The sequence below is a fragment of the Oryctolagus cuniculus genome, chromosome 13 (genome assembly GCF_051225735.1).
Source record: "Oryctolagus cuniculus isolate XC-2025 breed Fujian yellow rabbit chromosome 13, ASM5122573v1, whole genome shotgun sequence".
Classification (NCBI taxonomy): Eukaryota; Metazoa; Chordata; class Mammalia; order Lagomorpha; family Leporidae; genus Oryctolagus; species Oryctolagus cuniculus.
The window spans coordinates 96032501-96104589 of NC_142879.1; the positions used below are offsets into that span (position 1 = coordinate 96032501).

Sequence of the window (72089 nt, forward strand, 5' to 3'; positions counted from 1 at the left end):
CAATGAAATATTGATATAAATCTAACATAATACGTAGAAGGTTAATATTCAGAAAATTGCAAAATACTACTGAAGGAAATTAATGAAGATCTCAATAACTAGAAAGACGTACTGCATTCATACATTTGAAAGCTGAACAAAGCAGAGATGTCCCCCAAATTAAGGAATTCTCCTGCATTTCTAATAAATTCTGCACAAAACTTTTGTATATTTAGACAAGCTTATTCTAAAGTTTATATAGAAAAGCAAAGGGACTAGGGAACAGCTAAAACAATTTTACAGAATAGAAATAAAGTGAAAATATTCACACTACCCGATTTTAAGACTTAACTATATGACTAGACATGAGCAGAGGTGCGGCAGCATAGATTTTAAAACATAAAAGAAGCCCATACAAAGGCCAGTACAGTTTCACTAACATATTTTAAACTAACTAACGTTTTGCAAGTGTGATACAGACTTCACTTTAAATTTAGTCTTACTTAGTTTTATTTATTTGGAAGGCAGAGCGACAGAGGCAGGCAGTCAGAGAAGCACACACAGAGCTCTCATCTCTTGGTTCATTCCTTAAATGCTTGCAGCAGCCAGCTGTGGGCCTGCTACCCCAGGACCTGGGAACCAATCCAGGTCTCCTTCCAGGGTCAGGACCCAGTCTCTTGAGTCACCACCTGCTGCTCCACAGAGTGCACGTTAGCAGGAACCTGGAATCCTAAGCTGAGCTGAGGCTTGAACCTAGGCACTGCGATATGGGCTATGGAGTCCCAATTAGTGTGTTAATCACTGTGCCTTGTCTTAAAACTTAAAACAAACCTTTTGAAAGGAAATATTTAGGATTAAGTGAAAATTTCTTATCTTTAACACTAAAGCACCATCTATACAGAAAAAATTAATTGATTAAATTTCACTAAAATTAAAAATGTTTGATATGTGGTGACTTTGTTAAGGAGTTAAAAGAATAAGAACAGAATCTAGATATAGTAATTAATGTTCTTAATATCCAATTAATCTGATAATTTTGACAGTAAATAGTGAACCTTTTCTGTAATTATTTTGTATTTTAGCAGCAGCTTAGTATTTAGCACATTTATGAAAAGTAAAGTTGCCTTTCATAACCATGTATTCTATTTTGATTTAAATTCAACATTGTTATGAAGCTTCATGTGCTTAAAGATATAATACCAATGCAATATAAAAGAAAATATGACAAAATCTGTTGACCTTACAAATTAGAAATTCAATTTTCTGCATATAATTATACTTATATTGCAACCCTGTCAGTGTTTATTATTTCATTTTATTTATTTTCCCCTTTGCATGGCCCAATGTTTCCACAACCAAGTTAAAATGAATGTTATAGAAATACTTGTATCTATTTCCCTCACTTCATTTAAAAGTGCATCTATCTCAGCATTTATCAAATAGTATTTCTCAAATCTATATTCCCCAGAGGTATCACTAAAGAAAATATTTAGTGACAAATAACTTTGGATGTTTTTGTATCATCCTGTTTATTCTGTCTTTCATGTTTACTTCTCTGTAGTGAGATCTTTCTTTCCCCTAGGGATTTGATTTCATCTCTCAAATCCTGATTCCTTTATCACTTGTCTGAATGACTTTCCTGACACCTTTGTCTTCCAATTTCTTCATATTTGTTTGTCTTGATATTTTCTTTCCTCTGTTCGGATACCATGCTAGAAAATTAGTCATCAATGCATATGGCAGTTCAATGGCAGAACAGACTAAGAACATTAAGTGTCTGTGTCAAAGAAGAACTCAGTAGGGAATCTGTGTCTCTTTCTCTACTTTAGTAAACCCTGTGTGAGGGAAACCCCTGGAGTCTGTGCTTCAGTTCTGTGGCTGTGATTTACCTTCACTTTCAAAAGTTTCTTGCTGATGCAGCTCTTCAAACATCCTGGGTAGTTGGCACTCATCCGTTTTCTGAACATTATCGCTATCTGGGAACCACGTCATTCTTGGTGCTACCACTGATGTCCAACAGTGAAGCACAATTAATCATGATCACAAAGACTTTTTGGGTAAGGCCCCGAAAGCACAGGCAACAAAAACATAGTAGACAAATGAGATTATAGTAAGCTAAAGTTTCTACACAGCACAGGAAATGGTTAACAAAGTGAACAGCCAACTTTCAGATTGAAAAAAATTGCAAATATGCATATAACAGAGGATTAGTATCCAGAATATATGAAAAGCTCAAGTGACTCAACAACAAAACAATCTGGTAAAGAAGTGAGCAAACGATGTCTTTGAAAGGAAGATACACCAGATGACGTTTTATAAAAAGTTTTTAAAAATAAGAATGTTTTTCAAAAACATCACAGGTTAATAACAATATTTTCTCTCCTTGTATATAAAGTTATAATTGGAGATTCAAATAATGTTCTCAACTATACCAATGGCCAACCTTTATGGTAAAGCATATCTATTCTTGAACTAGATAAGGAACATAAAGAATCTGAAATAATCACATTACATTGTGAACAGTGTTCTAAAATAATTTGTTATGAAATACAGTTGGCCAATATTTTTTACCGGTCGTTTCAAAATAGGTACAGTTCATTTCAAGTTACCAAGATTCTAGGGCTGAATCCTAAAGAGAGAGAGAAAAAAAAAAGCAAATAAATGATTCAGATAATGTTCCTTAAATCCTGCCTTGATTTTAGCTTGTTATTTATTTGATGAAATTCTTTAAAATGTATCTTCAATGTTTATCAATTTATTTTTATTTATTTGAAGACCAAGTAGTAGGAGTAAGTAAGAGGAGGAAGTGGAAGAGGAAGAGGATGGGGGGGGTGGAGAGAAATATATCCTTCCATTGACTGGTTCACTCCCCCAAATGCCTGCAATAGCTGGGGATGGGCCAAACCAAGGTCAGGAGCCTGGAATTCATTTCAGGTACCCTTTGTGGGTGGCAAGAATCCAAGTCCTTGAGCCTACATCTGATACATCCCAAGGTATGCAATAGCAGGAAACTGGAATTGTAAACAGAGCTAGGACCCAAAATTAGGCACTCTAAAATAAGCTGAGGGGTCTCAAGCAATATCTTACCTGCTGCTTCAAATGACTGTCTACCTGATGGAATTTGTAAATGATACAGAAATTCTTTCTGAGAGCTTTTAATGCATGTCACTCAGAGAACAGTTGGGACCTCACATCCATTTGTTACTTCTCCATTTTTCTAAGCATTTTTGGACCTTGAGTTAGTTTAATCATTGTGACTGTTTTAGGTTAAACACAATAATATTCATAAATCACCTACGCTCCACAAGGAAAAATAACTGTGTTGGAGATAATTACTGGCTTCCAATTAACCATTAATTATACTTCAGTCTCATATGAAACTTGCATCCTTCTTCATCTCTCCATCCTAGTACTTTTTTGGTGTTTCTTTCCACTATAATTTGAGGCTGTTTTCTAATTTACACAGTCTTAAATTCTGACATTTTAGCCATCAACATAAAGTTATTTATGATATTCTTATTGATTAGAATTACTTACTTTGATATGTAAAGATGAAAGAGACAGAAACATAGAGTTTGTGGGGGAGAGAGAGAGAGAGAGAGATTGTTCCTATTCATGGGTTCACTCCCCAGATCCCATAACAACATGGGTTCAACAACTGGGAATGCATTCCATGTCTCTTGCATGGGTGGCAGCCACCCAGGCATTTGAGCCTCACTGTTCCGAGGGTCTACATAAGCAGAAAGTGGGATTAAGGAGCTCATGTCTGGAATTGAAACCAGGTACTTGGATAGGGATTGCAGGCATCTTAAGTGTTGTATTAAGCACTAGGCTAAATGAGTGCCCCAGTTTGTTTGTTTAAAATGTGCAGATATATTAATTATACTATTATCTTCTAAACACACTTATTGGTCAGGAAATGAAAATTTCGCATGATAGCAACTTTTCAGATGATTTTATATTATGTTAATGAGAATTCCAAAATCTGACAAAAGATTTGAAATAAAAGAAATAATTTAAAATCTCTATAATTTACATTTAATACTGCAATTTCACTTACAGCAAATTATATTGTTCTCCACATAGTGCCTTGAACTAGGTGGAGATAATACCAAATGTCTACAGATGAGAAAACAGAAGATCAGATTGCTTAGTAAGCTTATGATGTCTTAGCTCCAACGCTGGGAAATGAAGGTGTAAACGTTCTCCAAACAAAACTATTTTCTCCTTGAGCCAGCAAAGAAAACTAACAACCAAATAAAAATGAAGGTAAAAGTCGCTCAGTTATCCTTTTCTAGTCTAAATTATCAGCCTCATTTCTGATCTGTAGTTGGTACTTCCTATAGCAATCTCTGCCAGTGGTTTATGTGTGTTGTCCCTAAGCAGTGGATGTTACCTCATTTTAAGATAAGGGGAGAGTGAAGATTAACTAATGCATTCATCAGCTTTTCATTACAGAATAACAAGTACCTTAAAGGAGGTTCTTAGGTAGACAGGAATTCGTTTCAGTTTACGCCTTTGGAGGTTCACAGTCCAGGATTATGCTTCCCCATTGTTCTGGTATCTTACGAAGCTGGAGGTTGGCAGTGGCAGAGTGTTATTGGAGCAATGATCACATGGCAAGCCCACAAGCAGTTAGGAAGTCTAGGGCAAAGTTGGCTTATAAATTCAACCCTCTTGTGAGAACCACGTTCTGGGGACAACCTCCCAATTACCCAAAGACCTTTCGGTAGGGTCATCTTCCAAACATCATAATTCTATCAACTGTCCTTGTTAAATCACTAACCATTAGCATTGATACACTGAGCATTGACATCACTGATGGTGGACCAATGACCCAATACATGGGCCTTTATGGGACACTCAAACTCCTACCCCAACAATAACAGGGGAAGAAAAGATGTCTAAGAACATACACCTAGCAGGAAATAAAAGAGCTAGTATCTCAACTCAGTTGTTTATTATTTTATTGGTCTTAATCTCTATACCTATGGTTAAATCACATCATCATAAAGTATTAGGAATTTCAAAAAAATAACAGCACAATAATGTCATAACCATGTCTGTTCCTACTATCCAATCAACAAACTATCAGTTTAGAGGTACAGACATTGAAGAAAGGGCAATGGCTGGGTGCATCCTGATTACAAAAAATAAATAAACACTTAAATCATCATCTGTGTAAGAGATTTGAATACTTAAGAAGTCACAGATTCTTCCATTTTAGTGCCTGCAAGATTTATAATTATGAGTACATACTTGTGCATATGCGTTCTTGGTTTTAAAATTGTGCAATTATCACGTTTTAAACTATTTTACAAACATTTATTGACATTTTAACAATAATTTTGATAGTACATAAAATGAAGCTAACTATTAATACTTATATTTAAAATGTACAACATGTCTTGATACATGTATGCATATAGTCAAGCAAATTAACATGTCCATCATCTCACAGAGTTGCCTTTTATGTGTTTAGTAGAAACACTTAAAATCTGTTTCCTGTGTATAACACGATATTATTATATGTAGACCTCATTCTGCACATTAGCTCTCTAGAAATTATTCATCTTACATAATTTCACGCTTCTACCCTTTGTCTTACATCTCCCTATTCCCATCACCCTGTCCCCCTGATAACCACTATTCTGCTGTGTTCTCACATGTGCTGAAGTTTTTTCTTTTGCTTTTTTTTGTTTTTCTTTAGAGATTTTACATTTGTGTGGAGACTGCAATAGTATTCTTTGTGTATCTTGCTTATTTCCCATAGCATAATCCCTTCTAGTTTTAACAAGAAATTACCACTCTTAAAAGTATTGTGGTAGGAAACTTCCCAAAGTCAGAAAAAGGAGAAAAAAAAAAAAAACATTTCCCTAGTAATGGAATGTGGTCTTTATTGGCTTTGCCTATGAATGCTTTAACCTACTTATTACCTGCTTTTATGTAACCATTTTGGCTTCTGCTTGATAGTACAGAACAAACGTATTAGTCTTGCCAGACAGGGTAGAGCTCAGTATGTATGTGAAAGAATCATTATCAGCAATGGCATGGGCAGTATTGTGTCAATTGCTATATCCACCATGTCACATTAGCATATACAATCACATATATGGGTGTAGCCATATAAGGGAGACAAGATAAAAATATATATAAGAAAATACTCCCTCTTTGGGGCTCAGTGTTTTTGGGTATGCATCCACCTGGGACTTATGCCAACATAATAGGGACTGCATCCTGGACTTGGTGTTTCTTCTCTGTTCAGGAATCCGGCTACAGTATCTGTACTGTTGTGTTTCTTATATTATTTACAAGAGCCAGCACATGGAAAACAGATAGTGTTCATGAACAGAGGAATGAATTTCAAAATTGTGGTTTCTATGTATACAATAGAATCCTATTTAGCCTTAAAACTATTGCTCTTAATAGTTTAGTGACTGGATCGACATTTAACCATAAAATGTGATAATGCTAAAAAGAGACTAAATGAGTTACCACAAATCTCATTATACACTGCAGAGTAGATATTTCACTCCTAAAATCAAACTATCAGATAACAGGATGTCAGTGAACCAATATAATTGAGTACAAGTGTTCCTGAAATCACGGTAAATTTGAAACACACGTCTTTTGTTTCCTGTTGTTCTGAAGTGGAAGGCTATGATCTAGCATATAACTCAGATGACTCAGAAATAAAATGTAGGACAGTAAAAAAGGGGGCTAAGAAAAAACTCCACCATGAATTTATTGCTTATAGTGATTTAAATTCTGAACAGAGTCCAGACAATTCTAAACATGGAAGATTGTTTTCGTCTAAATCATTCTGTGTCCGTAAAAGTGTTGTTTTCTGATCCTGTATTTTTACAGGAAAAAATTAGAAATAAAACCCCTACATATTTCTTCATTAAATTTAATTACATGAGCACATGATTTGAATCTAAATGATCAGATTTTTCTCTGATTTCAGTGAATTTCCCAAATCTCCAATGAGAACAGCCTCTGTACTACAGCAAAAGTTTAGCTCCAAAACCAAGATGGAAGAGAATTGTTTGGTTTTCTTACGTGGTGTGACTTTTATATTTAATGAAACCTCAAGTAAAATCATGACATTGAGTCGTCCACCATTTGTCTATGATGATTAAAATATTGAAGACAGACAAGTCACATGTAAAAATCATAAATGCTTAAATATAAATTGTAGTACATGGCCTTATAATTTAAATGCTGTGGTTTTGACACCAATCAAGAGGTCTGGGGGAATCTTTGCAGCTAAGTACTGGACAGAAGGCTCCTGAAGAATCCAGGGAGTGCTGTCAGAAAGCAATTAAGCTGAAGAAATTACATTAGAGGAGAGCAGATGCCATATTCAGCTCAGTCCCCTATTTCTCATGCGGTTGAGGCTCACTGGTCTTTTATTTCCTAATGAACAAAAGATTGGCAAACACCTGTCCCTTCCATGGTGAGGCAAAGTTGTTTATTTGAGGAATAAGGGCAACACCATGAACTAGTTAGCTGTGCTCTTCATAGTCTAAGTTCCTTTCTGAGTAAAGTCAAAAGAAAATCAAGAGACTTAGAATATTTATCTCCTTTTATATCTTGCCTCACTGACATCTTCACACCAATTGTACGTTTGTTTTTCTTTTAACTCTAAAACCATCCCATAGTGGCATACGCTTCGGCAATGAACATTGCTTCACCGTAACAACCAATTTTTCTTGCCTCTCCACGCTTCTGTCAATCAAGCAGGAAGTTTCTTCTTTAAAGATGTTATATCATTACCAAAACACTAAGCAAATTAGACAAAACTACATTATAAATTATCTTAGAATTCTTATTTTTTATCAAGCACATTTAAAAATATATATGTATGCACATGTGTATGTATTGGGGAGAAGACAGACAAAAAGAGAGAGAGGTGAGAGAGAGGAAAATATATATATAAAGAGAGATAGATTGATAGATATAGATGTAGACATAGACACAGCTATAGTTATAGATGTAGATAGATATAGAGATGGAGATATAGATATAGATATAGATATAGATATAGATATAGATAGATATAGATGATATAGATAGAAAGAGAATTCCATCCTCAGGTTTACTACCCATATGCCTGCAACAACCAGGGATGAGCCTGGCCTAAGCTTGCACCTGAGAACTACATCCAGATCTCCAACATGGGTGGCAGCAACACAACAGGAACGCAAGCACTTGGGCCATCACTTCCTACCTCCCAGGATGTGCATTAACAAGAAGTTGGCGTCAGGAGACAGAGTCAAGATTCACACCTCGGTATGCTGATACGGGATGAGGATGCTCTTATCCAGCATTTTAACTGCAAGGCTAAATCCTCATAATTTTTCAATGTCAACTTTTATCATCAGCCACGTCCTGAATTGTGTGTGCCTCCCTGTGTATGTGTTGTGTGTGTGCGTGTGTGTTTACTTACCATCCCATGAAGCGATTTTACTTTTTGTTTTTCATTTCACTCTTGCATATTCTCTATGGAAATTTATAGATGACTTTATCTCCACTTGAGCACTTTAAAAATTCCTTTCTGTTTTTTTTTTTTTTTTTCTATTTAAGGATTCATCTCACCATATGGTCTGTTTAGCCTGATAAATCCTCCTGCAGGTTATAAAATAATTGTAGCTGTGGAAAACCATTCATATCTCTGTAGTTAAGGTTATGCCCATGTTTTTATGTGCTCTGACCCTTTCTCCAGTTTCAGGAATTTATCATTGAACAGTCAGTTTGTTTTAATTCTCCAACCTGGTGTGTAGGAGCCATTTCTGTGAAGGATGTTGCACAGTGGATTTTGTTCCTAAATGTGGTCGTTGTATTCAAATGGTGCTTGGGGAACTTGAAAGAAAGCAAACATCTCTGTTCCTTAAGGATGAAATCATAAGTAAAACCAATGATGTTCTCCCCAGTTAAAACAGAATTAGGCATCAGGTATTCTTCAACAGACTTCCAGCTGCAGAAACCTTCAAGGCAACAATGCAGAGGCCAGATTCTAATAATGATAGTAATAACACCATTGCATGCAAAGATAAGCATATGCTATTATTCTGTATTTAATTCCTGGTGGAATTATTACACCTATTACAGTTCTAAATTTACAACTCCTGTTGGGTTTTGATATTACTCATGTTCATGTGATTCAGGCCATAAACATGCTCCATCTAAAAATGCAATAAAATTCAGTACCTAATAAAAAATAGTAAAATTCTTTTGAAAATCATTTATCCTGTCAAGAGCCTCATTCATAAGTTCCACATTCAGGAGAGTGTACAATTTTCTTTCTCACACAAACATGCCCCCCCCCCATTGTCTCTGCCCAACAAAATATTTTTGGAGTAGCTCCGCCATCCTGTGTGCCAATTGTATCTGCTCTGTGGGGCCCAATCTTATCATGAAGATGGATGGACACATCCATGAGCAACATTGCACACAATTATGTGTTTACATATGACATCTAATACATGCCAGGGTTTCTCAATTACATTTCTGGTGTTATAAAGAGGAAACATAACTTAATAACTCAATAATATCTTTTTTAAAGTTTTCAACACTTAGTTATTTTTTAAACTTTTATTTAATAAATATAAATTTCAAAAATACAACTTTTGGATTATAGCGGCTTTTCCCCCATAACCTCCCTCCCACCCACAACCCACAACATAGAATATCTCCCACTTCCTCTCCCATCCCATTCTTCATCAAGATTCATTTTCAATTATCTTTATATACAGAAGATCAACCTGGTATATACTAAGTAAAGATTTCAACAGTAATATCTTATCAAAATATTTCCATATTTACTTCATTGATCACAGTGTCAAAACATAAATTACTATTTTCCAGTTGAAATAACAGTGAGAGAGAGAGACATAGAGAAAGCTCTTCCTTCCGTTGGTTCACTCCCCAAATGGCTGCAACAGCCAGAGCCGCGCTGAACCAAAGCCAGATGATAGGTGCTTTTTCCCGGTCTCCCATGCAGGTGCAGGGGCCCAAGCACTTGGGCCATCTTCTACTGCTTTCCTAGGCCACAGCAGAGAGCTGCATTGGAAGAGGAGCAACCAGGACTAGAACTAGTGGCCATATGGGATGCTGGCGGGGCAGGTGGAGGATTAACCTAGTACGCCATGGTGCCGGCCCCAACAACTGTCTTAAGTATAATAATAATAATAGCGTGTGAGTCATTGCAGGATTCCTTCAGATATTAATAACTGGGGATGCCAATGTCCCTTATATAAAATGACATTGTATTTGTACATATTCTAAGCACATCTTCCTCCAGACTTATATCATCCCTTGATGATTTTAGCACCTAATACAATGTAAATTATATACTAATAGTTGATATACTATATAGTTTGTGGAATAATAGAATAAAAAGTCTATATACATGTTCTGGACAGATACTTTTTTTCAAATATTTTTGATCCACATTTGGTTAAATCCACAGATGTGGAATCTGCAGCTTGAAGGCAGTGACTATAACAATGTCAACAGTAATCATAGTGAGTACAATAATAACAGGACATTACATACGGCATTATGTGGGAGTCACTATCCTAAGTGCTTCATAGAAATGATTTAATTAAGTTGTTCATGATGATTGAGATAGTTGTAATTCCGGCTCTGGATATCCAGGAGAGCTTAAATTTACTACGGGTTGCTTCCATTTGCCTGCTACTACAAAGAGTATGAGTGGCCACAGCTAGTAGGAGTCTCCACTGTTTCAGATTTTGGCCATGGGAATTCTGCAAATACACAGCTACCAGATCTTATGACAACACTATAATAAAGAAACGAGAAACTAATGATGCACTGCATTATTGAATAATTATATTATAAATGTGTATTGATCAATTTATAAAGAGTGCAAACAATTAAGTTTCTGTGATTTTTTTGCTCGGCTTTTTCCTGTAAATGGGATCATAGCTGTCTGCTCTTTGTGAGCTTTATTTCACTCAGCACAATGTCCTTGATCCACATAGTAGTATGTGACAGGGTTGTATAATGCTAAATGAACTTCTATTACATGTATTTATCACGTTTTCCAGAACCTTTCAAATGTTGATGGACATTTGGGTTGCTTTAGTTTATTGATTATTGTGAGTCATGCTATTATGAACATAGGTGTGCAAAATATCTCTTTGAGTCCTTGCTTTGAATTCTTTTGAATATCTAACCAGTAGTGGAAATTCTAGATTTTATGGTAATTCTATATTAATTATTTGAGAGTGTTCTTTACTGTTTTTCCTTTTAAAGATTTTTTTTAAAATTTATTTCAAAGGCAGATTTACACAGATAGAGGGAGAGACAAGACAGATTCTCCATTGTCTGATTCAGGCCCCATAAGGCTGCAGCAGCCAGGGCTGAGCCCGAGTGAAGTCAGGAGCCTGAAACTCTATCAAGGTCTCCCACATGGGTAGCAGATGCCCAAGCACTCGGGCCTTTCCCAGGTGCATAAGCAAGGAATGGAGAAGTAGAGCAGCATGGACTTAAATCAGAGCTCATAGGGAGGCCAGCATTGCAGGTGGTGGCTTAACCCACTGTGCCACAACATTGGGCCCCTGTTACTGTTTCTGCTTGTGGACATGCCAGTTTACATCCCCATTAAAACTATACAGGGTTTCAGTTTGTCTGCATCCTTGCCAACACTCTTTATTTTTTATTCTTTTGATCATGACCACCCTAAGGGGCATTTGTAGTATCTTATTGTGGTTTTGACTTACATCTCCCTAATGTTTAGTCTCATTGATTCTTTTGTTAAAAAGAATTTCAGTTTTTTTTTTTTTAAGATTCAATGTGGTTTGTAGATGCAATTCTAAGAACAAAATGATAGTCCCTTCCTCCCTCCCTCACCCTTTCTCCTTCCACCCTTCTTCCTTCTCCCTTTCATTCTTTTTTTAGTTTTTCAAATAGGATATTTTAAATTTACATTATAGTAAAAAAAAGCTTTATATTTCACAGAATAAATTTAACCATTAAAAAGAAAAAGGGTCCTAGTTTAATGGGAACATAGACAATGGCTATAAACAATAATTGAATGAAAAAATGACCATTTCACCAATATACAATACATTTTGAAGTAATCACAGATCATTAAAATATAGTAGTATAATATTTTTTTGACAGGTAGAGATATAGATAGTGTGAGAGAGAGACAGAGAGAAAGGTCTTCTTTAAGTTGGTTCACCCCCCAAATGGCTGCTACAGCCGGTGCTGTGCCGATCCGAAACCAGGAGCCAGGTGCTTCTTCCTGGTCTCTCATGCGGGTGCAGGGGCCCAAGCACCTGGGCCATCCTCCACTGCCTTCCCGGGCCACAGCAGAGAACTGGACTGGAACAACTGGAACTAGAACCTGGCACCCATATGGGATGCTAGTGCCACAGGCAGAGGATTAACCAAGTGAGCCACGGCGCCGGCACCGGTATAATATTCTTAATCATTGGCTTGACAAAGTTATAAAACAAAGTTTTACAAAACTATATTTGCAGGAATACACACAGACATTTCTTTCTTCTTCTTTTTTTAAGTTTTAGTTCCCATATATAAGGGAGATCACGTGGTATTTGTCTTTCTGGGTCCCTCTTATTTAATTTCAGGTACTGGTTGGAAATTTAACTATCTTCTTTGAAGCAACATCTGTGCAAGCCTTTTACCCATTATTCCAAATTCAAGTTTCTTATTGTTGCTATTGTTGACTTATAAATGTTCATTATTTTGAATATCAACTTCTTCTTGTATAAAGGCATATGGTTTGCAAATGTTTTCTCCAGATTCATAAATTGCTCTACACTCTATTGAAATGTGCATAAATTTTTACATTTTCTGTAAGAACATTTGTCTATTTTTGGTTTGTTGTCTGTGCTTTTGGTTTCATTTTGAAAAAAAAAAATCATTTCCAAATCCAAAGTCTTTGAGATTTTGCTCTGTTATTTTAGGGGTTTTAAAGTTTTACTTTATACCTATAGGTTGTCAATCCTGAGTTAATTCTTTTGTGTGTGTGTGTGTGTGTGTGTATAGCATGCGCACACACATATAAATAATCTCCAGTCTCTTATTTTATATGTGAATATCTGGTTTTCCAGGCATCATTCACTGAAGAAGCTGTCCTTTTTCCACTGATTTACTGAAATCTTTGTTGAAGGTCTTTTGACACATACATTAGGGTTTATTTATGAGATATTCTGTTCCCTTTATCTATATGTCTTTTTATGCTAGTTTGACACCATCACATACATTTTGAATGAAGGAATAAACACATTCATAGTGGAAATGATGATTACTAATAAAAAATTGGCTCTTTGATACATCTGCATAGTGGTCTTTTTAGCTCAGTTTAAATCATCTCTTAAAAATACAGAAATAAAAGTAAAGATTAAAAAATAAGTATAAAACACAGTGAGCAAATATTATTTAATCATATCTATTTAAAACTTCAATTGAAAAACATTTTAAAGTTTCTTTTTTCTCATTTCTTCTCCTCCATTTCCACATGTAATTTGAAGTTATGCAATTACCCACAATCTTTAATTTGCCATATATTTAAGGAAACATTTATAAATTTATTATGGTTTGAGGATTTTAAATTTTTTATTTAATAATATTTTAAATATATAGAAAAAATTGTAGATTAATGAGCAATCTACTTTTTATATGTATTTGCAAGCAAAATAATAAATATGATGTAAGTAACATACATATCACATTTATATTTTATTTAACATTAATAATAGCAGAATATGTATAACACAGTATAGTGTGATTTTGTCATTCTTAAATATCCAAATGAGCATGAAGTGGGTCACCTGAATTGTTCATTGGCTTTACAATGTTTTATGGTACAAATAGACCAAGCTTTCTATTAAATATTACTCACTCATAAACTTACCAAAAAGTGCTTGTTGAATTTCTTTTATGAATCAGGCTTGGTTGCATTTGCTCAAGGAGGTAAAAGCAAACAGATGACAACAAAAACTAGACTTCATTGAGCTTATACTTTAATGTATGGATGTTGGAGACAGACAATTAGGAATTTAAATAAGGAAACATATTGGCATATTAAATGGCAATGAATGCATGGAGAAAATAAGGTAGGAAGGAAGATAATGAAGAAAGCCAATGAGGAAGGTGAAATCAAGTTGTCACAGTTACTGGGTAGAAGGTGAGAACTGATCATAGCCCCCGGGTAAGTAGGTGAGCATTGTAGATACCTGCATAATATTTCCATCAAAACAGACAGTAAGTACAAAGGGCGAGACAGTTAAAAGTTTGTGCCATTCAATAGATAGCCCTTGGGGCCAGTGTGACTGCAGCAGAGTTAACAAGTGATGGAAAGATAGTAGGAAGTAAGAGAGGTGACCGAACAGGGGAACATGAAGGTCCTGCTGACCTCTATAAGGAATTTGGCCTCTTTGATGAGATGAGAAGACATCAGAAAGCTTTGAGCGAGTAGTGGTTTTGGTCCCCAATGAAGTTGACGAGGAAGACTGACTTTTCAGAGTGAATAAGAGGAATCAATGAACAAATAGCAATGTAGCTGGAAACAGATTGGGAAGTGCAGAAGACTAAAATGATGTTTTCCAGATACATTTTGAAAAAGGCTCCGTAAGAACTGCTTCTTGATTGAATGTGGTATGTGAGAGAGGGAAGAATCAAGGTTATTTCAGAGTCTTGGAGACAGGAATCTAGACATGCAGTTGTCAATACCTGTTGGGAGGTGGGGTTGGAGATATTATCTATTTATTTAGGATTAATTGTAGTTGAGATGCCGATTAGCAATTCAAGAGACATGTTGAATAGCTGAGTCTTGATTCCAGTAGAAGACACCACTTTGCGAGTCAGCAGCATCAGATGCAGAGAGGGTTGGATTTGAGCACACTTCAGAACTTAAATGTGGAGAGGATGAGGAGGAATCACCAAATGATAATGAAAGAAGTGACCTGTGACACGGGAGAGAAAAATCAGGAGTATATAGTATAGTAGCGTATATATTGCCCCCAATATTTTGATACAGCATCCAAAGCTGGAGTTAATTTGCTGTTTTGTAAGATGTGCACACATTTCAGTAGGATAAGGTACTGCAGCATATTTTTCAGACTAAGTATTCTTAAAATTCCTGCTAAAATACCCTAGCAAGAGAGTATCATTTACTATCCCACTACTGGTATAAGAGAACCCATGTTGTCTTACCTATGCAAATATCAGTATAAAATAAAATGCTTTAGTCCTGGAAAACTAAAGGGTAAAAATAGAGACTGTTTTGTTGGTATGCTTTAAAGATATCTCACTCTTTTCCCATTTGTGTTTTTTTTTTTTTTTTTTTTTGACAGGTAGAGTTACTGACAGAGAGAGAGAGAGAGAGAGAGAGAGAAAGGTCTTCACTCCCCAAATGGCCACCACAGTGGATGCACCGATCCGAAGCCAGGAGCCAGGTGCTTCCTCCTCGTCTCCCATGTGGGTGCAGGGCCCAAGCACTTGGGCCATCCTCTATTGCCCTCCCGGGCCACAGCAAAGAGCTGGACTGGAAAAGGAGCAGCCGGGACTAGAACCCAGCACCCATATGGGATGCCGGCGCTGCAGGTGGAGGAATAACCAAGTGAGCCACAGCGCTGGCCCACCCTTTTGAGCTTTTAAGCTTCTTGTCCACTCCTCTATATTTATTTAGGTATATGCCCAGTCATATTGCTGCATGATAACTTTTATGTGTTAAGGAAATGAACCATGTTGTAAATATTCATACCAGTTTTCCCTTATATTCAACTCTGTATTTACGAAAGGATGCTTCAAAAAGTACATGGGAAAATGAAATTGAAGCATGGGTTTATTTTAGTACAAAACACTTCTGAAATTCATGTATAATTTTTGTTTCATAATATGCATTTCTGTGATATTTTTGGAGACCACTTGTATGAAAAGATTTTAATCTTTTAGCACCAAAATAAACTTAGCTTTTAACTCCATTTTCCAACAAAATATTTGAAGTACATTTGTATGTATTCACATGTGCACACACACCCGTGCATGCCTGTTCCTACGTTATAATACCAAACTTGAATGAAGGCAAAGTCAATTACTTTAAATATTTAAATTTAAATATTTATAAATTTAACTACCTCCATATTCATGTTAATATTATGAAAATGATTATTTAAATTTTCCTTCCACTAACACTCTGATTTTACTTTTTGTCCACATCTTTGATCATTCTAAAATTTATTTTTATATGAAGTATATTAGAGATGAAATATTTTATTTTATTTTCCCATTACCTACCAAATAGCACCTTTTACTGAAAGATCTGTCTTTTGATTGCTGCTCTGCAATGAAACCTTTGAAACCTCTTCAGCATGAATGTTCTTTCTTTTAAGCTATGTTAGAACCTCTGGGTTTTCACAATGCACAGAGCCCTGGACTTCCCTTGCAGTCAAGTCCTGGCCAATTACATGTATATAGAAGTCCTGGAAACAATTTCTTGATTTTGTCGTTATAAGAAAGCTGCTTGCATTCATTTTGTCTCTCCCCTATCCCATGGGACACAGGCATGACAGTGATAGAGCCCACCTTTTCCAGAGAAGAAAAACAAGCCCTCAGAAGATGACAGGGAAGCATGGGGCTGGCTTCCACTGTGGAGGAGAGAGAGCACCTGCCCTCAACAGCCCTTCTTCCATGAACTGAAGGGAGAAAAGAGTAGACCTGTAATTTCAGGAGGTGATGGTTGTATGAAGATTGCTCGGAGTTTGCAGTAAACACTGAATTCAAAAATAATTTTGTTTGGGTTCAAAAAAAGTTTAAACTTCATGCATGGCTTCTTCATAGTATACATTTTCCATGAAATATAGGGGGGGTCTTCAAAAAGTTCGTGGAAAATGAACATTATGAAAAGCTATTTGTGGGTTTCCAATTTTTTTTATCAAAATAAACTTTCTTTGTTTCCCCACAATTTTTATATGCACACACAAACATGTGTGTGTAGGTGTGTGTACAGTATATAAGCCGTACTACAAAGTCATGCAGAAATTGATGATTGAAAGTATCATACCATCACTACCCAATACAAAAATCCAAAACATTTTCTGTTACCTTGTGTTGATTTTCACGCCATGAATATAATAAAACTATTTCTCTAGAAAATTGATTATTCTGCTTATGCCACACAATTTTTTAAAAACTGTGGCCTTCTTGTCTGTTGAGGTTGCAGCTATGGGGAAAAATGTAGAAAAATCAGTCTTGAGTTTTGGCTTTGCTGTCCATCACCATTAAATATGATAGCAGACCAAGATTATGTAAGCCAAGGATCAGGCAGTTCAAAAGCAGACCCGGCACTTAGGGCAGTTTTGCTGAAGAATTTCTCCGAGCTCATGTTGGACAGCGGGAGAAGACTCACAATTTGAAATTTCTGATGAGACTATATACTCTCCGTGCTAACGTTTGGCTTCGCTAACAGAAAATCGACACTTTCCGCAGGAATTTGTCAGAAAGGAAGCTGTTCCCTTTAGAAGCAGCCAGTGACAAGTTGATTCCTAAAGGCCGTCACGTGCCAAACCACAAGGCTCAGCTGGTGTATCCCCGAGTGCCACTTCCACTTCTGCTGTGAGTGTGTAAGGCAACATGGGAGACTTCGCTGAGGGATCCCTGGGAGGAGGAAGAGCAATAAAAGGAGTCTTCCGGCCAATATAGCGCATTTTAACCTAAAACACATCGTATTTCGAGAACATGGCATCATTTTAGTTCCTATCCATAAACCCCCACTGTGAAGCCACAGATCCCTTTTTGCAACTTCTGGATTTATTTTATTTATTTGAAAGGCAGAGTTACAGAAGGGTGTAGGGCAGCAGAGAGAGCGATTCTCCACCCACTGGTTCACTATCCAAATGGCTGAAATGGCCAGGGCTTGGCCTGGCTGAAGCCAGGAGCCAGGAGCTTCTTCCAGATCTTCACGTGGGTGACAAAGTGCCCAAGGACATGGACCATCTTCTGCTGCTTTCCGAGGCAGGTTTAGCAGGAACTGAATTGGAAGTGGGGCACCCAGGATTTGAATCTGAGCCCATAAATGATGCCAGTGTTGCAGACTGAGGCTTTTGCTCACCATGCCACAGCACCAGTTCCATGGTTGTATATTTTTAAAGGAATTACCCTCATCTTACTCTACCATTTCATATTGGAGTTGAATTACTAGCGGCCAATTTGTTTATTACTACATAGCTTATCTGACCCAAAGCAGTTATATTTTGTTCTGAGCGAGAAGATGTAATGTCATAGGGAGGTCTTAAAAACTGAATTGGATGAAACAGCAATGTGTCACCTTGAGTTACCTCACTGGGAACGAGGCATTCTAGTATCTGTATGTGTGAAAAGACTCCACATGCAAATGTCAGTATCCAGAAAACAGACTGCAGCATCTTGCAAAATGTGCCCAAGTACTCACTGTTTTCCTCTTCCTTTTACTTTTAGTTACGGCACCTGGACAAGGTAAATACTGGATGACACAGCCAAAGATGAAGGAAATTAGCTCTCTTCATGATTCTGTGTGGGTACTTTTACAATATTATCTTTTTAAAATTTGTGGCATTGGAGCCGGTGCTCTGACACAGTGAGCTAAGATTATGGGTGCTGGTTTGAGTCCCGGCTGCTCCACTTCTGATCCAGCTCTCTGCTATGGCCTGGGAAAGCAGTAGAAGATGGCCCAAGCACGTGGGCTCCTGCACCTACATGGGGGACCCAGAAAAAGCTCCTGGCTCCTGGCTTCTGATCGGTGCAGCTCTGGCCATTGCAGCCACTTGGAGAGTGAACCAGCAGATGGAAGACCTTTCTGTCTCTCTCTCTCTCTTGGTTTGTAACCTTGCCTCTCAAATAAATAAATAATTTTTTTTTAAAAAATTGTGACATAACTGATTTCTTTTCCTTTTCTTGTATTACTTAATAAATTTTACTACAATCATAAGAAACTTAATATATTTATAATATATTTTGTCTTTGAAATGTAAACTCATTTCAATACATTAATTATCTATACTTATGAAAAAAATTGAGGAACACTAGATAAATAAAGGACATAGGACATCTGGGGAAAACATGTTAATATTTTTAGTTGTGAATGTAATGTTTATGAATGCAAAAACTCTTAATTGCCACTATATTCCCTAAATCTAATTTAAATAGCTACACAAAAATTCATTATATAAACATAATTTTATTGAATTACTTACATTTAACTTGGAGCACTAAAATTCTTTTTAATTATTTACAGTTTTAAATATTGTTCTGATGAGTAATCTCACATGAAAATATAGATGAGCTTAACATGATTTTGCCAAGTTCCAAGAAAAGGTGATTTGTATCTTAGTTGAAATGACCTTGCATATAAAATCGGAAGGAATTCCCACTCTTGTAGTATTGAAATTTCATACCCTGAAGTATGGTACATCTCTTTCATTAGAAATTTCTTTATGTACAGCTCCCCAGTGCTCAATGCACGAGTTTCTTTTCCTTTGCTGGAGTTTAGGTTCCTTTTCCTATCTATTTTACTCCTTACATTAACAGTGCAGATTGTTATAAACACTAATCCCCCCCCTCACTTCTCCATCTCCTTCCCTCTCTCTCCCTTAAAAGATTATTCTTACCAGCTCACTTAGTGAGCTCAGCAATACTTATCAAAGAATGATACTTTTTTTTTAATATAATGGCATAGTGAGTACAAATTGTAACAGCATTTATCTGGCAATAGTGATATAGATGAAAATAGCAAATGCTCTTTAGAATCTATACATATGATTTTCTGTCTTTCCTCCTTTTAGTGTGCTAGTGATATGGATTATGCAAAACTAAACTATCTTTGCATTCCCTGTGTTTGCAAGTACAGTGAATACATATTGATGATTAAAGTTTCCAAGTTTTGCTTAGCAGATGCTGCGCTGTAAAATGGTAACAGTGCTGCAATAGAGACAGGTAATGTTTGCACACACTTTGCAGGAAATTTACTAGTTTCTTATCTAATAGAAGAGTGGCATTTTAAATAATCACTATATATTTAGATATCGATAATTATACTTCATATATGTACTACAAGAAACAAGTGGTGCATTCTAACAGGAAAAGCTTCTGTAGCCAGATTTTTTTTTTAACTGAGTTGTTAGAGGCTTTTACTTTGCTATTGACACTGACTCTGGTGGCTGCATTTGATATCTTTTCCACTTTGTTAATGTCTGTGATTAGTTAACTGTCCCAACTTTTGATGAGGGTATGCTAGTATTTATTTTCTTTATTACTGATGCTTCTGCATAGTATAGTAATTTTTTTGTATAGTAATTTTTTTCATTTTCATATTCTTAGTTATCCTCAATTCTCATTTATGCTTTACATTTTGCTGAAATAGATACATGTTCGTGTGTGTGTGTGTTTGTGTGTTTAAGCGTGTTATTTTCAATGTTGCTGGCATATGTTTATATAGACAGTTATTTGTTTCTATTACTTTGAATACTCATTTCTCTTTCTCAGTAGCTTTGGCCCTAATTCAAAATATATAGTTTCATAACTGTAATTGCTGGGTTATTCATTTGATCTATCATTACTCCTTTGTTATTACCACCATAAATGTTAGAATTTTTATGTTCAAAATTTAGTATTGAACAAGTGTTAGAAGCATTCCAAAAATAGCCATGCATATTCTTTCATTTCAATTTCAAAATTCCGAACTTTTCTCATAGTGAATGTATATGAAAACCTGGACTATTTACTAAATAATATGAATATTTCTAATTTGAAAATCATTCATTGATAAATACAAAAACATTTTCTTTTTATAAAAACTGGTATTAACAAATAAAAATAAAATAGTTTATTATACAGTATATATTATATACAGTATATATTATATACTGTATAATATATATTTTATATATACTATATATATTGTGTATATATTGTATGCTGTATTATATACTGTATAATATATATTATAAAAATAAAATAAGTTGTTTATTATACAGTAGTAGTGTAAAAGGGTAGTTAATGATTTAGAAAAAATAGTGAATGTACAGAACTTACACTAGGAACTTCAAAATGTTTTTTGTTGATATAAAAATGATTTAACTAATTAGAAGTCAAATTCTATGGTAATTTTTAATTTAATGTCAGACGGCTTGGCTTTATTTGTTTGCAGTGATATAAAATATAGTTAACTTTGGAATTTAATTATTAAATTATTATAGCCAAAAAGGAATCCCAAATAATGAGTAATGTTTGAGTAATGCTTGCAAAACAGAAAACTGTTTGTAGTCAGTGTAAAAAAAAAAGTAAAAGAACAAGGGAATATCCTCCTAACTCAAGTGATTTTCACACAAAAAATGTATTTACTCCTGGAATTTCTGGAAAATGGAGGTTTTCTATAAATTGATATGCACCATATGAGAGAGCATAAGCCTTTTGAAAAATAATCTGATTATACTTACTAAATTTAGCATTATAGTTTTTCAACCCGCTTCTGGAAATTGAAATTATTTATTCCCTAAGCTATCACCTGTATTTCTTCAACTCTATTGAATCTATTTTAGTTAGATTGATAGGCAAATATGAAAGTGTGTATATAGGACATTATTGGAATACTGTTTGTAATGGGAAGAAGTAAAAGGCAAAATTAAAAAGAAAATGAACATTTGAATATATTTTTATGAGATACTTTACAGACATTGAAGAGTTTAAAATATTAAAATCTGTACTAATCACTAAATATACAAAAATAATTGTTATTTAAATAGACAAAAAGTAAATCTATATTAGATAGATATTAGGTAGAAAGATATATAGATGATAGATAGATAGAAAAAAGGGGTAGCAGATACTTGTAGCCAAACAAGTTGATAAATTTAGATTATCTTTTCAAACTTTTCACATGACTTATTTTTTCTTATTGAATAATAAACATATTTTATCAGAAATATTAATAAAATCATGTTTGTTATAAAATGCATGAAGCTAAAATGCAAAAATTACATGAGAATACATAAATAAGTGTTCAGCATTGTACTTAAATCTATTGGTTCCATAAAAATAAAATAACTACAGAAAAAATAAGAGATGGAAATGATCAGAGGCTGTAGTGGAAATGAGATAATTCCTCATGTAACATAGGAATGGGTTAATACAAAATGCTTTAAATTGGAAGATTAAGAAATACTTAATCTTCTGGAATTTACCCAAACAAAATGAAATTAGCATTTAAAATCTACCTGTATCCCCATGTTTATTGCAGCTGAATTCACAATAGCTAAGTTATGGAATTAACCACATGTTCATCAATAGATAACTGGATAAAGAAAATGTGATATGTATATATGTTTAGTGAAAAAAGCCAGTCTACAAAAAGAAAAGTATTATATGATTTCTCTAATATGTGGTCCTGGCTTTATAGAGTATAAAATGTAAAAAATATAGAATGTAAATATAGCTAATATAGAATGTAAAAAATGAATAAGAATAAAAAATACTAATGAGTCTGTTTTTCTTCATTAGACTGCACCATTCTATAATGTATGTATTCCTCAAAACATCATGTTGTACCTAAATGCATACAATTTTATCTGTCAATTAAAATATATACTAAAAATGCAAAATTGGCAAAAGCATGAATCCTGAGTTAGAATTTGGAAAACCTAAAAGAATAGCATGTAAATATTTCAAAATATTTTATTTCAGATGTCAATTACAGGTTCTAAAATTTGAGGAGAGAAGAAAAGGAGTACCATTCTTTTCATTTTAAATATTTCAACTATTATTTCATTCCTGATCATGTATATAAAATTTAAAAAATGGAAATAAATATAAAACAAGAAGTAATTGTTGTCATTTTTCTTCTAGATCTCCATGATGATATATTTATTCATTTAAAAAATTTCAAAAGAGACAGAGAGAGGGACCTTCCACCAGCTGATTCACTCCCCAGATGTAAGCAACAGCCTGCACAGGGTCAGGTCAAAGCCAGGAGCCTATAATTCAACCAAGGTACCCTATATAGAGGGCAATGATCCAAATACTGGAGCCGTCAAGTGCTGCCTTTCAGGGAGCACAGTGGTGGGAAGTTTGTATTGGAAACAAAGCCAGGACCCAAACCTAGGCACTCTGACATGGGATACAGATATCCTCACTGTCATCTTAACCAGTGTGCCAAAAACCCCATTCCTTTGTGATGAACTGAAATATGATTACATAATCTCACCCATTTTCTCTATATGTATCTGTGATGTAAATATAGTAACATGAATTGCAGATGCATTATAAATAATGTGCACATGTGTTACATGTTATAATGTTAAGAATTTAATAGCAGTGTCCTTAATATAAACTGTATGGCATTATATGTAGTATGTTACAACTACAATACCATACCAAATATTTACATTTTATTATAGTATGCATGTACATCATATTCACCATTATATTATATGCCTGACAAGAACATGAGTCATTACACTGAGAATGCCAGTTTTATACTTTTTAATCCTTTTGCTTTCTGCTAATACAGATTCTGAAAGGCACTGATTGTGGCTGACGTAACTGGGTTCCTGCCACCAGATGTGAGAACTGACTTTGAGTTCCGAGCTTCCCTGCCCCAGCTGTGTGGCATCTGGGGAGTGAACCAACAGGTGGAAGATGTCTCTATCTTTCTGTCTCTCTGCCTCTCAAATAAATGTGTACATAAAAATTTAATTGATTCATAGTGATAAAATTTATAACGCAGATAATTGAAATAGAACACTAAAACAGAAAAGGAGCAAACTAAAAAGGAACTCAATAAATTATGCAAAATTTGTACTCAGATATCTACACCTTGATAATCACCAATCATGCCAATAAATAGCATTGCACATGTTGCAGAGACTTTTTATGCCCCTTCACAATCAGTGCTCTTTCCTTTAAAACTAATGGCTTTCCTAACTCTGAATCCTCTAGTTTAACTTGGCAAGTTTTCAATTCTTCTATAAATAAAAATATATAATTTGTATTCTTTTCCACCTGACATCTTTAAGTAAGTATTATATTGTTAAATTTGTCTTCTTTCCGTGGTCTTTCCTGTGTGCTTGTCTCCTTCTGTATTAACACATCAGAATTGATTTATCTATTCTGTTGATGAACACTTGTTACAAACGTTTTTAGTGTAGAAGCACAATCCTTTCTATGGTGTACAGCTGCAGTGCAAATGCTGTCTATAGTATGCGCATGTATTCAATTATTACACCTTTACCAAGAGGCTGTGAGCGTTTCCATTGCTCCACATTCCCACCAACACTATAAATCAAAACAAGTAACTTTCATGTAACCTAAACTAAGCTGTGTGATTGTAAACTGTATCATGAGCCATTGATTAGAATCATTCTAATAGAGATCAACTTTCCTGCTGTGTGTATGCATTTGAATGCCCTTTTGGGACACATTCAAAAGACTTGTCTGGTTTGTTTCTTTTCTGTAGCACTATCTATTTGTTTTCTTATTGATTTTAGGAAGTATATATATGTTATAGGAACCCTTTGTTGGCTGTGTATCCTCTTCCCTTTTTCATTCTTTGCCTGTACATTCGCCAAGCGGTATTAAAGAACACACAGACATTTTTGTTTCTAAGTCAGATTGGATTTAACCATCATTTTTGCAAGGTTTATTCCTCTTCAGGTCATTTGTAATAAATCTTTCCCTATCTCATGATAATGAAGATTTTTCTGTTAGGTATTTTTATAGTGGTTTATTCGTTTTCCTTTGGGACAAATGCCAACTTTCATTTTTTTCTATTTAATTGACTAATACTGGATGTTGAACACATCCCCCTTTTTACCGTGGCATTACATTGTTACCTTAGTGTTCATTTTGTATGAGTTTAATACTAGATTCCCCAGTTGTTTTTCATGTATCTCTATTTGTGCCAATACTACTCCATCGTAGTTATTAGGCAGTTAGCATTTATAGCATTTTTGTTCACTTACTTGGGAGACAAAGACAGAAACAGCCTGCTCGGACTTAAGTGTTTATATCAGATAGAATATTTTTTTTATGTTTGGTATTTCCTCTGCAAAAATTTATTGGTTATTCTGAACTATTTGGAATTCCATCCTCTTCTTAAAATCATCTTGTCAAGTTAGACACATAAGACCACACATTTTATAAGCATGCTGGAATTTTGATTGCAATTCCATTGAATCTATAGATTAATGCTTGGAAAATTGAGCATATTTACAGTGTTGAGTTTTCCAATCTATGAGCATCATCTATCTATCTATTTTTTACATGTCTTGTTTCAATGATATTTATGGTAAATTTGTGGATTATACAATTCTTGTGGATATTTCTCTAGTTTTTTAGTATATTTCCATGCTATTTGGTTATTTAGTTCTTAAGCTTTGATGTTGCCATAAAAACACCATTCTATTTATACAGACCTTGTATTGTTGAGCAAACTTGATAAATTACTTTTATTTATTTATGAATTTATTTTGAAACACACACACATACACAGAGAGAGAGAGAGAAAGGAGAGAGAAAGAGAAAGAGAGATAGAGATGAGAGAGAGAGAGAGAGAGAGAGATGAGGCAGAGATTTCTCATCCATTGGGTCACTTGCAAATAACTGAGCTGAGGCAAAGCGAAGAGCTTAGAACACAATTCAGGCTTCTTATGTAGATAATAGGAACACAATTATTTGTGTTACCGCCATTGCCTCCCCAGGGCTGCATTAAGAGGGAGCTGAAATCAGGAGAGGGATCCAGGAATCTAACCCAGCACACAGATATATGGGAAGTAGATATATTAACTTCTAGGCTGAATATTCACTTCAACAAAGTTTCTTAGAAATTTTCAAAAATAATTTCCAATGCTTTATGTTCATCACAACATCTGAAACTGATGAGGGTTTCTTATTCTTTCTATTATGTATCATCTTGCATTTATTTTTCTTGCCTTATTTCACCTTCCCATTCCTTATTTGTTGAGAGTCAATGTATCAAGTTGTACACTTGAATAAAAAAATTTCTGTAATTCTTGAGTTGTTCATATGATTTTACTTTTTTACTCTGACAGTGTATTGAGTTATAATTACTGATTTTAATTAATAATTCATCTTACACTTATGATTGATTTATTATGAATTATACTGATATTTTGCTTACTTTTAAGAAACTTTTGTTTATTTTATTTATATGAAAAGCAGAGTAAAAGACAGACAGAAGGAGAGAGAGAGAGAGAGATCTTCCATCTGCTGATTCACTGTTCAAATGTCTACAACAGCCAGAGCTGGGATGACCAAAGTCAGGAGTCCCAAACTCTGAGTCTCCCACATGTGTGGCTGGAGCCTAATAAATCAAGTCATCATCACTGCCTTCTATGGTGTACATTAGCTAGAATCTGGATCTGAACCAGAATGAGAACTCAAATTTAGGCTCTCCAAAATGAAATTTTGACTGCCCAAGCACTATTTTTTTATGATTTTTGATTTATTTATTAGAGAATTGGAACTACAGACAGAGAGAGCGAGAGACACAGTGAGATATCTTCCATTAACTGGGTCACTCCACAAAAGGCCACAACGGCCAGAGCTGGGCAATCTGAAGTCAGGATCCAGGAGCTTTTTGTAGCTCTCCCCACATGGATTCTGGGCCCAAGCACTTGGCCATCTTCTACTGCTTTCTCAGGCCAAAGCAGAGAGCTGGGTGGGAAGTGGAGCAGCTGGGACTTGAACCGTGCCCACACTGGCTGCTGGTGCCAGCAGGTGGAGGCTCGGCCTGCTGTACCACAGTGCTGGCCCCACAAGGACTATCTAACCACTGCATTAAATGCCTGCCAGTTATGTTTTCTCAACTAAACTTATGAATGACATTAATTTCTTTCTTGTGCTCTACTCCACATGTTTTAGCATGAGAAGCAACCTGGCCTCATTCAATGAACTGTTAAAACTACTACTTATGTTTTGTTCATTCACTGGACATTTCTTTCCTATTTAAATTTGGTGGCATTGAGTGATGAAGCCATGTGGACTTAGAAGCTTCCATAAGTTTCCTGTCTCTCTTCTTGTGAGATGATTTTAACTTATGAACTTATTTTTAAATAGTTTTGAAATATTCTATGTATTCTTGTATTCTATATATTATATATCTTGTGTTATTGTATTCTATATATTTTTGTAAATATTTTTATATTCTTGAAAAATCTCAAAATGTTTGTATTTATTCAATTTTTTCTCATATGATCTTCAAAAAGACCTGAGTTCTGGCATTCTTTTTTCTTCCTACTACTGTATATTCTGATATTTTCTGTTTATATTATATTTGCCTCCAAGCCTATTTGAAAATTACTGTTCTGCTCTTAATGAAAAAGACTTCGTTATATAATGCACAGGTTTTCATTTTGGAATTTTTCTGTATGTAAATTTAGAGTTCTTGTAAGTACAGAAAGGTTATCAAAACTTGTTATCTATTGTGCCTCCCACATTGCCTATTATTGAAGCCAGAGCTGTCCCAGTAGCAGTTTCTGGGGTGCTAGAATTATCCTATATCTGTGCTGTACACAGAGATAGTCATTAGTCCCACATCACCATTGAACTTTTCAAATGGATAATGCCACTAATTTTATTTTATTTTAATTTGCTTGTACATGCTTAACTAATCTACAGATGGCTATGGAATTCAGCAATCAAATGTGTAAATAAAACAATATCAAATGGATAAAATCCACATGTATTTATTTTCAATGTTAGCATATTGATGGGATTTCTGAATTATAAGGGTAAAATGAAAAATGTTTATCCATTCTTCATGGAAAATGAAATTTGGAAATGTTTTCTAATTCTTTTAATATTAATTACCTAAAATTAAAAGCAAAATTCTTCATCCACTCCATCATTACATTAAATAAAATCTCTCATTTATCAGACAAAAATACATGTCTGAAGTAGAGACTTAGAGGTTGGAAAGAAACTATCTCTGTTCATTTCAAATTAAAATTTCTCATTTTGATCCAAGTCCAAATGTCACCTTCCTTATCTTATATTCTGGTCAAGGGGAGTAACACTTTAGGAAGATGAATGGCTATATATGTCAACGAATGAATGGTATAGCCATCTGTCTTGTGAGACAGGATGTAGAATCTCATAGACACAGGTGTTCAAGGACATTCACTTGACTCACCTTGAATGCTGCTGAAGCCACCTAGGTTATTATGTGGCAATGAGAAAAAGTCTTCTGCTTTTCCCTGCCTAGGGCCCAACGGCACGCTGGTGGTCTCTAGGATTTGTTGCTGGCACCCCCACTGCCTGCATCATGTAGGGAATTGTGCAAGGGAGGATGTGGGCAAGCTCACTCAGCTGGCAATGCCAAGGGACAGGAGACAGGAATGAAGGAAGGAAGTCCAGATTCCCACTGATGACCTGCATGTACTCCTGAAGATAGACTGTGAACTGGATCATCTCTGGAGCAAAGGAAGAGTAAGTGCCTAGAACCCAAGGCCCAGCTTGGCTGGGCTAGGACAAGTCTGGCTCAGTACCACTGGGCCCCATGCATGCATCAGGTTTTGTGTTACTCAGCTTCTGTGTACATAAAATTGTATAACTGGAATATAATGACTTCTCTCTCCTGCTTTCTTTTTTTTTTTTTTTGCTTTATTTTTTTTTTTTTTTTTAGATTTTATTTATTTATTTGAGGGGCAGAGTTACAGACAGTGAGAGGGAGAGACAGAGAGAAAGGTCTTCCTTCCATTGGTTCACTCCCCAAATGGCCGCAAGGGCCAGACCTGCGCCAATATGAAGCCAGGAGCCAGGAAGTTCTTCCAGGTCTCCCATGTGGGTGCAGGGGCTTAAGGACTTGGGCCATCTTCCACTGCCTTCCCAGGCCTTAGCAGAGAGCTGGATTGGAAGAGGAGCAGCCGGGACTAGAACCGGCACCCATATGGGATGCCAGCGCCACAGGCGGAGGATTAACCTACTGCGCGACGATGCCGGCCCCTCTCCTGCTTTCAAATCACTGTGTGTCTGTGGGAAACCTCTGCTCATGCTAAGCAATGTGCTCAAAAGATCTCTAGGTAGAAATGAAAACAAGCCACCTTTTTTTTTTCCTTCCCTATATAGTTTACTTTTTCCATTAGCCTGACATCTGTTAATTCTTTCTTGTGTTTAGCCTTGCTTCTAAAAACGTACTTCAGAATTTTGCATATATGAAATAATCCAACAGCTATTCTTACACACAGGCAATGATAAACTTCTATTTACAATAGAAGGCAAGCACATTAATTAGGAATGATCACAATAAGCTGTTCAAAGCAACTGTTTAAAAATGCTTAAGGAACCAGAGTTATGGCACAGCCTGGGAAGACAATGGAGGGTGGCTCAAGTGCTTGGGTCTTTGCCATCCATGTAGGAGATCTGGATGGAGTTGCAGGTTCCTGGCTTCAACCTGGCCCAGCCTTGGCTGTTGTGGCCATTTAGGAAGTGAGCCACCATATGGGAGACATCTGTTTCTTCCTCCCTTTCTGTCATTCTGACTTCCAAATACATAAATAAATAAATCTTGGAAAAAATGAAATACTATAAAAACATTAACTAAAATTTATGCTTCAACTCTGAATAATCAACTCTTTTCATGAGGGCTATTATCAAATTTAGATATTTAGAAAATAACACCTCAATTCCCCCTAAATGAAAACAAAGTAAAATAGGAAAAAAATAAAATTAAAAATCTTAATATAATGCAGAAACAACTATAGCAGAGAGAGAAGCTGACTAAAAAAATATGTAATCAATACTTTCTCTGTAAGATTGGGAATGTCCAGCCTATAAGCTTGAAATCTTGTTCTAGCCCTGCCAATGGAACCTCAGGTAGGACTTGAAATTCAGTCCATCTATAGCAGGCTAATTGTTAAGTCAATAATTTTGGATGTCCCTCAAATGATGTTATAAATATCCAAATGGGGGGCCTGTGCCGTGGCTCACTTGGTTAATCCTCCGCCTGCGGCACCGGCATCCCATATGGGTGCCGGGTTCTAGTCCCAGTTGCTCCTCTTCCAGTCCAGCTCTCTGCTGTGGCCCGGGAGGGCAGTGCAGGATGGCCCAAGTGCTTGTGCCCCTGCACCCACATGGGAGACCAGGAGGCAGCACCTGACTCCTGGCTTTGGATGGGCACAGGTTTGGCCATAGCGGCCATTTGGGGGGTGAACCAATGGAAGGAAGACCTTTCTCTCTGTCTCCCTCTCTCTCACTGTCTGTAACTCTACCTGTCAAATAAAAAAATAATAATAATAAAAAATACAATTGGCACTTGGCAAATAAAAGGCTCCTAATCCCTGCTATATATTTTTTATATTTGATTTATTTATTTGAAAGGAGAATTACAGAGAGAAAGGATTTTCCATCTGTTGATTCACTCTCTAATGGCCACAATGGCCAGGCCTGGGTCAGGCCAACTCCTGGAGTCAGGAGCTTCTGCTATGTTTCCCACATGGGTGCAGAGGCCCAACCACTTGGGCCTTCTTTTCACTGTTTTCCCAGGTGCATTAGCAGGGAGCTGGATCAGAAGTGGAATGGCTGGGCCAGCGCTGTGGCACAGAGGGTTAATGACCTGGCCTGAAGCACCGGCATCCCATATGGGCACCAGTTCGAGACCCGGCTGCTCCACTTCCAATCCAGCTCTCTGGTATGGCCTGGGAAAGCAGTAGAAGATGGCCCAAGTCCTTGGGACCCTGCACCCGCATGTGAAATCCAGAAGAAGCTCCTGGCTCCTGGCTCCGGATCTGCACAGCTCCAGCCGTTGTGGCCATCTGGGGAGTGAACCAGCGTTTGGAAGACCTCTCTCTGTCTCTACCTCTCTGTGTAACTCTGTCTTTCAAATAAATAAAATAAATCTTTAAATAAATCTTTAAATAAATAAATAAAAATCTCTATAAAGCCTCTTTTAAACGATTTAATGTCAACCTTCCATAGATGCCATCTTTTCATTTCCCCCATCCCAATTTAACTGTTCTCAACTATAGAGTTTTATGTCTTTATTGTCTTTATTATTTTCAAGCTCTGATATTTATGAAAATAAAAAGATGCATTTTGAAGCAGGTTATGTTTGGCAGTCAGTGTGCTTCATGCCTCCCAAAGGTTTCTGAGGGTTCAACCCATTCCCAAATTCCAGTTAAATATGTATTTTGCATTTCATTTAGTTTTCAAAGCAGTTCATTGCATATTCTAAAGTGCTCTAGAATGTTGGCAGTAGGAATTTAACAACAATGAAGCAAGCAACTTGGTGAAGGATGCTGATAGAATTTGGGTAAAATTAAATAAGAAAACAGATTCCATGCAACTGTAAAGAATTTAGTATATTGTTGATACTGAGTGAATATCTCTCCTGTCTTCACTCAGTAATATAAATGATAATAGTCAAACTTCCTGAGAATGAATACAAATATATAACATATGCATTGCCTTTGCAAACATTCAAATTCAGAACTTTAAAATATATATGTATATATATGCACACACACTGTGTATTTGCTAACCATATATTTGTAGGCAACATTTTTGTGATGCTATGTTTGTAAAAGTGGTTTAATATCATCAAGTAATTCAATTAAGCCAATTCACATCATATCTTACATACACATTTCAAGCTTTAATTTTATTTCCTCAGACTGGTATATGCTTACATTTATAAATAAAATATTTATGACGTTTCACTTTATTTTTGACATTCAAATAACCTTGAATTTATGAAAGATAAATCCAAAACTCCTAAACATGAAACTCATACTTACGAAATACTTACGAAAGACAATACTTCTTTTATTTCTTTAGAAAAACATAGCTCTACAAAGAATACCTTAACATTCAGCCAATTTTTAATTTATATGAAATAATACCTATAAAGGGACTATTTATGAGTTAATAAATTTGAAATTTCCTATATCACTTACCATTCGTAATGATTATTACATTTATAACATGCCCCAAATTGTCCTGCTGATTAATGCAAATGTTAATAATTAAGGCTGTAAAGGAAGTTCTAATATATTGAACTTGGTAACTCTAGCATATTGTCCAAATATGTGTCATAGTATCTAGCTATCACCATATACTTTATAAGAATTATATTTGCTCTTATAAAGTCATATACATTTGTGTGTATACATAAATATTCATATAAGTACACAAATTTACCTATGATTTTCATATTTAATTATATTTTATAAATTTTATTAACATACATGTATGCAGTTTTTACATAAAAATGCATACTTATATATGGATGTGATATTTAAATCAACTGCTGACTTCAGATTCAAAAAGAATAAATGGAGTAGAGATTTAAAAAGAGAAATGAAAGTGCTAAGGATACCAAACAATATATAGAACATAAATTACTTTAAATAATTTAATCAGTTATACATTACATCACACATAGGCACGTGTATAATTGGAATAAAATTAATAATTCCTAAAATGTCATTACTCTTACATAATTTGTATAAAGAATACAACTATATTAACAAGTTTTTGTTACTGTAGTATAATTGTTATTGTATTATATTATTTTGTAATTTGCAATATTAGTTATAATATGTGTAGATACTAAACAATTCCTATTTTATTACTTAATTTGTAAAATTAAGAATTCTTCTTCTATGTTCTAAATAAAGTAGCCATTTTATTAACTGTGAATTTTATTTATTATAAGTGGTAAAGATAAAGAAAATCAAAAGGTCAATTGCAGGAGCTGGTGTCCTGCTGCAGCATGTTTAGCTGCCTGTTGCAATGCAGAACCTCCAATACTGGAGTTTCAGTTTGAGTGCTGGCTGCTCCCTGCTAATGTGCCAGGGAAGGCAGCAGAGGATGACTAAAGTGTATGTGGTATGGGCCTCGGACATTCTTCTGTTGCAGCCATTTGGGAAGTGAACCAGCAGATGGAAAAAAAATCTCTCTCTCTCTCAATATTAATCTCAATCTCCCTATCTCTGTAGCTTTGTCTTTACAAACTACACAAATCCACCCTTTCAGCTAGTCTAAAGCCCTTTGGGTATGAGTCTCCATTACTCTATTTTATTTGACAGCCCATAATTAATATTGTGCCTAGACTCATTGGTCATGACCCGCATCTTTCTCAGACTTTGCTTTTTAACACCATAAGACACTTCTAATTCAAGCACAGGAACAACTTCAAAAGAAGAATATTCAAAATACACACAAAAATTCTGAACTTGGTCTAGAGTTGAATGTCTTCCTTTCACCTCACTCAAGCTTTTCCAGCCTGATTCTCAAAGCACGGAAGACATTTTTGTCTCTCTAATATTTCTGATGCCACCCTCAATCCCTCATTGTGAAGTGTGATGAGTTGGGACAATGAAGGAGGAATCAGAGTACAGATATGTGGTCTTGGGACACAGCAAGTGATTCTTATGTGCTACTGTCTGTCTCTGATACATTCTCTGGAGTATGGCACATCAACCTGTTGCAGAATGCTCAGAGAAACACAACACCAAGGCTTTAGCAAGAAGCAGGATTGGCTGATTGATTTATACAGCATTAGGTCCAGTAGATGCATATCCAAAGATCTGAGGCTGGAACAAAGCATGGATTGCCTTATATACAATCTTAGTTCTTCTGTGTCCATTAAATGGTGACCTACATTCTAATGGGGTAATTTAGACTACAAGATCACTATGAGGTAGCTGTAAGTTTGTGCACATTTAGGTCACATTGCTCTTTCTTTGTTCTGGGAGAGTTCTTAATTTTCTATGTGATGCTGGAGTCCCTTCTGGTACACAGACCCAGTTGGCAAAGCAGATACATATGCCGTCGTTCAATAGAGAGGGTTTAAGCAAGGATTCGGTTCTGGTGTTACCAAAGGATCTTTGAGCTAATGCCACACTTCCTGCAGAGTCCTTCCAGAAACAGAAAGAAAGAATGAAATCATTTTCTCCTCTACTGTCTTCTGACGTCTCTCTAGGGCCTCCTCTTGTCCAATCACAGTCCTGCAGGGATGCAGTCTTGGGGAGAGGGGTTGGGGGAAATGCACTGCGGATCCTCATGGGTATCAGCGAGAGAAACAATCCATGACGAGTTCAGAACTGAGCCTCGGTGGAAACGCTGTTGGCAATATCTACTTTTGCTGTTCAGTGTCAGACTTAGACTGCTTACAATAATAATCACTTTGCAATTCCTCCACCTAGTTAGATGCAAAAGCTAATGTAGATGCACTCACTTCTTTCTAAAGGGGAGATGGAAACAACTAGAGAACCAATTTCCAGGTGATAACCATGATGTCCAGTTTTGCATATCTTTAACCTTTCCTTTCTATTTTGGCCAAAACCCCACATACATACTCTGTCACATTTGTTTTTGCTTTAGGAACTATCTTTTTCATATTCAAATCGAGTTTTAAAGAGTTTTTCTAACCAAAGCTAATTTAAACATATATGTATTATTTAAATCTGTTTTTTTATTTTTATTTATTTATTTATTTATTTTTTGACAGGCAGAGTGGACAGTGAGAGAGAGAGAGAGACAGAGAGAAAGGTCCTTCCCCGCCGCTGGTTCACCCTCCAATGGCCGCCATGGTCGGTGCTTCTAATGTATTTCTGAGTAATGAGATTTGGAAATGAAAACAAGCGTAGTTAATCTTTAGACTTGTGTCTACTCTGGGTCTCTCTCTCTCCGGTGGATCAGTGTCCTCTCTTGGAGTGGCCCAGCAGAGGACAGGAAGAGCAGGAGAGCCTGGGAACCTCCAGCATCAGGTTCGCAGAGGTCTGACTGCCGCATCTCTGACTCCTCAGGAGCAGTGGCAGGCTCTATTTCTCTTGTTTCTGTTACCAAGAGACTCAGGTCTGCAGCTGTACTCAGTCCCAATTCCTGAACAGAGGAGATATTCTTGGCCACTGTGTGCCCTCAGGTCCATCTTGGGGGACTAGAGAAAGCTTTTAAAACACTGGCAATGATGTCCTAGCTGTGTTTTTCCCCATCCCTCTTATTTTGAAAGGCTACAAGAGTTTGTTTTGAAATACGAGCACTACACAGATGCTGTTTGTAATTTGCCTGGACTCTCGTATTTTCAAAGATTAGGCTGGGTAATGTAATTGTCATGCGCTTCATGTAGGCCACTTTTTCTAATAGGAAGAAATGTAATTAGGCAACATCTGCAATCTATGAGCCAGCCATGTACATCATGTAGGAAAGGAATGGGAGCAGGTGACATTCAGTAGAGAACCCAGATTATCTCAGCTGCGATATTAGTTTGAAATGCCAGATGTTAGGCTCAACTGCTATCTTCTTCAATGTCTCGTGACTGTGGAGCCAGATTCCCTGGTCTCCTGTTAGGTTCTCAAGATGGCAGAAAATGTTGGACTGAGAGCAGTTAGGAGAAGGAAGTTCATGCTGACTTGGACTTAATTATTCTGCTTGGATAAAATAATATTGTACCCCTACACACACAACCCATTGTCTATGTTTCAGAATTATCCATCGCTATAATTTTTAGTTGAATGATTGTTAGGAAAAACAAACCTTTTCCTCAGATTTGACCTGGTTAACTTGCCTTGGGTATGGTGTTGATCTTATAAATATCATGAAAATATGCACTGCACTTACCAATGCTTAACTGAGAACTACCGAAGTGACTAGCATTTCCTTAAACATATGGGACAGTGGCCAGCGCCATGGCTCAATAAGCTAATCCTCCGCCTGCGGCACCAGCACACTGGATTCTAGTCCCGGTCCGGGCGCTGGATTCTGTCCTGGTTGCTCCTCTTCCTGTCCAGCTCTCTGCTGTGGCCTGGGAGTGCAGTGGATGATGGCCCAGGTGCTTGGGCCCTGCACCCCATGGGAGACCAGCAGAAGCACCTGACTCCTGGCTTCGGATCAGTGCGGTACGCCGGCCACAGTGGCCATTGAGGGGTGAACCAATGGAAAAAGGAAGACCTTTCTCTCTGTCTCTCTCTCTCACTGTCCACTCTGCCTGTCAAAAATAATAAATAAATAAATAAATAAATGAAAACATGTGAGATAGTACAAAATGAGACTTCAGTGTAGCAATGCGAAAGTCAAGTGGAAATGATGATGTCTAACTGACTAAAAGAAGCAAGAGGAACGTATAGCTACATAACACAAATCTATTTTTAAGTATTTCAAATACTGTTTATAACAAATAAATAACACAATTCAGAATTAATTTGTAATTAATTATTGAGAATTTAATTTGCAATGATTGGCTATACTAATGACAAAACTCAACTAGAAAAAGCAAAGTCATAATAATAGAGTTTATCATTATGTAATTAAAATCATCGTGTAAATCACTGGAAGTGTTAGCCTACTCAAAGAGCCCCAAAGATGATTACAGGTTTCTCAGTCAGTACAGTGACCATCTCAAACTGTATGACACTAACATATTAGCCAAAGTGCATTTATTATAGCTTTTTACCAACCTACGCGACTCTGATTTAAAGTCATGCATTCTAATGTGTTTTGACAAGTAAATTGCTTGCCTTTTTTCCATGATAGCCAACCACATAAATAATGCATGCATAGTAATAGCTAGAGCAATAATGTAAAAGTCAAGCATGAAGCACTAGCAGCATGTTAATGACAAAGGTGCTTTGGCCTCTGAAGAAGCAAGCTACAACCCAGAGAACTGACACACCTGAGGACATCCACTTTTCCCACAGTGCAACTGTGCTCAAATGCTCAGTTCTTTCTTTCTCCCTCTTACCTCTCCAATGTGAGGTATGAATATTTTTTTCTTTGAAAAGTCAAGGGGGAATGATACCGTTCCAATTTTATAAAGTACTTGATACTGCTTGCAGTTGTTTTCTGAACATAAAATAAGGGACCACATCTGAAAACTGATAATTGAAGTAAGTAATTATACAGAAGACAATTTTATCCTAAACTGGGATCTTTTCCCAGAAAGTATCATACAATGGACATCCTCCTAGAAATCTAACCATAAAATAAAGCAAAAGAAAAATTGTCAATAAAACTATATTTGTAGCAATACTCATGTTGTTTTCTAAGCTTTCTTTATATCTTTGTCAAATCAATGCTTAAGAATGTTATACTAGTGTAAATTTAATGATCTATGGTTACTTTAAAATTTACTGTGTATGGGTGAAATTATAATTTTTTCATTCAATTATTGTTTATAGCTGTTGTCAATATTCCCACTAAACTGGGTCTTTTTTGCTTTTTGCTTGGTAACCTTCTTATTTAGTGATGTTCTATGCCTTTTCACTATAATGTAAATTTTTAAAAACTGTTATCTCAAAAACTTAAAAAAAAAAAAAAAAGACTGGGGCCAGCACCATGGCTCACTTTGTTAATCCTCGGCCTGCTGTGGCAGCATCCCATATGGGTGCCAGTTCTAGTCCTGGTTGCTCCTCTTCCAGTCCAGCTCTCTGCTGTGGCCCGGGAAGGCAGTGGAGGATGGCCCAAGTGCTTGGGCCCTGCACCCACATGGGAGACCAGGAGAAAGCACCTGGCTCCTGGCTTCAGATCAGTGTAGCTCTGGCTGTGGCAGCCATTTGGGGGGTGAACCAATGGAAGGAAGACCTTTCTCTCTGTCTCTCTTTCTTGCTAACTCTATCTGTCAAATAAAAAAAAAATTAAAAAAAAGAGAAGAAGAAGGAAGGTAAGAGGGAAAGAGATGGAAGGAGGAAGGTAGGGAGGGAGGATGTTCTTAGAATTGGGTCTACAGAGTACATTGACACTAAAAACTAAAAATTAAAATAAAAAGTTTTTTTTTTAAATTTAAAAATACATCCTATTGGGTAATTGTGGTGCACATTTTTACCTTTGTCTTCTATTCTACATACTGGACTTCGTTTGAATGAAACAATACAGAACCTCTCATTAACCAACATGGCTTAATCATCAGTGTTATCATCACCATCATCACTACTGCTACTACTGTGTCAAAGGCACATCAAGTTGTATGAACAGTCCACATCCTTCCTTTCTAATCCCTGATTTTTTTTTTTTTATCTACAGCCCAATGGAAACAATTCAATTAAAACAGGATGGAGGATCGCTCTCTATGTGTCTTTCACTCTGCCTTTCAAATAAATAAGTAAATACATTAAAAAAGTTAAACAGAAAAATTGAGGCCAGCATTGTGGCAGAGTGGGTAAAGCTGCCACCAGTGAAACTGGCATTTGGAATGCGTGCCGGTTGGTGTCCTTGATGCTCCATTCTAATTCAGCTCACTGCTAAAGGCCTGGAAAAAGTAGTAGAAGATGGTCCAAGTATTTGGACTGCTGCCACCCACAAGGAAGACCCAGGTGAAGCCTCTGCTCCTGGTTTCTTTTCTAGATTTGTAAGAATCCAAGAGTAGTATCATTAGTGAACTTTGCCAATAAGATAATGCGTTAATTTATTGAATGTTTCCAAGGACCAAATGGAGAAATTTATACAGTTACATACTACTTTGTATAAAAATACAAACATACAAAATACATATATATATAATCACCAATTGATAAACTTGACCAGAGAAAAGTACTGACAGCCTGATATTGCAACATGATACAAAATACAAGTACAAAGTTGAGCATCTGTAGCTATGATACATTTAAAAAAAGATTTATTTATTTATTTGAAAGTCAGAGTTACAGACACAGAGAGAGGTAGAGACAGAGAGAGAGAGATTTTCCATCTGCTGGTTCACTCCCCAGTTGGCCGCAACTGCCGGAGCTGCACCGATCTGAAGCCATGAGCCAGGTGCTTCTTCCAGGTCTCCTGTGTTGGTGCAGGGGCCCAAGGACTTGGACCATTTTCTACTGCTTTCCCAGTCCATAGCAGAGAGCTGAATTGGAAGTGGACCAGCTGGGTCTCTGAACCAGGGCCCATATGGGATGCCACCACTGCAGGCAGCGACTTTACCTGCTACTCCACAGTGCCAGCCCTGCTATGATACTTTTTAGTCCATTTTCTTAATGCATTTTTGTTATTAAAACAACGGATTGTAGATAGACAGCCTCAGCATCATTACATAATGTAGTACAGCATGCTGTGCAAATCATAGAAACTATAGTTTCACACTCTAGATTTTATGTGACATAATTCATGTTAGGAAAATAATAAAAAAAAAGAAAAAAATAAAGCTCTGAATTGCTCAGTCATGCCTGTACCTAGATATAACATGATTTTTTTCTCAGACCTGTGATTTCAATTTAAATATGTTCTTTCCCCAAGGCCTCCCACAATTGTACAAGTTCTAATTGCTAAAATAAATCGATTACTTTTCAATACTTATGGCATTAGCTTTCCCTAATCAGTGGGGGCCAGATTGAGACGCTGTGGTAACAAACATGGCAGCCGTGTTAAATAAGCCTGGCTGTGGGCCAGGCCCAACCAGAGTTCTGAAGTGTAGGTTTAGAAATGTCGGCGGTAAAGGTGTCGTTTGAAAACAGAGAAGGCAACATCTGCTGGCCATACACTCACCTGTGGCCATGAGGGAGGCGGAAATTAACCTAATAACTCCAGTCATCCAGCTACAGAGATTCCAAAAAAGAATGTCGAGGTGATTTTTTATTCTTCTTGTCTGCCTACGATAAAGTACAGGAAGACAAAGGAGCTAAGGTGTGGGGAGCAATCCGGACTAGACTGAGTTACTGGAATTAAGACTTATTCTATGCATCTGCTCTACCACAATATGGCGCTGGGAGAGAAGAAAGAGGCTTCTACACAGCTGCCTCCAGTTCAACCAAGGAACTGTAGGACCTGCTCCTGGTTGGAGGAGAGCAGCGTGCTCGGCGTGTGGGTAGCAGAGTTGGGATTGGTGGAGGAGGACTATAAAGGAGGAGAGAGACGGCATGCACCAGGAACATCTATGGGGAACATCTAAGGGAACCCGTGCAGCCCCCGAGAGACCCGGCCGGCGGTGTGCCGTTCCCCTGCGGAAGTGGGGAATGCGGCCAGGGGGAACTGCCCTTCCACGGAGGTGGAAGGGATAGTAGCCAACCCGGGAAGAACCAGCAGCAAACCCGGGGAGGGCCGAGCAGACGAAAGAACAGCGCAGGGTTCAGTGTCGTTCCTCCATGAAGAGGGGGAGCGACACTAAGGAAGTTACTGTGCAATTTCTAAGAACAATTAAAGAAAAAAGACTCAATCCCAGACTTTCTGGTATGAAAATTATTTTTTAGATATTTATTTGTTTGTTTGAAAGTAAGAATTATAGAGGGAGAGACGGAGAGAGAGAGATCTTCCATCTGCTGGTTCACTTCCCATGTGGCCACAGGGGCTGGAACTGGGCCAGGCCGAAGCCAGGAACAAGGAGCTTCTTCCAGGTGTCCCACATAGGTGGTAAGTTCACCAGGATGGGGCCATCCTCCACTGCTTTTCCCAGGCCATCAGCAGGGAGCTGGATTGGAAATGGGGCAGCTGGCTCATGAACAGGCACATGGGATGCTAGTGTCAAAGGCAGCGGCTATACCTGCTGTGCCATAACGCTGACCACTCCTCCTCCCCTATTTTTTTTTTAATCTTCGTCCTCCCAATTGGCATGAGAATCTCAAAATTGAAAAAAGCCTGAAGAGAAAGATCAAAATGACTACTACTCTTAGGACCTAGGGAGAAATATACAAACCTAAGCAGCTCTAAGACCTTTGTTAAGATCACAGAAATGTTAACTTCGGAGCCCTATGAGCTGTCTGCTGGGATAAGGGTCTTACAAATTTTGATGTTTAGAGAAAAGTTCTGTCTTGAAGAGCTGGGGACATACTATCCAGAGACATAATTTAAAATTTTAAAAAAGAAATCTGGGCTCCCAACCTTCAATAGGCTCAGAAAGCCAGCCAGAAAAAGATTTTTTTTTTCTGAAAAAAAGCATAATTCAGACCATGCAGCCAGTATCCCAGATGACAGATACAAAAAGTGAGGAGAATCTACCTTCAGGGAGTTGAAGGAGGCCCTAATCAAAGAAGACCCCTAATCATTGAGCAGGTGAATTCATAACATAGGCTCATCTGTATTCCAAACTACTATACTGCAGGGAGAGGTAAGGAATTGTTACTGCCATGATGCTTTCTTTCATCCATTGAAGTTAACTATCCTCATCGTCCTGCTGGATACTATGTGTGTGTGAGGGGAAGCTAACTGGTCATTTTGTTCATGGGTCTTGCATCTCAGGCGTTGGTGCATGGCCTCACTCAGACTCTCTCAGCTTTGTGATCTCAAATCTTGATGTTCAGTCTGAAGAAACAAAGGACCAGGGATACTGTGGCAAGATGAGATACTGTGATAGTTTAAAGATAGCCTCAAATTATCTGCCTTTCTATCCACAAGAAGGTAGAGACTACTTTCCCTTAACTAAAGTCAAATCTGGCCCTTGATCAGAAATAAATAGTGGGGTTTCAATGCAGGGTCTTAGATGGTCAACAGCTAGGATGAATGGGTGAGTACATGGAATATGTACGGTAGTGGAAAAAAATAATCTCTGATACTATTGGCCAGCGCCATGGCTCACGCTTACGGCTCACCTCCACCGGCAGCGCCGGCACCCCAGGTTCTAGTCCCTGTTGGGGCACTGAATTCTGTCCCGGTTGCTCCTCTTCCAGTCCAGCTCTCTGCTGTGGCCTGGGAGGCCAGTGGAGGATGGCCCAAGGGCTTGGGCCCTGCACCCGCATGGGAGACCAGGAGGAAGCATCTGGCTCCTGGCTTCAGATCAGCGCAGCGCGCCGACCGCAACGAGCCGGCCATAGCGGCCACTTGGGGGATGAACCAACAGAAAAAGGAAGACCTTTCTCTCTGTCTCTCTCTCAGTGTCTTATTCTGCCTGTCAAAAAAAAAAAAAAAAAAAAAAAAAAAAAAAAAACCTCTGATACTAGAAAATTACTATATTCAAAATTATTCTGTCCGTTTTATTTTGTTACATCATCAGGATTATCCACATAATTGGTAGGATCATTTGTATTTTTACATCACCAATTCACAGAATTTTCTTAGATGTCATAATATAAATGATAGATTCATCTAATTTATCCTCTCTGTAAAAATGTTAGATATGTAACCCTTCTAGCTGTAGTTAGATTTAAGCACTTAGCCATTAACTCTTAATGAGTAAAACTGGATTGAGGGGCCAGTGCTGAGGCGTAGCGGGTGAAGCTGTGATCTATAGTGCTGGCATCCCATATGGCCGCCTGATCTAGTCCAGAATGCTCCTCTTCTTATCCAGCTCTCTGCTATGGCCTCAGAAATCAGTGGAAGATGGCCCACGTGTTTGGGTCTTGCACCAGTGTGGGAGACCAGCAAGAAATTCCTGGCTCCTGGCTTCGGATTGGTGCATCTCCGGCCGTTGCAGCCATCTGGGAAGTGAACTAGCAGTTGGAAGTCCTCTCTCTGCCTTTGTCTCTCTGTAACTCTGCCTTTCAAATAAAGAAATAAATAAACTAGATTGAAGACATTTTAAAAGTTCAAGATGATAAAATAATAATGTTGACAATTAGACAGGGCATGACAAATTGCTCATTAACGGAGTATTTCCCTTCGTTAACATTATTTTTCCAAATCTTATTATCTCTGAATTCCATTTTATTTGTTTATTCTTTTAGAAAATAATCCATTATTGCCCTCCTGCTATATTGTAAGCCATGTGCCAGGACCTAAGAATATAAAGATAAATATAATAATAATTTTCGATTCCCTATATATGTAGGATATATAGCTAAACTAAGAGAAAATGGAACACTTAAGACTGAAGAGTAAAGTAGAGCTCAAGTGGCAATAAAATCACTTTTAAAAATGTACTATTTTAGGAATATACATTGCCTGAGATTTGAAACATTTATCACACCTCCTACACATCTGCTATGAACAATTAGTTTGAAATGAGTGGCAGTGTACATTCATACAAATAGAGGTCTTCAAGTTTCATTTTTAAAAAGTGTTCCTGTAATTTACAATGACATCATTTTAATTTTGACATCTTAATACTGTCTCCACCGGTTTGCTTTGACTATGTTTTGTTGTGTTTTGACACTGTAGTTTTATTCCAAAGCCTTAGAATTTTAATTCTTTGTTTCACATCCAAGGCACAATAGCAATCGATGAAGATTTCTCCTGCTTTTGGAATGGAGAGAAGTACTCTTAGATTTGACTGATGACTTTTACTTTAGTGCCAAGTGAAATAAAGTGTATTTCACATATGTGACCCTGATATCTGCTCTTTCTCACTTGGATATATAAACATAGCCAACAATTAAAGACAAAGAAAATATTACTGAAACACATGGCTTCATTCCCTGTTTTAGGTTTGTATTATTGAACCCTCAGAGGGTAAAACTTGATGAAGAATGGTATCTTTAATTTCCCAAAGATGTATGAATTCACTTCTACAAATGGTCAAAGTCTGACATCACATACATTCAAAATTATAATGTGTTTCAAATGAAATATTCAGCAATGAGCTAGACTTAGAATCGGGTGGTCTAGCACACTTCTAGACCATTGGTCATAGGACAAAGCTCCCTTTCTGTGTATGCTGTCAGTCCTGTGGATCCAAGTGTCTCATGATTGAAAGTGACCTTAAGTGTAATGATGAACTTCATGTAGTAATAACTAATTTAAGGTCCTTTTTTTAAAAGTCTAGTTTTTTTTTGTTTTAAGAAATTTGTTAATGCATTAGATTCTTAGCGTCACAGCCAAAGCATGATGATCACTACAAGATAGTTCCTATCAAATCTGATGTTAATGTAATATTAGTACAAAGACAACAGAACCAATGACATTCATAGATATAATTCTAAGTATATAATACTTCCTTTCCTCCCTCCCTTTCCTTCTTTTCTTTCCTTCCTTTTATCTTTTCTTCTTTCTTTCCCTCCTTCCCTCCTTCCCTCCTTCCTTCCTTCCTTCCTTCCTTCCTTCCTTCCTTCCTTCCTTCCTTCCTTCTATAACATGTTTTTAATTTACATTATTTCCAAAGGCTTAATGCTTCACTAAATAAAGAGTTCAACAAGTAAAAAATAAAAGATCATGTTCAACAGATACATAGGCAAGGGTTATAATCAAAGGAAAAGATATTCATTTTGTTTATAACTGCAAATTTTAAAATATGGATCATCTAAACCATGGTAGTATATCTATCTATCTAACTATCATCTATCTATCCATCTATCTGAATATATTAGATAGCACAAATATGTTAAACTCTGTCTTTAAAAAACTTGAATCTCAGCTAAGTTGTCCAATAGGTCACATTTTATCTTTAGAATATGTTATATAAATGAAAATGCTTTACATCCTGTAAATTTATAAATAACAACTATCCTTATGGAATGATTCAAAATACAATTCACTGGTAATTTCCGATACAATTTCTATAGGACAGCTATATTAGAATCTATAGCTCTCTTATTCTGCAAAATAATACACACACCTTGCAAATATTGATGTAATAAGTGTGCTTATAAGGTGGGTTGAGTTCTTATACCATCCTAATAGATTTTCTCTGAACACATCTTTATACCATTACATCCTAATATTAAAGAAACGTAATTATGATGGCTGATTTCATGGATCAAAGTGGGCTAAGAAGTGCCCACGTAGCTAATGAAGCATTAATTCTTGTTTGCATGTGGAGGTTTTTGTGAAAGGGATTAGCATTGGAATAGGTGGACTGAATAGAGTATATTTGTCCTTACCAGTGTAAGTGAACATCATCATTACACTTAGAGTGTAACTGGAGGACAAAGGTAGAGAAAGGGGAGATTCTCTTTCTCTTCTCACTAGTACACCTGTGTTCTCCTGCCCTTGGACATCTAAGATCCTGGCTCTTGTGCCTTAGGACTCAGATGGTTGTTAGGTCACAACCTCCTCTGGTTCTCAGCCTACAAACTCAGCCTGAATTATTACCCTGGCTTTCCCAGTTCTCCACAATCACTGTACCAATTACTACAATAAATTCTCCCTTATATATCTATTTATAACTTAGGAGCTCTGCTTTCTAGAAACCCTCATAAATCAACAATTTAGAGTATTTCATTCCTGTAAAAATATTAAGTATAATAGTGATTCAGCTCAGTGAATTAGACTCCAAAAATATTTATTCTGCCACTTAATATGCTCATCATTATTTTAAATATAATATTAATAAATAAAGTAAGTAATGCCCCTTTTGTTCAATCAACTATGTAAAACATGATTAAAGGGGAGAGGACAGGGTTCTGTATGATTGCATACTGTGGCTGAATCCAAATGGTTGTTAGCACCTATAGTTGTATTCCTAAGCCATTGTAATGAACTATCCTAAAGCCTGTTTCACTTTATTACAAGCCATTTCAAATATTTTCCATGCTGTTTCCAAATCCTTTCCTAATTTTTTTTAGTTTTTTAATACTACTTAATAGCTTAGCATGCATGCATATGTGCCCCCTACACACACACACACACATACACACAATCATGCACACAAAGTTAGAAACATCTGAAAAACCAAGTCATATCACCAAGCAATAGGATACAGGTGAGCTTGGAAGGCATGGTCCAAATAAGCCTGATATGGTCAAGTAAGATACAAGGACATTCAGTTAACCTTTACCCTGTCTCAGGAAGTCATAGGAATTGTGCTGTGTCTTCCATATGTGAGAAGTATGGTCCTAAACTCCAGGTTTTACATGGCATATGTATGCATGGTTCTTAATTATGAAATGAATGCCTGCATATATTCTCTACGAAGAGAACCAAACAAACAAAAGAAAGCACAGAAAACGTGACGTGATCACATAACATTCCTCACTACCATTTCCAGAAGTAAGCCTGGTTCACTCTCTGATGCATGTTCTTACTGTCATTTTCTATACATTCTTATTTTTATGTGAATACACATAATCATGTAGTTTCTGAACATACATGGATTTAGGCCTCTTTATGTCACATGTCATTGTTATCAGAGTGATTGTCACTCTCTGTCTTTCAAAGTAAGATTTCTCAATAATCCAAGGATTTTTGTCAGCCACAAGACAGAAGTTTGTGTGTAACTCAAACGTTCTTTTAGAGAAATCTATGCTAAGGTTGGTGCTATGGCATAGCAGGTAAAGCCTCTGCCTGCAATGTCGATATCCCATATGGGCAATGGTTCGAGTCCCAGATTCTCCACTACCGATCTAGCTCTTTGCTACGGCCCCAGTCAGGGGTCACCGTGATCTGCTTCATCCTCATCCAGAACCAGGCGGGCAAGACGACCCACCTGGCAAGCCAAGTGGTACATACGGTTTGACGACGACGAGAAGCAAACGCCGATGGAAGAGGTGCAGGCTGTGGTCACCGTGCGCGACGCCAAGCACACCAATTTCGTGGAGTTCCGCAAGTTCAAGATCATCTACCGGCGTCTCGCGGGCCTCTACTTCTGCATCTGCGTGGACGTCGACGACAACAACCTGGCCTACCTGGCGGCCATCCACAGCTTCGTGGTCTTAAATGAGTATTTCCCTAACGTCTGTGAAATGGACCTGGTGGTCAGCTTCTACAAGGTCTACATGGTGGAGGAGATGTTCCTGGCGGGCGAGATCCGCGAGAGGAGCCAGACCAAGGTGCTGAAGCAGCCTCTGATGCCGCAGTCACTGGAGTGAGGCGCTGCCCCCAGGCGCCAGAAGGGACCCTGCTGGGCCCCCGGAGGGAGGAGACCGCACCCCTGCCTTGGGGCCACCGCGTGCATCCCGAAGAAGCATGCGGTTGTCATGTGAGGCCGTGCGTGTGTGTGCGCGTGTGCGTGCGAGTGCCTGGAGCCCTCAATAAACCTGTGGTCCCGCCCCCCAACCCCCCAAAAAATAGAGGAAGGTGGTCCAAGTCCTTGGGCCCCTAAACCCACGTGGGGAAACCACAAGAAGCTGTAGGTTCCTGGCTTCGGATCTGTCCAGCTCTGGCTACTGCCGACATTTGAGGAGTGAACCAACACATGGAAGATCTCTCTCTCTCTCTCTCCCTCTCTCTTTCTCTCTTTCCCCCTCTCTCTCTCGCTCTCCCTCTTGCTCTCTGCCTCTCTGTAACTCTGCCTTTCAAATAAATCTTAGAAAAAAAAGAAATCTATGCTAATTAATATCAAAATTAAAGAAATTATTACAATTAAAACCAACTTATAATCTTCCTTGGGCATCTGTATAAAAGAGAATTTTTAATTTATAATTTTTTAAGATTGATTTATTTATTTGAGAAGCAGAGTTACAGACAGAGGAAAAAATAGAGAGGTCTTCCACCCACAGATTCACACCCCAAATAGCCAAAACAGCCAGGAGCCAGGAGCCAGAAGCTTCTTCTGAGTATCCCATGTGGGTGCAGGACCAAAGCACTTGGGACATCTTGCACTGCTTTCCCAGGCCATTAGCAGAGAGCTGGATTAGAAGAAGAGCAGCTGTGACGTGAACTAGCACCCACATGGGATACTAGAGCCACAAGCAGAGGCTTAGCCACAGCACTGGACCCCTAATTTATAATTTTAAGCCATGTGTCCACGTGTTTAATCTTATAAGTTATAGTCTGCATGGTAACAAGTACCTACTTAGGAGCTTTCTCAAATCAGATTCTTGTTTATGCGTTTTTATATTTGCATTTATATTTTGCCAGATTCTTGGATAATTATTGATTTTCTTTTAACCAGGTATGTATTTCTTCAAAACACATTTAGTGGGCACCTGCTCTAAAACAATCATATGTTTTCTGAGAAACAACATTTCCAACACCCATCCAAAAATATGTTATGACAATGTAAATTGTTCCCATTTAGAAAGCACCAATATGTGAAGGCACCATTAAAAAAAGTGTTACTTCCTACTTCCCACTTAATACGAATTATACACACATATGTTGTTCAAGATGGGCCAATTTAAAATAGAGCCAAATTTAGAAGCATTGAGACATATGGTTTTCTCCCTTTTGTTTCAAGAATAAATGACAATATTTAAGCTTGCATACAAATATGCTTGTATATATATGTCAATTAATCTGGAAACATAATGTATAGTTGTAAACCATTTCTCACTCTGAATGTTAAAAGAAATCTACTAGAATAAGGTTTCTAATGTACCATTCATTGCATCTGATGTGGACAGCTCTGATGTCTACTTAACCCATCGCTAAAGGCAACCACAGAGGGAAGGAGTATGAAAAGGAGTCACAATTGCAGATGACAGCTATCATTATTTTTTTCCTTTTCCAGGTTTCTAATTTAGTGCTTTTTCCTCAAGAAATATTTACATACCCTGATTGGAGCAGAAAAATACTATTTGAATTTGTTTTCCAGAATGCCATAACAGAATGCCATAACAGAATACCACAAATTGAGTGGCTTAAGCAACAGGAAGTTATTTTCTCAGTTCTGGAACTGGAAGTCCATGACCAAAGTACTCACGGGTGTGGATTTGGTGCAGCAGTTAACTTGCCGCTTGGGGTGCTCACTTTCCAAATCAGAATGCCTAGCTTTGGCCTCTAGCTCTGCAGTTAATTCCTGCTTCCTGCAATGGAACACCCTGGGGGCAGCTGCTGATGGCTCCAGTGCTAAGTCTCTGCCAACCACGTGGGAGAGGTGAATTGAGCTCTCTGCCCGGGACCTAGACCTGGCTCGGCTACAGCTTTTGCAGGCACTGAGGGACTGAATCAGGGGGTGGAAATCTCTGTCTTTTTTTCCTTTCAAAGAAGTGAAAAATGAAAATAAAAAGGAAGTGTTGGCACGTTTGGTTTCTAATGAGAGACCTTTCCCTGGCTTTCATCTAGCTTCTCTGTCACTGTATCCTCATAGCATCTTCTCTCTGAGTAAACACATCCCTGGGGTCTCTCCATGCATCCAAATAATAGCCTCTTATAAGTATACCAGTAAGAATTAGGGGTCACCCTAATTATCTATTTTTTGTAATTATATATTTAAAGCTCCTTTCTCCAAATACAGAAACTTTTAGAGATACTAGGGCTTAGGACTTCAATATATGAGCTTGGGGTGATAGAATTCAGCCCATAGCAGAAATATGATCTGTATTGTAAAGTTCAGTTGCTTGATGTTTCAAAGATAGCTTCAACATTTTTTTTTCAGAATTCTATATTTTCTTGTAAATGAGATGCAGTTGTCCTTCTATCAAAGATGCATTTTTTTCTTCAACAATATACAGAATAAATGTTATGTGACTTTTGGGGATGAATCATAAGAGATGGCAGCACACCTGCCTCAAATCATAGGAATGGGGGCCGGCGCTGTGGTGCAGTGGGTTAATGTCCTGGCTTAAAGCACTGGCATCCCATATGGGCTCTGGTTTGGGACCTGGCTCCTCCACTTCCTGTCCAGCTCTCTGCTGTGGCCCGGGAGAGCAGTGGAAAATGGCCCAAGTCCTTGGGCCCCTGCACCCACGTGGAGACCAGGAGGAAGCTCTTTGCTCCTGGCTTCAGATGGGCACAGCTCCAGCCATTGAGGCCATCTGGGGAGTGAACCACCGGATGGAAGACCTCTCTCTCTCTCTCTCTCTCTCTGTCTCTCTTTCTTGCCTCTCCTCTCTCTATAACACTGACTTTCAAATAAATAAATCTTTTAAAAACATCATAGGAATGACAGAAGTAGGAAAGGCAAGTTACCGTTTAAGAAGCACGAGCACTTTCTGGCCTTCAGGTTGGATGGAACAGATCAAGTCATATGGTTAATAGGCTTGCTTTGAATCATCCTTGGCCAGGAACCAGCCATCTGATGAAGACAAAATTTAAGAAGATTCAACCTCAGAGAAAGCTAAAAGAGATAGCACTGACTTTGGAACAAGTAGTGGACAAAGCTAGAAGGGCTTTGATGGAACTGTTAAGAATTTCAGGGCATCATCTTTGAAGGCTGAAAACACTTTAACAAGGCTTTCTGTGAGATTTTCAAAGAAAGTTTAAAAAAAATGAAAGAAAAGTGGTATTGAAGCTGGAGGAAGACAGATCCTTCCTATGTACTGTGGGGAAATTGGTAATAATGATCTGAGACACCATGAGAAATAGCTTCATCCGCATAAGGAAAATCTGGACAGACTGTTAAGGTACTTTCAAATCTTGCAGCTTTGGGAAAACACAGGAGGAGAGATGATTACATAATGATCTATTCAGTTTCCAGTCAGAGTTTTATAAAATTAGAAAGGACCCACAATCATTCCCATTTGTAGAAAACTATTTCTTGTCTTTCTCTCACAAGGGAAGAAAGGGGCTTGCAGCAGAGGTCGAATCCTGGTTAGCACCAGGAAAGCATGGCTCCCTGGAGAAGATGTGGACAGGTTTGCCAGTAAGTCCACTTATATTCTTATCACATAGACCTCTTCAGAAAAGACTGAAGCCTCCTTGGGTATTAACAGAATGTCTTCCCCAGACCAAATGTGGAGCTTCTCAGAGAAGGAAGGGCAATGATCATCATCAGCTTCACAGGGAAAGTGAAAAGAATTCGTTTTCAAGATTGTGGTTCTGGAGTTTATCTAGTACAGGAAACCTCAATATTGTTCTAAGTCAAATTTTTCAGAAAAGTGTGCAAGTAGAAACAATGTGGTCTAGATTAACAGGTGTGATAAAGTGACAGACTTTTATCTGGATCAGCAGATGATGGAAAGTCACATCTAAGGAACAGGAGGGCATGATGCAGAGGGGAATCTAAATGTACAAAGTCATTGTCAAGTCCAGTGTGTTGAGGGTGATAGCAACATGCTGAGACAAACAATAGGCATGTCTGTGGGTAATGCATTAATAAAAACAGGTCCAAGTGACTTCCTATCCAACTCCTATTCTCTAGGAAAACTACATTACCTATAGGTTCAGAGCACAACTCAATGGAGTTGAGACTGAAGGCTCACACACACACACACACACACACCACATACCACACAAAAACTCATAGAAACACATGAAAACACACACATACTCACACACACACACTCAATGAACATGTACATACATACGTACTATAGCACACCCAGTTGGAGAGATTTCAGCAAGAAATATTCACATAGAAAGAAGGAAAAAAGGAAGGAAGAAGGGAGGGAGGAAGGGAGGGAGGGAAGTGAAGAGAGACAGAAGAAAAGATGCAAAGAACACTAGCATTTTAAACAGATGAGTTTCAAAATACCTTTGCATTATAGCACATTGCATGGCTTTCTATCATTTTTAATATTTTGAATTAATGAATGATGCTTTTGAAAAAAGATGTAATGAAATGTTTCAGGTTCAGTGAGGGGCAACATTTTTGGATCTATGTAATGTGATTTGTATAGAACAGATACTTTTTAGCATTACTAATAGGACCATTAGTTTTTCTTAAATTATATGTTTGAATATGATTTTCATGTTTTACAATATACTTTTATTTTTATTTTATTTATTTATTTTTTGACAGGCAGAGTGGACAGTGAGAGAGAGAGAGAGACAGAGAGAAAGGTCTTCCTTTTTCCATTGGTTCACCCTCCAATGGCCGCCGCAGCTGGCACGCTGCAGCCGGCGCACCGCGCTGATCCGATGGCAGGAGCCAGGTGCTTCTCCTGGTCTCCCATGGGGTGCAGGGCCCAAGGACTTGGGCCATCCTCTACTGCACTCCCTGGCCACAGCAGAGTGCTGGCCTGGAAGAGGGGCAACCGGGACAGAATCCGGCGCCCCGACCGGGACTAGAACCTGGTGTGCAGGCGCTGCAAGGCGGAGGATTAGCCTAGTGAGCTGCGGCACCTGCCCTACAATATACTTAATTCTAATTTTAATGTCTCTAGATACTCATGCCCTCTTTACATTGTCAACCTACCGAGTATGTGTGTCTGTGAGTATATCCCATGGCTGCTTTCCTTACAACAGACCTCAGTGTATGTAAAACTCAATGCATTGTGATTACAGCCTGTTTCAATTTAGGTTCTGGGATGGGATTGTCTTTTTTGTTTCCAAAAAGATATGCAAATAATAATTCAGTAGCTTTAATGGTTTAATATGACAATGCAATTATCTGGAGGCAGAATTCAACACGTCTTTATTATTATCTATTTTTGTGTAATCACTCAGCAAAACTTGACAGTTAGAATTACTGAGGGAAGATGTGATAACCAGAATAATAATTCTTCAACATTATGCATTTTGGCATAGGTTTTGATATGTGCACCTGCCAACAATTACTTTTCAGCCTAGAAAGAAGCTTCACTCTAAATATATGATCTATGGTTTAGAGAGGGCTCGTTGCCATTGCTTTGCACCCTATCAGATCAAACTGCCCCAAATTCACAGGCAAGTATCCATAAATGCATGTTTCTTATAAGTTGTACTACAGTTTATAGTTTTCATAGCATCACACATAGTAGGTACCCAAGAAAAAATTGCTATATTGATTATTTAAGTACATTTTTATTTACTGTGTTCTCTTTTATGTATTTAGTTTACAGTAATGATGGAAAAATTAGTTGAATACAAAGCAACTCAATTTTACTATAAAATTCCCACTTTGGGTTTCAAGAATTTTTTTCATACTCAGTATAAACATCTCTATATTTTTCTAAAACAGTTTATATTGATTTTTATTTATTTGAAAGAGCAAGAAAGAGAGAAAGAGCGATAGAGAGGTCTCCTAACTACTGGTTCACTCACCAAATTCCTGCAACAACCTGGGCTAGGCTGAGACTAACCAAGGAACTCCATTCAACTCTCCTACATGTTTTCCAGGAACTCAGTAATTGAGCCACCATCTGCTGCTTTGCACCCCTACACATTGCATTTTAGATACTCTATTAGTTACCACAGATCAGAGAAAACATATGATATTTGTCTTTTGGACTGGCTTATTTCACTAAGTGTTATGGTTTCCAGTTGCATCCATTTTATTGCAAAATACAAGATTTCATTTTTTTAACGCTGAGTAGTATAACATAGATAATATATTCCATAATTTCTTTATCCAGCCATCAGTTTATGAACATCTAGGTTGATTCCATATCTTAGCTGTTGGGAATTCAGCTGCAATGAACATAATGAGCATGGGGGTACAGATAATTCTTTCATATGCTGATTTCATTTCCCTTGGGTTGGATCCTGTGGTAAATCTGGTTTTAGATTTCTGAGGAATCTCTACACTGTCTTCCACAATAGCTGCACCCGTTTACATCCCCACTAACAGTGAATTAGGGTAACTTTTTCCCCACACCCTTGCCAGTATTTATGGTTTTTGATTTTTAAATTTTATTTATTTATTTGAGAGTTAGAATTTCAGACCGTGAGAGGGAGAGACGGAGAGAAAGGTATTCCCTCTGCTGGTGCACTCCTCAAATGTCTCCAACTGCCAGAGCTGAGCCAATCAGAAGCAAGGAACCAGGAGCTTCTTCTGGATCTCCTATGCGGTACAGGGGCCCAAGAGTCTGGGCCATCTTCCACTGCTTTCTCAGGCTATCACAGAGAGCTGGATCAGAAGTGGAGCAACCAGTACTGAAACCTGCTCCCATATGGAATGCCAATGTTGCAAGCAGAGGATTAACCTACTGAGCCAAAGAACCAGCCCTTATTATTTGTTGATTTCTGTATGAGAGCCATTCTAAGGAATGAGGTAAAATCTCACTGTGGTTTTGATTTGCATTTTGCTAATGGTTAGTGATCCTGAGCCATCTGTTGGCTATTTGAATTTTCTCTTGAAGAATGCCTGCTCAAGTCCTTTCCCCTTTTCTTAATTGGATTGTTTGTGCTGTTTTTCATTTTTTTGAGCATTTTATAGATTCTGGATATTAATCCTTTATCAGTTTTATAGTTTGAAAATATTTCCTCCCATTCTGTCAGTTGCTTCTTCACTTTGCTGAGTGTTTCTTGTGCAGTGAAGAAGCTTCTCAGCTTGATGTAATGCCATTTGTCAATTTTGAATTTGATTACCTGTGTTTCTGGGGTCTCTTCCAAGATGTCTTTGCCTATGCCAATGTCATGCAGAATTTCCCTAATGTTCTCTAGTAATTTGATGCTATCATGTCAGATTTAGGTCTTTGATCCATTTTGAGTGGTCTTTTGTGTAAGATGTAATGTAAGGGTTTTGTTTCATACTTCTGCATGTGACAGCATTGGTTGAAGACAGTGTCCTTATTTCAGGGATTGATTTTAGCTCCTTTGTCAAACATAAGTTTGTTGTAGATGTGTTGAATGAATTTTGGAGTTTCTGTTTTGTTTCATTGGCCTACAAGTCTATTTTTCTGCCAATATCAGGCTGTTTTGATTATCATTGCCTGGTTCTATGTTGGAACATCTCTGCCTCCCTGTGGACTGAACACAACAGGCTAATGGGGCAGAGTGGATCCCCTGCACCCTGTCACTGTGGGAGCCTTGTGTGCTGAGAATGTAGGAAATCTGTGACTGCACAAGATGACTCAGGGTGCAGCTGGATTTCTGGGCAATCACTGTGTGTGGCTCTACAAGCTCAGAAATGCTGATTGCTTGGGGTGTGTCATCTCAAGGGAATCTGTACTCACACTGAGGACTGAACAGATTCATTGTGTGATACATTAGCAGCACAGATGTTTATTGCATCCACTGTGGGTTAATACTCAAGCATTGATCACCTTAGAAGACAGGAGGTGAGGGTGAGATTACACCAACAGAGATTACAATACCTTGTCCCTGCTAATAATAGAGGATCTACCACACTCAACTTTGGTGTTACCCTGGATACTCAACCCATCCTGGGGCACTAACCAGAGCTATCTGGCCACATCTAGCACACACCTCTAGTATCGACTGAAATAGCAGACACTGAACTAAGCTGCAGAGGCACAGTTCAAAGATAAAAGCCACTAGAGGAAAACAGCATCAAGTATTTCCAAAAATGCATAAAAATGAACACAGAAATTCAAGAAACAAGAATAAAGAAGACAACATGACCCTCATACATAAGGAACACAACATTCAATACTAGAATGTGAAGATGGAGAGATTGATGAAATGCCTGAATTGGACTTCAGAAGATAAATCATAATGTTAATAAAAAGCATTGAGAAGGAAATTCATGAATTAAAGAAATCCATACATGAAATCAATGAAAAATTTTCCCACAATTGACATTTTGAAGAGAAATTGAAATGAAACATTAGAAATGAAAAATTCAATATGTCAAATAAAAAATGCAGTGGAAAGCCTTAATGAGTGACTAGGTGAGGCAGAAGAAAAGATATCCAAGCTAGAAGACAAATCTTTAAAAATTTTTTAGTTAGACAAAAACAAGAAGAAGAAGGAGGAGGAGGAGGAGGAGGAGGGAAGATGGAATGAATAAATTAAAAAAAATTAAAAACAGTGTTGGTACTCTCATATGCCCCAACATATGGATCTTAGGAGTTCCTGAAGATGTGTAGAGAATGGATTAGAAGGCCTATTCAGTAAAATAATAATTCAGAGAAAGAAGGGGACATGCAGGTTCATGAGGCACATAGAACGACTTATATATATGACCAAAGAAAATCTTCACCATGACACATTCTAGTCAAACTTTCAACAGAAAAATATAAAGAAAAGATTCTAAAATATGCATAAGAGAAACATCAGATTACTTTCAGTGGATCTCCAGTTAGACTCATAACCAACTTCTCATCAGAAACCCTACAGGTTAGGAGAGAATGGAGAGACATAGTCCAAGTCTTTAAGAGAAAAAAAAAATGTAAACCCAGAATACTATATCCTGAAAACTCTCACTTATGGGTGAAGGTGAAATAAAGACTTTTCAAAACAAACAGAAATTGAAAGAATTTATCACCAGTCATCCAGCCTTACAAAAGATGCTTAAGGATGTGCTACACACAGAAACACAGAAAGATAGTAATCATTATGAAAGAATGTATAGGCAGAAAATCTCCCAGAAAAACTACAAAGGAAATCCAAAGCAAACAATAGGAATATTTATGGAAAAATGGCAGGGCCATGTACATCATTATCAATAGTAACCTTGAAATTAAAGGGCTCCATATACACATACACCAATACAATAGTAATGGGGGACATCAACACCCTGTTTTCAGTAATGTACAGATCAATCAGGCAAAATATCAACAACAACAACAAAAAAAACAGAGCTAATCGACACTATGGACCAAATGGACATAACTGTTATCTACAGAACATTTAATCTCACAGTTGCAGAATACACATTATTTATATCATTGCATGGAACTTTCTCTAGGATAAACCATATGATAGGTCATAAAACAATTCTTAGCCAATTAAAAAATATAATCCAACCATGCAGCTTACCTGACGAAACTCAAGAATCTTGAGAACATGCAAACACATGGAGACTGAACAGCAAGCTCTTGAATGAACTGTGGGTCATAGAAGAAAGCAAAAGAGAAGTCAAAAAATTTCTGTAAACAACTGAAGTTGTCAATGCAACATATCAAAACTTATGGGATACAGCAAAAGCAGAGTCAAGAGGGAAGTTTATAGCAATAGGTGCCTACAGGGAGAAATTGAAAAGGCATAAAATAAATGAGCTACCAGTGCATCTCAAGGATCTAGAAAAACAACAAACCAAACCGTAACAGAGGAGGAGGAAAGAAATAGTTAAAAATAGAGAATAAATAAACAAAACTGAAACAAAAAAATATAAAACATCAGTGAAATGAAGAGCTGTTTTTTTTAAATAAACAAAATTGATAGGCTATTGGCCCAACTAATAAATAAAAAGAGGAATTCAAGTCAATTGAATCAGAGATGGAAAAGGAAATGTAACAAAAGATACCACATAAATAAAAAATAATCATCAGAAATTACTACAAAGAGCTCTATGCCAGCTTATCAAAACATCTAGAAGACATGGATAGATTCCTGGACACATGCAATCTACCGAATTTGTGTCATGAAGCTATATAAGACATAAACAAACCAATAATCGAGATGGAGATTGAATCAGTAAAAGACCCTCCCAACAAAGTAAAGCCAAATACCAGATGGCTTTCCTGATGAATTTAACCAGATATTTAAAGAAGACAAACTCTAATTCTTCTCAAGCTATTCAAAACATTTGAAAGTGGGGGAATCCTCTTAAAGTTCTGCTATGAAGCCAATATCACCATAATTTCTAAATCAGAAAAATACACAAGAGAAAGAGAATTATATACTAATTTCCCTGATAAGAAAAGATGCAAAAAATCCTCAACAAAATACTAGCTAACCCAATCCAATGACACATCACAAAGATCACTCACACATACCAAGTGATATTTATCCGTGGTATGCAGGGATGTTTCAACATTCACAAATCAATCAATGTGATACATCACATTACTAAACATAAGAAGAAAAACCATATGATTATCTCAATAGATGCAGAGAAAGCATTGGATAAAATACACAACATCCTTTCATGATGAAAACCTTAAGCAAATCGGGTATGGAAGGAACATTCCTCAACACAATCAAGGCAATTTATGACAAACCCACAGCCAGCATCCACTGAATTAGGGAAGAGTCACAAGCAAGTCCCAATAAGATTGGAACCAGACAAGGATGCCCACCCTCAAAATTGCTATTCAGTATAGATCTAGAAGTTTTAGCCAGGACCATTAGGCAAGAAAAATAAATCAAAGGGAGACAAATTGGAAAGGAGAAAGTCGAACTACCCCAATTTGCAGATGACATGATTCTATATATAGTGGAACCAAAAGACTCCACTAAGGGACTATTGGAACTCATAAAAGAATTTTGTAAAGTGGCAGGCTATAAAATTAACATGCAAAAGTCAATAGCCTTTGTACACACAGAAAATGCCATGGCTGGGAAAGAACTTCTAAGGTCAATCCCATTCACAATAGCTAAAACATTAAATACCTTGGGATAAATTTAACCAAAGAAGTCAAAGTTCTCTACAGTGAAAATCACAAAACATTAAAGCAAGAAATAGAAGGAAATAAGAAAATGGAGGAATCTTCCATGTTTGTGGATTGGAAGAATTAATATGGTAAAAATGTCCATACTAATGAAAGCAATTTATAGATTCATTGTGATTCCAAATTACTAATGACATTCTTCTCAGATCTAGAAAAAACGATGCTACCACTTGTGGGGAGCAGCTCGGACTAGACTAAGTTACTGGAATTAAGACTTATTCTATGCATCTGCTCTCCTCTGTGGGGAGCAGCTCGGACTAGACTAAGTTACTGGAATTAAGACTTATTCTATGCATCTGCTCTCCTACAATATGGCGCTGGGAGAGGAGAAAACAGCTTCTACCCAGCTGCCTCCAGTTCAACCAATAAACTGTAGGACTTGCTCCTGATTGGAGAGCAGCGTACTCGGCGTGTGGGCAGCCGAGTTAGGATTGGCGGATGAGGACTATAAAGGAGGAGAGAGACGGCATGCACCAGGAACATCTATGGGGAACATCTAAGGGAACCCGTGCAGCCCCCAGAAAGCCGGCCGGCGGTGTGCCGCTCCCCTGCGGAAGTGGGGAATGTGGCCAGGGGGAACTGCCCTTCCACGGAGGTGGAAGGGATAGTAGCCAACCCGGGAAGAACCAGCAGCAAACCCGGGGAGGGCCGAGCAGACGAAAGAACAGCGCAGGGTCCTGTGTCGTTCCTCCACGAAGAGGGGGAGCGACAACCACTCATATGGAAACAAAAGAGACCCTGAATAGCTAAAGTAATCTTAACACAAGAAAAACAAAGCCAAAGGCATCTTTGGCCCCTTTAAAAAATCTTAGTTCCCTCATAAGGAAACTACCCTCATGACACAATCATTCTGTCAAAGTTCCAGCCATCAGCTTTGGGGTTACAATTTCAACATGAATTTTTGACGAACACAGATATTCACATGATAGTATTCCCTAATATTAGGGTTTAGTTCTTTTGTGTTTAAATCACATCTGTTATTATAATTGAAAACAGATCATTTTGAACAAGAGGCTCTAATGGCAAGTAACCACAAACAGGGCCACATATATTTCACATACTTCTCTTACCAAAAAGGATACTTGTATCTTATTTTCTTTGTAAAATCCTTTATTTTATATCAACTGGAATTCTGATATTTTGGGGAGCTTACAGTAATGGAAATTTGCCTGTTGGATTAAAATACATATGCACTTTATGGAAGTCTCCATAATGAAGTACAGCAAAACACTTCCAGGCTGTCATTTCATGCTGTGGGTTAATTTTTGAAAATTATCTTAGTGCTCTAAAAATATACCTAATACATATGTTGTAAAACTGTACTTCTCTTCAGATAAATTGGCAAAAATCATCTTCATTTTTCATATATCTTTGTGGTAGGACCGATTGAAATTATATACCAATTTTTTTAATAAGACACAATGGAGATATTGTCTTCTTCTGATAATCACACACAATAAATCACAGGAGAGTTTATTTAGCGTAATTAATTTAGTCTATTTCAATTCTCAAGAAAATTGATTGTATCCATTCTGAAGTTCCATTTTAGCAAAATTTAAGTAACACTTTTCCATGAAACTGAAAAATTCATATGACAGTAGTTTTTTTTGTGCATTTTAAAAATTAAACTGACTTCTCCCTGTATATAAAAAAGAGAATAATATTATTTTAGGAAAAACACACCATATAAACAGAATTTTTATTTTTTATCTTTTTTTAAGTTTTGTTTCTTTGAAACACAGGGAAACAGAATGAAAGAGAGAAGGAAATCTTTCACCCACTAGTTCACTCCCCAAATGCCCACAACAACTGTACTGGGCTAGACCTGTGCCAGGTACCAGGGATTCCATGTGGGCCTTGCAGGAACCCAAGCATTTGGGACATCTTTCACTGCCTCCTGGGCACATTAGCAGGAAACTGCATGGGACTTGGAAGTGGGACTCAATCCCAGGCACTCCAATTTGGGATGTGAGTATTCCAAGAGGCAGCTTAGCTACTGTGCCACAATGCCTGCTTTGTAATTTTTATGTTTATAAACCAAATTTAAATTATATCTTATTTAGTTTGAGTAATAGTTCTAGTTCTATACATCTAGAGTATATTGGAAGTAAGACTCAAAAGGAATAAGTGATTTTCTAGCTCCAGAGTGGTTAAGAACAGAATCCACATTGATAAATACAAATGACAATTCCTAATTTAAGAAAGGTCATGTTGAAAAAATGGTGAGAAAAATTAGTAAAAGACTTGATAGTTCTGTGTACAGTGGATAAAACCAAAGCCACACATTCATGTTACAGGCTATCAAATGGCAGCAGTAAACAGCATAAAGGGAGACAATAGGGGTTCTTTGCAAGTGGTACAGAAGTGAATGGGATTGCTTTGCTCAGCATATGAACACTTTCCCACCAAGCTCAGGACAGTATCTCCAGGCTCAGCGTGTTGAGAGTAGCATGTTCCTCTGCCACTGTGGAGGCTTCCACTGGGGAGTCAAGAAGGAACCCATGCTCTCAACATAAACTCATCTCTCTGCAGGTCTCCCATCTTCCACCCACACAGTGCAGGATAAGCCCAGAACTGGGAGTGCTCTCAGCAACACCCTCCACCCCACAACATGTGAAGCTTCTCACCTGTCAACTTTGGACAAACCTCATCATTCCTTTCATCACCCTCAAAGACTCCAACTCCAAGTCTTTCCTGCTGCCCTACAGTCTACACACCAATTCTATTTGGATCTTTACAGTCTGCACTTCCTCCTTCCTGTTGCTATTCCTCTGTACCTTTTGACATAGCCCCCAGAAAAACTCTTCTCTGAATGCAACCCCTCTGGGAAAGCCATCCTCACAGGCACCCACAGTGACTGCTCCCAGTTGCCTTGTCCAGCCTCTGCTGTCTTCTTTCCCACATCCTTAGCCACTGATCTTTAAATGAGATGGACTCCTACCTCCTCGAGGTCATGTCAAAATGCTTTCCCTCCTTCCTATCTGGAGAGCTTTTAGCTTGCAATGCCACATTATCTAATTGCACCTGTAGTTGAGTCTCCTGATATGGACGCTGTCATCTTACCTCTGGTAACACGACCCTGAAACAAGTTCGGGAATGTCAGTAGATTTTCTGGGAGGAAGTGCAAACTGGGTGGGAAGGAAGGAAGGAAGATAGAAAAGGGAGAGCAGGGATGAGTAGTGTGGTGCAGTGGGTAGAGCCGCTGCTTATGATATCAGCGTTACACGTTAGAGTTATGGATCAAGTCTTGACTGTTCTGCCTCCAATCCAGTTCTTCAGCAATTGATCTGGGAGCCAGTGGATGATTGCTCAAGTACTTGGGCCACTGACACCCACTAGGGAGACCTGGATGGAGTTCCTGGCTTTTGGCTTTGGTGTATCCACGGCTGGTGTAGGTATTTGAGGAATGAATCAGGCCAACCAATGGATGCAAGATCTCTCTCTCTCTCTCTCAACTCACCTTTTTCTGCTACTCTTACTTACAAATTAATACATACATATTCCTAAAAAATAAAAGTGAGGACAGTTAATAGTAAATAGAAAAGAAGTGGAATTTGCCCCATATCAGAGTATCTGGATTCAATATCTGGATCTACTCTATCTCTCTCTTTCTTTTTTTATTTGATAGATAGAGTTAGACAGTGAGAGAGAGAGACAGAGAGAATGGTCTTCCTTCCGTTGGTTCACTCCCCTAATGGCCGCTACAGCCAGAGCTATGCCGATCCGAAGCCAAGAGCCAGGTGCTTCCTCCTGGTCTCCCATGCAGGTGCAGGGGCCCAAGCACTTGGGCCATCCTCCACTGTCCTCCCAGGCCACAGCAGAGAGCTGGACTGGAAGAGGAGCAACTGGGACTAAAACCTGGCGCCCATATGGGAGGCCTGAGCCGCAGACAGAGGATTAAGCAAGTGAGCCACAGCGCCAGCCCTCTACTATCATTTTTTTTTTAAAAAAAAATTATGTGAAAGACAGAGTTACAGAGAGGCAGAGGCAGAGAGAGAGAGAGAGAGAGAGAGAGAGAGAGAGATCTTCCATCCACTGGTTCACTCCCCAGATGGCTGCAATGGCCGGAGATGTGCCAATCCAAAGCCAGGAGCCAGGAGCTTCTTCCAGGTCTCCCATGTGAGTGCAGGGGCCCAAAGAACTGCTTTTCCAGGCCATAGCAGAGAGCTGGATTGGAAGTGGACCAGCCTGGACTTGAACCAGTGCCCATATGGGATGCCAGCACTGCAGGCAGCAGCTTTCCCACTATACCACAGTGCCAGCCCCTGGCTCTACTCTTCACTTCAGCTTCCTGCTTAATGCAGACACCGGGATTAATGCAGACATGAATTAAGTTTCAGACTTCTGAATTTAGGTCTAGCCAGAGGCAATGGCAAGCATTTGGATGATGAACCAGCAGGTGGGAGCACTTTCTTTCTTTTTCTTCAAATGACTCTGTATCCTCTCTCTCCTTTTTCCAAGTCACAGAGGAAAATTTGATAATTGTATGAACTTATGCCCCAGAGGGAGAGTTTTACATTATGTCTTCTTAGTGATTGTTTGAAGGCTGCTGGGGAAGGATGAGAGGGATGTGGTTTAGCACCCTGTGTGAGGGGAATAATTTCCTGAAATTTCTGCCTGCATGAGACCAACATTATGATAACTCCATTGTAATATTGAGCACACAAAGGAATAACGCTTTAAAAAATAACAGGAGTGCCGCTAGAGAAATATGTAGTGCTTGATACTGTAGTTTATCTCTGAGGAATAGATGAGCTTCATCAGCTAGCATTTCTACTGCCCTACATTCATTTCCAGGAGAAGGAAATCAGTTCTTCCCCTTTATGGATTGGAGCCCAGGTTACTTTGCTGAGCCCAGGTCATCCCTGTGATTACCTATTCACAGTTAGCTTGGGAGCAATGAGAGCAGTTGGGTGAGCCCCCTTCCCATTCTCACTCAAGTTAGGAGCACCTCTCATGACATTGGTGGCCACTGCCTGCCAGCATGAGAGTACTGCTGTAGCTCCAACCAGGCAAAACTCAGTGTCCACAGAAAGCGCGAACTCCGCACTGTAGTTCATGGGGCAAAGGGCATGAGGTAACTCCTACTTCCTCCATGTTAGTTCTCACATGTGTGTCTTCCAGTTGATATGGATGTAAGGGCCACTGGCTGAGAGCAGATGGCAAATCTGAAAGGTAGTGTTCCAAACCCAAAAGAATTTTAGCTTTAAAAGGCCATGCTGATGGCCCAAGTATTTGGACCCCTGCACCTACGTGAGAGACCTGGAAGAAGCTCCCAGCTCCTGGCTTTGTCCTGGCCCAGCCCTGGCCTTTGAAACCATTTGGGGAATGAGCCAGATAATAATCGCTCTCTCTCTCTCTCTCTAGCTGCCTTGTTTTATAATTAAAAAAATAAAAATAAATCTTAAAACAAAAAAGGCCATGTTGAAATTATGTTAGGCTGGTAGCACCTGGGTGGAGCAGCATAGAGTGGGGTAGTAGAACCAGTGGCCTTGAGTCTATTGGTTCAATTTCTATCACAAAATGTACATAAGTCAAGAATGATGTGATGCCAGCTTTCACCAACATAAATCAGACACTCTATGAGCTCACTGATGCTGCTTGAGCAAATTCATATCTAGAACATATAGCAATCTCAGTAGGGAATCTACTTTTGTGCCAATCATAGTAGAATGGATTCCAACATAATTGATAACCGCCAAGTGTTTTGTGGTCTAATGACTGAGGTGTACTTTACTGAGGGCTGTCAAATTTGGTTTCTGCCCCTGCCAAATCAGAATTCAACAGTGGCCATAGCTGATGAGCTGCATTAAGGGGGGGTCTCATGTTGAGTCTGAAAGTAGCCATCCTGTTGCTATCAGGGCTACTCCATTTTCAGGCCCACTGAGCCAGTGGCTGCTTGACCAAACCCTAATATTGTTTTGTAGGAATTCCCTACTATGATCAACATTGTCACAAAGATCGGAGTCTCATTGTTTGTGCTCATCCCCATAGTTCCAAAAGTTTGACTTTCCTCCAGAACTCATCCCCAGACTTGTAATTTTTATTTTCCAGACCCCTGACCAACCAGCCAAACCATTCACCAATGACAGGAGCTCAGACATATTCTTGGCACAGATGAATTTTCTCTGTGCACATAGCTGGGAAACAGAAAACTCTCTAAAGCTTTGCCAACTGTAACAAACTGTGGTTTTGCATCCAGGATCACTCTGAGCGAGGCATTCGAGTTGCCGCAATTTGTGGTTGCCTCAAGCAAGCTATGTCCTTACCATGATTTATTTTTTTCCTTTTTTTAAAAAATATTTATTTATTTATTTATTTGAAAGGCAGAGTTATATATATAGAGAGAAGGAGAGACAGATCTTCCATTGACTGGTTTACTTGCCAAATGGCCACAATAGCCAGGATTGGGCCAGGCCAAATCCAGGAGACAGAATCTTCTTCCAGGTCCCCACAAGCACTTGGGTCATCCTCTTCTGCTTTCCCAAGCACATTAGCAGGGAGCTGGAGCAGAGGTAGAGCAGCAGGGACTCGAACAACTGCCCAAATGGGATGCTGGTGCTGTAGGCTGCGGCTTTAACCCACTGAGCCACAGCGCCGGCCCTGCCTACCATGATTTTTATAAAGAACTTTGTCAGATAATTTGAGGAAAGGGATGTTTTCAAATAGAGGGATCAAAGTAGGCCTTTGTATACTGCTAAAGAGAAAGATGAGCATCAGTATGATTTCTATCATGAAGTCCAAATGAAAAATCCCCAAGTTGCAGATGGCATAACCTCTTAATAAATTATGTGATTATCCACCTCTTTTTTCTTTGATAACCAAATGATTTAAGTGTGCTAAAATTAAAGATTACCTTATTTTTAAAACTAATGCCCTTGTGATTATTTTAATAACATGCAAATTGCATCTTTATGACTCAAAGTACATAATCACCTGAGAGCTGCAGTAAGAATTCAACTTATTAATTGCATTAAAATGTATTCAATTAATTAAACCAGCTCACTGCAATTAAACGCTTGCCCCTAAAAAACTTAAAAATGAACTTCAGTTAGCAAAAATGAAAAAGAAGGACACTTTAGTTGCTTTTACTTATTAAGTAGTTAGTTTCCACAGATTGGATTGAATGAATAAATTAATATTGGAATGACTTCAGGGAAGTTGTAATAACGATTAAGAAAGAAACTTCTACCTACAGTTGTTGCCATGTTACTCTTCGTTTTACATCCTGGGGCAGATCTGCAACATGAGAAATTACCACCCAGGTTTCCAGAATGAGGCATCAGACTAGGCAATCCAACCTAGGAGATACTAAAGATCAGGAATTTAGAGCCACTATCAGGGGGACAAGGCTGGAAGGTTCTGGTGGTGTTTTGATTTTTTTCCCTGTTTATCAATATTCATCTATTGAGAACAAGCGTAAAGTGCTTATGATCTAGGAGGAAAAGCCAGTGTACTCAGAAGTGTGCCTAATCTGTGAACAAGCAATGTTATCTAAATACAATAATTTTCTCAGCGGCAGGCATTTGGGAAGACCGGTAGGTAGCACACCACTTGGGATGCCCATATCTTATATTGGAGTGTCTGAATTGGTTATGGATTCACTCCTGATTCCAGCTTCCTACTAAAGTGCACTCTGAAGAAACAACAGGTTATGTCTCCACTGCTTGTCCTGTGACACACCTGGGAGATCTGGATCAACCCTCAACCCTCCCATCTCCCACTCCCTCTCCCATTCCATTCACATCAAGATTCATTTTCAATTATCTTTATATACAGAAGATTGATTTAGTATATATTAAGTAAAGATTTCATCAGTTTGCACCCACACAGAACACAAAGTGCAAAATACTGTTTGAGCACTAGTCATAACATTAATTCACATTGAACTACACATTAAGGACAGAGATCCTACATGAGGAGTAAGTACACAGTGACTCCTGTTAGAACGGGCCATCAAAGAAGGAGGTACCTTTCTCTGAAGGGAGGAGAGAACCTCCACTTTGACTATGACCTTGTCGAAATAAGATCAAAGTCAGCGAGCTCAGGGGCCTTCCATAGCCTTGGCAACTCATGACTAGAGCATGGGGAGATTGCTGAGGCCTTAAACAAGAGTGTCAATTTGTTAAGTCAACAACAGGAGTCACTGTGCACCTACTCCTCATGGATCAAATTCTTGACTCATGGCTTCAGCCTAGCCCAGCTCCAGCTGTTGTGGGTGTTTGGGGAGTGAAGCAGAAAATGTATGTCCTCTCTTTCTCTCATTCTGTCTTCATCTGTCTTTTCCTTTCAAGTAAATAAAGTATTTTTTAAAAGAATAATACTTTTCCTGACTTATTGTTTAAATTTGGAATTAGATAACCCTAAGTTTAATTATAGAAAGCTGTAGCTTTTGGCAAGATTATTTTACCTAAATATATATATATATATATTTATAGATACATATAAACACATATATATTTTTATACATATATACACAATAGAAACAAAAGTTAATGATTATAGGGTAACAAAGTTTACATACTGGTAACATGTACTGTACATTTAATAGCTGAGTATTCAACAATAAAAGTAAATAAATTTTACTTGAAATAAAACAAATATTTTTCTTTACAAAACTATTAAGGAAGTTCAAAAACATGTGTTCCTGCAGACCTGCATCAGTGCAACATTGACAAGGGGAAATCAAGATTCTACAAGTCTGATATTGAACAGAGATTACTGTACAACGTCACAACATAAGGTTGTGTCTCAAGAAATGCTCTTCAGAATGACAAAGACCTGAAGAAGCATGACCCCTGGGGGAGCAGGGCCAGCTCCACAGGGCTGAAACCTCTTTGTTCCTTGGAGACATCTGGAGGGTTAGGCTTACTCTAGTCTCCTTTAGAGGAGACATCGTTTCTTGTATGTGTTGTATAACTGGTGAAAACATGACCTTTGCTAGCAGTCTGAAAGGAAGCTTAATGAGAAGGCATATGCTAAAGCAATAAAAGAGCAGACAGAATAATTTGGAATCTATAGGCTATGAACACTTTATTTATTGCTGCATAGGGTGAATTTTTGAAGCACCTAATTTAGAGACTGTTGAGGTATTTTTTTTCCTTTCCTTGCAGAGTTCTGAGTGAGATTGCCAAGTACTTCAAATACTCCAAGAAACCCTTAAAACAGGGTTATTTATGATTTGGGCATTATTTATATATTTACTTTATATTTGGTGAAAATAAAGCTTAGAAAGATTAACTCAACTTCCCAAATTAACATAACTAGAAAATGGCAGAACCAAAATCTAGCCAAGTATCCGCCTCTAAGAACCTGTGTGATTTTTTTACTGCTGTCCCCGAAATCAAAACAAGTGCTTTTATATATGTAATTGGGACATAGTTCTGAAAGCTACAAGCCCAAGATCACAGTGTCAGCAGGGCCAAGCTCCCTGTAAAACCTTAAGGGAGATCTTTCGTCCCCATTTTGGTCCTCTGGTTTTCTCATGTGTTCTTTGGCTTCTGACAGCATCAGTCCCGTCTGCTGCCCCTCCTGTTTCCTCACAGCATCCTCCCTCTGTATTACTTGTGTCTGTGTCTAAATTTTCCATTTTTGTAAAGACGCCAGTCATATTGGATTAAGACCACTGTAATAACATCATTTTAATTTGAGTATCTATATAGAGACCCTGTTCCCAACAATGTAACCTTCTGAGATGCAGGGGTTGCTCTTTGGGAGCTATGATTCGGGCTGTCCCCTGGACTCCTAAAATTCATATCCTTCCCATGTGCAAAACGAATGTCACCCCACCCAAACAACTCCCCCAATGTTCATCATCCCAATGCGAACTCAAAGCCTCGAGTCTTGACGCTTTATTCTCAGTGGTTTGCAGAGTGGTGGCCCTGCTCTGGGTCATGGTGAAGCACAGCCTTAGAGAAGAAAGCAGTGGCCTCACCTGTATTCTGGGCCATACTCAAATAACCTTGAGTTCATTCTTCCCTGTTATGTGAAGAGTACGGTACATGCTTGTAACCAAAGAGAGCTCCAGCCCTATCTGTAGAATCCCAGTTTCTTACAGTCTTTATATTGTTCTTTGTGTCTGTTTCCCTCAGTGTGAACTATCTGGTGAGATGGTTGATAAGATTCATAAGATACACATATGATTTGTTTAGCAAACAACTGCCCATCAAAATCTTGATGCTCTCTCCAGGGTCTGTTTTCTCACATTTTGCAATACCAATACATAGAAAACTTTTCAAATTTTAAAATATAGTTTCAAGATGGAATTTGTGGTACAGCAGGTTAATCAGCCACTTGGGATGCTCACATCCCGTATTGGAGTGCCGGTGCACATCCCAGGAACTCGATATTTATAGCTTCATGCTAGTGCACTTGGGAGGCAGAGGACGGTGGTCCAAGCACTTAGGCACCTGCCACCCTCCTAGGAGACCTTGATGGAGTTCCTGGTTCCAGACTTTGACCTCATTCAGCTCAGGTGTTGCAGGCATATGGGGAGTCAGTCAGCAGATAGAAGCCCTCTCTGTGCGTCTCTTCCTCTCTCTGTTACTCTGCCATATAAATAAAATAAATAAATGAGTAAATGAATAAATAAATAAACCTTTTAAAAATAAGATAAAATCTGGTTTCTTTTTACTTGAAAACCTTTGCTCAATTTCTTTCTTTCATTTTGTTATAACCAGCAGAGATCATATTATTCCTTCAACTCTTTGCATAGAGATCTCTTCAGCTAAATATCCAATTTCATTGTCTGTAAGTTCTGCTTTCTATCCAAAATGATACAATTGTGCCAAGTTCTCTACTACGTTATGACAAAGAGCATCTTCCCTCCAGTTTCCAATAATGTTTCAATATCATGCTACGTATTTCCATTTGACTCCTCACCAGTATCATCTCTTTTTCTTTAGGATTTATTTATTTATTTATTCAAAAGGCAGAGTTAAAGAGAGACAGAGAGAGAGGAGAGAGATCATCCATCTGCCCGTGTACTCCCCATATGGCAACACCCGGGCTGGGACAGGTTGAAGCCGGGAGCCAGGGTCTCTCACGTGGGTGCAGGGTCCCAAGCACCTGGGTTATCTTCCACTGATTTTCAAGGCCATCAGCAGAGATCTGGATTGGAAATGGATCAGCTGGGACTCGAACTGGTACCTACAGAGGATGCTAGCACCATAGCTGGAGGCTTTACCTGCTATGCTGCAGCACCAGCCCTTGTGTGTGTGTGTGTGTGTATATATGAAGCCTCATTATCCTTTTTCTTGCCATAAAACTAACCTAGGGCAGAGAAGAATGCACAAAAGCAATATGAATATTTCAGTTCCCAAATAAAATGAAAAGTTGCTCATTTTGTAGACATTTTCAGTGGATCTTCCTTAAATCTGTTTCTATATTTGTTTTCTGTAAAAAGCTTAGATTTTAAGAATTCATTTTTTCAAACACTCTTAGAGATATTATATGACTTCTACAATTTTATACCAGTAAAAGTACTATTAAGTACTTAAAGTTTAAATCACAGTAGGTCATAACACATGTGCATAATAGTAATAACTTAAAATATGGTCCTTCAAAAAATAAAATAACTATAAACATGACATATTTACTCCTTTGGAACAGCTCCTACCTTGAAAGCAGCTGGAGGCATGATTCCTCAAGGGAGAAAATGCATTTGTCAATAATAAATTTGCATTCAGATACAACAATCTTTTTTAAGGAACATTCCCCTTCTAACACAGGTTATATCACTGAATTGGTATTTTCCATTATTTGGGAAATTATAAGAGCTTCTTCTATCTATTTGAACCAAAGTAGCAATGGTTTAAGATCATATGATTAAAGAAGATGCTTATAATGTATATGTCAAGATTTTCTGTGTCTTTATGCCCTATAATAACCTTTGCTTTCCGGATTTTTCATATGAGCAAGCTACATTGGAATAGATTTTTTTTAACCGAGCCACTAATGCTTGTGCTAGTTTTAACTTTGACTGTAGATGCTATCAATTTCAAGATTTTCGAAATTTTCAAGCTCTGCCCCTTAGTTAAGCCACCACCTCCTGTCAGTGCCAACGATATGCTATGATCTACTTTGGCTCTATCTAAATTCTTTAAACTGAAATGGAATACGTAGTGTAACTGCAGACTTCCCATCCAGCTCCAGAATATTCAACTGCCTTGCTTCTAGAAACGCAGCTGAGACAGCGCTTGGCTGAGTCCCTCGGATACTGTGCTCAGCTGTACAGAGAGCTCACCCAAGGCATGCCCACGTCCTAGAGCAGCCCATGCTGGTGATTCAACCATGGAGAGTACACAGGTCCCTTGGTCTCAGCAAGACCAGTTTACAGTGCATTCCTAGCTCCAGAGCTCCCTGCAGGTGGCATTGAGCCTTTCTTGAGACTAGATCTTCATTCAGCATTCAGTTCCCCTCTCTGGCCAGTTCTATTTCCTCCACTCTCCAAAGATGTACAACTTGAAGACAATCTCAATGAATTTCTGACATAAAAATAATGTCTCAAGGTGTTTCCCAGGAAACTGATTTGTGACAACACTTGTAAGTCCTATAGGTTTTGGTCATGTGACTAGACATTAATATTGACTTAGAGATTGCATATGCTTCATTTTACAGAAAAGAAAAAAAAAAGATACTTGAACTATATTTCAATCCTATTAGCATTTTTTTTTATTTTGGTAAAGGTTACCACTAAAATAATAATTGTTGAGAGACTTCCATTGAAGGAGAAAAAAAGATAAGTCTCATCAAGCTAACGACATGCTGTTGGAAATATTCATATTGACTGATATCACTTAATAGATGGTTATATTACTGAATCATCCCCCAAAAGCCTAGTCCTATTGTATATAAACAGCTGTGAGTACCAAGATATCATGAAAGTTCTCCTAGTTATGAAAAACATTTGTTTCTACCTTGTTAAATAAAATTCATTGTACTATTTCACAAAGATAAAGATTTTTAAACTATAATTGAGCTGTCAAAAATCGTTTGAGTTTCCCTCTTTTTTTATTGTTTTCTCATTTCTTTTTTTTTTTTTTTTTTTTTTTTTTTTTTTTTTTTTTACAGGCAGAGTGGACAGTGAGAGAGAGAGACAGAGAGAAAGGTCTTCCTTTGCCGTTGGTTCACCCTCCAATGGCCGCCGCGGCCGGTGCACCGCGCTGATCCGGTGGCAGGAGCCAGGAGCCAGGTGCTTTTCCTGGTCTCCCATGGGGTGCAGGGCCCAAGCACCTGGGCCATCCTCCACTGCACTCCCTGGCCACAGCAGAGAGCTGGCCTGGAAGAGGGGCAACCAGGACAGAATCCGGCGCCCCGACCGGGACTAGAACCCGGTGTGCAGGTGCCGCTAGGCGGAGGATTAGCCTAGTGATCCGCGGCGCCGGCCTGTTTTCTCATTTCTTTGTTATTTTTTTCAAACACTAAAGCCAATGGTTGTTCCCTTTCTTCAACTCATCAAATAAGGATCTTGTCTTCAGGATTTTTTTTTTTTTTTTTTTGACAGGCAGAGTTAGACATGAGAGAGAGAGAGAAAGGTCATCCTTTTCCGTTGCTTCACCCCCCAGTGGCGGCTCAGCCGGCACACCACACACTGTGGCAGGCAAGCTATGCTGATCCGAAGCCAGGAGCCAGGTGCTTCTCCTGGTCTCCCCTGCAGGTGCACGGCCCGAGGACTTGAGCCATCCTCCACTGCACTCCCGGGCCACAGCAGAGAGGTGGACTGCAAGAAGAGCAACCAGGACAGAATCCGGCACTCCAACCAGGACTAGAACCTGGTGTGCTGGCGCCACAGGCAGAGGATTAGCCTAGTGAGCTGCCACACCAGCCAGGAAAATTTTTTAACAACAGGATTATCAACTTCAGTATTGATTGCTCTTGAGTAAGAACAGGAAAATCAAAATACTGCAAGTTTATGTATGCTTAAAATCCAGTGGAAATAAGATTTGCATCAATAGTGTTGTAGAAAATTTTGTTTCCTTAATAATACCTACCTGTCAGTACACATTGATGCGACAATAACTGGAGACATACATGTAAAACTGAAGCCTCAATGCTGTTTTGAGAACATTCTTCCACAGACGCTCTAGCATTTGGTTTTTGGATGGTGTGAGCTAAGTAACAGTAGAAATCCTCCCCTATCTTTACACTCATCATTGATATGGGGGCAGAAATATCATTGTGAGCTATACTGCCAAACACAATAACCACTAGTCCTATAGCTGATTATATAAAATTACGTTTAAATTAACTGAACATACATGGAATTTAAAATTGAACAAAATTATTTAATCTTTTGCA

General features: G+C 38.1%; 1 pseudogene; it reads left to right on the plus strand.

Moving 5' to 3' along the window:
• Positions 1-1988: 1988 nt before the first annotated feature.
• On the plus strand, positions 1989-46559 carry LOC149122767 (AP-2 complex subunit sigma pseudogene; annotated as a pseudogene).
• The last annotated feature ends 25530 nt before the right edge of the window (positions 46560-72089 follow it).